Here is a 72089-nt window from a genome sequence, read left to right on the forward strand (position 1 = left end):
GATGGTTTTCTCTGGTGCTTGTGCCGGGGTGGGATGGGGGGGGGGGGGGCATCCCCATTGCTTGTGAGGGTCCCCCATGTCTCAGTTCCTCTGATATCCTGGCTCTGGGCCTCAGAGCTCAGAGCCAAAGCAGTGGTGTGCTGGTTGGAATTCATTCTGATAAATGCAACTACGATATGCCCAGTTTGCTCCTCCATGACAGTCTATGGCGGACGTTTAACAGCCTGAAGAGTGGATGATTGCTGTGTACATAGCTGCAGAGAGTTGAGTTAAGTGTGGAAGATTAAGAGAGGGTGGCACGGTGGCACGGTCACCACTGCTGCCTCACAGCTCCAGGGATCCAGGTTCAATTCCGGCCTTGGGTGGACTGTCAGTGTGGAGTTTGCAATTTCACCCCAGGTAATTGATTGGCAAGTGAGTATTTCCCTCTTCTATCTTTTCCGACTTGTTTTGGATTGAAGGCTAGGTCGGAAAAAATTAGAGTGAAAACGAAAAATCAATAGTAAAAGCAAAAAAAAATTGAAAATCTAATTAAATAAATTAGGGATGGAGGATCAGGCGATGTTTTGTAGCTGCAGCATGTGGAAATTGGTAGACCACATTCTGGTTCATGGTGACCAAATCTGCAGCAAATGTTGGTTGCTCGAGGTGCTTCAGCTCAAAGTTAATCAGCTACATAGCCCAAGCTTCAGACATAGCGACACATCAGAGAGGAGAAGAGTTACCTGGATGCCGTGTTTCCCTAGTTTGAGAGGCGGTAGATTTAGAACTAACTACTCACAGAGGGTGGTGAACTTGAGGAACTCCCTGCCCAATAGTGCGATGGAATCGGATAGATTAAATGGTTTCAGGAAGGAGATAGGTGTATTTCGGATTTAAAAAACAGGTTAAAAGGATATGGGGAACAGGTCGGGAGGTGGATTTGAGATGCGGAACAGATCACCCATGATCTGATTGAATGGCAGAGCAGGCTCAAAGGGCTGAATTGCCCACTTCTGCTCGTACTTTTTATGCTCCTATGTTTCAGGAGGCAGTCACATCTCATAGATTAACCACCTTGAATTTGGTCATTGTCAGAGACAGGAGGGGGCGACAAGAAAATGAAGCTGGGAGAGGGATCCAAGAGGAGCCTCAGCTCCTGGCCTTGTCCAACAGGTTTGAAATTCTTGCTCCCTGTTTGGATGGATGAGTAAACTGATAATAGCATGGTGGTATAGGGAATCATTCAACTGGGGGAAGAAAAAAGAAATGTAGTGGTAGTCGGGGATAATATAGTTAGTGGAATGGACACTGTTCTCTTTAGCCAGGATCGCGAGTCCCGAAAGCTTTGTTGCCTATCTGGTGCCAAGTTTAAGGATATGTCACCTCAGCAGCAGAGGAACTTGGAGCGGGAGGGGAACGATCCAGTTGTTGTCATCCATGTAGGTACCAATGATATAGGTATGAATGTAACAACCTCTTTGGCTAGTGGTGGTCAATTCCAACCCTACGGGACCCGGAGTCAGAAGACAATTGAAATTAATAAATAACTCTTAGAAAAACACCCAAAGTCTTAGACCCTTAGCTGCCCAATAACTACAGTCACCCCAGGTTTACAAATTTAAACATAATTAAGTTTATTAATAACAATATGCAGCAAATACAACAGGTTAACTAGTATATAATCCTAACCCCACCCCCCCGCACTTAACTCGCCCCACACATACAAGACAGACAAACACAGAGTGGAGAAGGGGGGTGTAAAAATAATGAAAGGGATAAAAGTATTTCATTCAGATCTTCTCTGGTGAGTTATAGGACACCTTTCTTAAATTTAGGCTTTCAGTTTGAGATTTCTGTTTTTGGTCTGTAATGGCTTTCACCGTAGATTCATTCAGGTCTCTGCAGTTTCAGAAATAAAGCAGCTTTTCTGGAGGAAACATGAAAGAGAGCGAGAGAAGGTCCCTTCCTCTTGAAGTCTAGGAATCAAAACTGTATTTTCCCCCTGCACCTCTGAAAATCATCCAACTCAGGCAGGACCCACTCACCACCTGTTACTGGGCAGAATGTGGCCTTTTGGCCAATTCATTGGCCACCAACCAACCAATCGACTCAAGTCCCACTGATCTCATAGGCACCAAAAAGTCTATGTTCTGCTGTCCAAAGCTAGCAGAGTGCTCTGCTTTGTACCTTTTAAATTCCTCACTTCCCCTGCTTGACATAAAGATATGTGACATAAAGATTAAGCATTGATGACTCAAATGATAACAACATAAAGAAAGGTGAAACAGGAAGGGCCCTTACACAAGGAACGAGATTCTATGGAGGGACTACGAGCAGCTAGTGGTCAATTATGAAGCAGAAGCAAAAATTTAATAATATCCAAATTACATCTGACCCGCAAGCTAATTGGCATAGGATCAATAAGATTAAAGAGATAAATGTGTGGCTCAACGACTGGTGTGGGCAAAATGGGTTCGAGTTCATGTGACATTGGCATCAGTCCTGGGGAAAGAGGGAGCTGTTCCGAGTCTTCACCGGAATCATGCTGGGACCACAGTCCTGCTAAATCACATAATTGGAGCTGTAGATGGGGCTTTAAACTAAATAGTGGGGAGGAGGTTTCAGTTTAAAAAATCTAACTGTAAGAAGAAGGCTAATGATGAGGTAAATTGTTACCAGACAATGAAAGGAAGGGACAGAGTCGGTGAACGTCATATTACATCAGGGAATTTACATGAGTGGGGAAAATTAATAATAGGACAAAGATAAACACTTTGGGCAGGATTTTCCATCTTGGGAAGCCTGGATCGCATTCCCCGATGGGACAGGAATCGGGTGTCAGTATAATCAGGATCAACACTGGGCGCTGAACCAATCTCGGTGCTCCGATCCCCCGCTGGCGGTGGGAACAAGGTCCATGCCGCACACCAGTGGGAGCATGTAAATAAATGCAAATAGGTCTTAATGACCTATGCCCTAAGCTCCGGCCTCCAATGATTCTCCAGTCCCCGCAGTCGGGAATCATGTTGGCACGAGTCAATTGCGTTCTCTACCCATGTGGCCCAGGCATGGTGGACCTTGCAAGGGTTGCCCCCTTGGCCCACTGTGAGGTCCACCACTCCATGCTGGTAGAGACCAGCCGAGCACATCCAAAGGCCAACCCCCCAACAATGCACTGCCTGCGCACCCCACTCCAACAGATCCCTCCCATGCACCTCCCCCTCCCCACACACACACATACACACACAGTGGCGCCTGTGATAGGGAGACCCCCACAGGGACTCCTGGAATAGAGAGACCCAGAATCAGTCTCTGGATGATCCTGGACACTCTTCTGACTGACCAAGGCCTGTTTCACTACAATCTCTGGAGGCTGCATATGTGAGTGTGAAGTTCCCTCATCAGTCTATCCAACTTTCCTCGAAACCATTTGTAATATTCTCTCATAAAGCAGTGAATCATCCAGAAATACCTCATGGAAAAACTCCTAATCATATACATGCTGGAAGAACTTCATGGTAATCACATCACAGACCTGCATAACCTCATGTTGCAAGTATTTGCCCAACATTTTCTCAGAATTGCAGAAACAGAAATAATGCTTTCAAGCCATCTCCGGGTCAGCCATTAGCTAGTTTGCTGGAAAGGCAGTTTCAATGGATCAAAATAAATCTGTCAAACTGCATTATATAACAGAAAACAAAGGCTTCCTTCTGCTGGGTGAGTGTTGAGGTCTGCCTAAATACTGCAGGAGCTAACCGACCATTCGTCATCAAAAGAAAGACTTTTAATACAGAAGATTAGATAATGCAAATATCCTGTCTTACGGATTTAGCAGCAGGCAACCTTTTAGGATTTGAAATGTTTATAATCTACCACTGGGAACTGTGTCATGAGTAAAGTAGCCTGCATGACATTTCTTTATGATGCTGGTAATTACTTGATGTTGAACCGGGACTTAAATCATACCCTCCAAGACAGCATTGATGAAAAAATCTGCATTTCTGAACAACATTTGCAAGTCAATACATTTATGATGCACGAGGCCAGACATAGCATGTGAACGGTTGTCTATGTTTGGCCGCACAACATGTGGACACTAAAATTCATCATTCAAGAATCAGCAATTGTAAAAGCCGATCAATTGTATATCGGAGGATGGGAGGTGGGTTGGGGATGAGGCACCAAATCCTCATTCAGCGAGTTTCAGTCTCATTGAGTTTTACTGATTGTTGGCTAATGGATGGACATAGTTCCTCACAATGCTTTCTTTCCAAGGGTGCAGAATGAGGCAAGTTCTCAACAGAATCTCTGAAAGCTGTGGAGAGTTACCTTGTAAATGTGAATCCTGGAGAAGTGTTCAGGTTGAATATTTGGTGGGGTGGAGGGAGGGATGAGATGTAAAAGCTGTCTTGTCCATGGCTCATCTTATATGCAAGTATTGACATTAGCCATGTATCCTAATTTAAAGGGTTTGAAACAATAACCTTACCTTGGAGTGGAACATAGCACAGTGGTTAGCACAGTTGCTTCACAGCAGAAGAGACCCGAGTTCGATTCCCGCCTTGGGTGGCTATCCGTGGAGTAGGCGTGTTCTCCTTGTGTCTGCATGGGTTTCCTCCTGGTGCTCCCGGTTCCTCCTACACTCCAAAGATGTGCAGGTTAAGTGGATTGGCCATGCACAATTGTCCCTTAGTATCCAAAGATGTGCAGGCTGACTGGGGTTACAGGAATAGGGTGGGGCAACGGGCCAAGGCAGCGTGCTCTTTCAGAGGGTCAGTGCAGACCCGATGGGCCGAATGACCTCTTACTGCACTGTAGTAATTCTATGGGATAGCACGAGTAGGAATGGCATGGGTCTATGGGCCCAGGTCAGACATTTACCCCGTTGAAGAAAATAACTGTGCGCATATAGTGTGGAAGCACTAGAGATAGAACATAGAACAGTACAGCACAGAACAGGCCCTTCGGCCCTCGATGTTGTGCCGAGCAATGATCACCCTACTTAAACCCACGTAACCCGCATACCCGTAATCCAACAATCCCCCATTAACCTTCCACTACGGGCAATTTAGCATGGCCAATCCACCTAACCCGCACATCTTTGGACTGTGGGAGGAAACTGGAGCACCCGGAGGAAACCCACGCACACACAGGGAGGACGTGCAGACTCCACGCAGACAGTGACCCAGCCGGGAATCGAACCTGGGACCCTGGAGATGTGAAGCATTGATGCTAACCACCATGCTACCGTGAGGCCCCACGTTGATCTAACGTTGATGATGATTTTTAAAAATAATATAAAATTACAATGTATTATCTCCCCCCTGCTTTCTCACTAAAATGCTCCGTGTACTTCTAATTCCTTGTTTTCCTTTGCTCAGCTTATCTTTTCCTACATGCACCGGAGCCTTGAAACAACATGCAAATGATAATTTTGTACAGGGGGCCTACACATCTGTGTGGCATTCCTGTTTTCTATTTTACTGGAAGCATTAACTTGTCTAATTTAAATGGGCTATAGCACCAGTGTTAAAACTGCTAATGAAGAATGAATGAATGAAGTACTTGTGTGCTAATAATTCCAAGGCATCATTTCAAATCCTGAAATTCCCCCCCCCCCCCCCCTCCAAATTGTTCAAAACTCTAACATTGCCATTGTTAGGCTGAGAATTTAGTTTCATTGACACCCATTAGTCCTGAGCCCACTGCAATTAAGTAGTGGCTCAGGGATTAAGTAGAAGCCACGCGCCTTTCCTGTGCCTTCGAGGATGTGGGGTCTCTCATTGGTAGGAATCCTGCTCAGGATTCTCCGACCCGGCACTGGGTCAGAGAATCCCCGGGGGCCGGCTGAATTCTCTGGCGCCGTTTTTCGGGGGCCGGCGAGGGCCGTTGACAGCGCCCCCCCCCGGCCGTCCAGTTTTGGCCAGACCCGCCGGCGTGAATTACTCACCTCATGCACGGCAGGACCTGGCAGGTATGTATGCGGGGGTGGTCCGGGGGGGGGGGAGGGGGGGGGGGCGCGGGGGCGCGGGAGGATCCGACCCCGGGGGGGGGGGCCCACGGTGCCCTGGCCCGCGATTGGGGCTGACTGATCCTGCGGGCAGGCTGTTTCCGCGGGGGCCTTCTTTCCTCCGTGCTGGGCCCCTATAGGGCTCCGCCATATTGCCTGGGGGCTGGCACGGAGGAGTGAACCCCCGCGCATGTTTGGAAATATGCCGGCCGGTCGGCGCATGCGCGAGGTCACGATGGCCGTTCCGCTCATGCGCGAACTCACGCTGGCCCCTCCAGCACCGGCTGGAGCAGCAGAGGTGACTCCAGCGGTAACCTAGCCCCCAAGAAAGGTGAGAATTCCTCACCTTGGGGGGCCGTTGATGGCGGAGTCGCTGGTGCCGGTTTACACCGGCGTGGGGACATAGCCCTATTTTCAGAGAATCCCGCTCCCTGTGCCTGATTAAGGAACACAATATTGGGACGTAGTGCTGTGTGTTGGTTGGAAGCTGCATGTCCCCGCTCGTCCTCTGACCTCCCTGCCCCCCTCTTCTGTGATACCCACCGCCGCCCCCCCCCGGCCCAGCCAATGATCCCCATATCACGTTCACTCCCCTTTCACCTGCGGTCCCTTACCGATCCCTGGCCTCTGGTAAGTGCATTGCAGGCAGTTGCCACCACTCACGGTGGTGTCCATGGCATTGATGAACTGGTCTCTGATTAACTGGCAGCTCACGGTGGGCAGGACTTCAGTTGACAGTGCCACTTAAGTGCCTGATGGGGGTTTATTGCCATCGTGCCTCCGACATAGATCTGATGCGAGTTAGCTGCCAGTGCATCAAGCGGTGGGCAAGACCTCTGTCAGGCTGCTTAAATCCCGTCGGGTGAGTTCCTCTGCTGAAATTCCTATCTGGGTGATTTGAGAGAATTTGTAGCTTTAGTAGTGATTTTGCAGAGAAACATTTGAAAATTATATGAAGCAAGGGTAAAACCAAAAGGCTGGACTGGAGGAAGACTATTGCATGACTACAGTAAGGATGATCGTGGTAAGGACTGAGGGACTGTCGGTATATTGGGGATGTGAGAAAGGGCTCACATGAAGTGCTCTTGGATGAACGGCTTTAAGAGTGTCAACAGCTTATGCTCTTCTTCCTCTCCATGTGGCTTTTCCTTCCCAGCCCCCCTCCACACTTTTCATTCCTCAAATGGTGATAAAACAGGACCATCAATATGGGCAGCACGGTAGCACAGTGGTTCGCACTGTGGCTTTACTGCACCAGGGTCCTAGGTTCGATTCCCGACTTGAGTCACTGTGCGGCGTCTGCACGTTCTCCCCGTGTCTGCGTGGGTTTCCTCTGGGTGCTCCGGTTTCCTCCCACAAGTCTCGAAACACGTGCTGTTAGGTGAATTGGACATTCTGAATTCTCCCTCAGTGTCCTCAAACAGGTACCAAATTGTGGCAACTAGGGGATTTTCACAGTAACTTAATTGTAGGGTTAATGTAAACCTATTTGTGACAATAATAATGATGATTATTATTATGGTAAAGTCATACAGCAAGTAACACATTTCCCACAAATATGGGGATGTGGGCAGGCAAGTACTGTGAAGGACTTCTGGGATGTGGAAGCCTAACTGCACAAAGCTGCTCACCCTCTGCGATACCCTGTTTATATGCATAGTGTTTATATGACTGATCCGGTTAAGCTTTTGCTCAGGAGTGACATTTTCCATCTAAGGGTGTTGATAATGGGGACTGAGCAATGCTGGTGTGTACTGAAACTGAGAGGAGGTGGCTGGAACCTTTAGGTAATTATTACTTGGCATCCATGACATGATTGTTACCCATCACTGGTCAGCCCAGCTCTGGATGACGTCCAGGCTCTCCTGTCGGTTAACGTGGGCTGCTTCATGATTGGAGGAATCGTGAATGGAGTTTAAGTTTTGAAATCAACACACACAGCTTTATTTTCCCTACAAAGCAAAATCATGGCAATGCTGAGCAGGTCTGGCAGCATCTGCAGAGAGGGAAAAACAGGTGAAAGGTCATTACTCACACATTGCCACATTTATTGAATGACCTTCACATGGTGGGATTGAACCCATGCCTTCTGAGTTGCCATTCCAGCAAGAGAAGAATTCCTGGAAAGAGCTGAGTCTTATTTTTCCTTACTTTCTGCTTTAGTTTGTTGAATTAGTAGTTTGCTAGATGTTATTGCAATTGGAGTAAGTAATGAACAAATCAGTTTCAGGGGGAATGATTTGCTAGCCTTCATTTATTCAGTTATTGGTACATTAATCTTATGTTGCCTGAGAAGCCAATGAAAATCTCATTTTTATTGCTGATATATTTGGTATCAATAATTTGCGTAGAGGAATATGTTATGAATCTAATTTGTAGCATTCAGGAACTTGGGAACAATTGGAACGGATTTATATGTAAAGGTAGAAGTCAGTGCTTCAATAAGCAAGCGATGCAATAGTCTAAATGTTTGGTGTACATTGTGAATCATAAGGCTTGTTAAACTAACTTGAAATATTGAAGATGATATGTCTTGTTTATATCGAAAATAATGTTTCCATGGGAGTTATTTATGACTGATATTGGCCAAATAGTTCATTGTACATAAGCAATGTATTGAAGCAAATTACTTTCCTTTGCTAACAACAGGATTACTATGATTTATCATACGTCATGATTATTGTGCCTAGAAACACTTTTATATTTGTTGCTGATTATGCAAATGTGATACATCAGCATATTCTGACATTACTACAGCTTATAGCAGACTTGTTCAACCCAGGGCCTGAAGGCCACAATCCTGCCCCTTAAGGGGGTGGCCTGATAGGTGGCCGGAGATTAAAAGATTAAATATGCGCAGTTTCAGACTTGGGCGCGTGGCCGATCGGAGGGGAGGCTCTTCACTCTGTGTGGCTCCACAGTCCGAGACCGCCATGGAGCTCGGTGCGGCCGCTGGAGGCCACCGCCGTGCGCATGCGTGGACTCCAAACCGGAAGTGCAGGTCCTGTACCCGCAGCAAAAGCTGCGAGATTCACTCTGGGTCCCTGCTAGCCCCCTGCAGGGCATTGAATTTGTTCAACCCTTTTGTAAGGAATTTCTGGAGGAAAACTCAACCGTTTTTACGCCGGCATGGGGACATGGTCTCATTTTGGGAGAATCTTGTCTTTAACTAGGAATAGCTGAAGGTTAATGGTAAGAATTGAAAGGAGGGTAGAAAATTGAAAATAATGGGCGGGATTCTCCATTGGCTGACACCAGAATCAGGACACATGTTTGGGTAGAGAATAGGTTCCAAGCCAAAATGGCAGTGGATGCCAATTTTATGCCAAATTGCAATTCTCCATCACCTTGACAGCGGGTTCAATGCGTGCCGGAAAGTACGTACAGTAAACACTGTTTGTGTATCATTAGCAGGCACACCATGTATTCTCCGTGGCCTCCGCAATTCTCCTCTTCCGATGGGCCGAGTTCCCGACGGCGCGGTTCATGTGTGTTTTTAAAATCATGAAACCGGCGTCATGGCTGATGAGCAAGAGAGAGGAGGTAGGACACAGAGAGGAGCAACTGTGGGCTGCCGGGCCAGACACTTGCCGGGCTGGCTGGGATGGGGGAGGGGAGCCTGCCAGGGTCGGGCAAGGGAGGGTGACGGGAGGACAAGCCATGTGGCCGGGGTGACACCCCCCCATGGGACTGGGCGGTGTCCAGTCACGGACGGCCATTCTCACGACCTGCAAGTCAGCCATCTTACTGCTCACCTACTGACCACCCACCTTGGACACAGGTTCGGCAGTGTGTCACTGGCCGTATTAATGTGGTTAACGTGGCCCGCAGTCCGTACAGGTCAACCATTCGGTTCATTTCTCTTTGAAATACCGAGACCCCGTTAGTGACGCCGAAGGGAACCCTAAGGAATTGATAGAGGCGACCGTCCGCCTCGAAGGCAGGGTAGGGACGGTCCGATTTACAGATGGGGAGTTGGTGGTAGGCGGATTTCAGGTCAATTGTTGAGAAGACCCGGTACTGTGCAATCTGATTGACCATATCAGATATGCGAGGGAGGGGATACGCATCGAGCTGCGTGTACTGGTTGATGGTCTGGCTGTAGTCCACGACCATCCCGTGTTTCTCCCCAGTTTTAACCACCACCACTTGGGCTCTCCAGGGACTGTTGCTGGCCTTGATAAGATCCTCTCGAAGCAGCCGCTGGACTTTGGTCCTGATGAAGGTCTTGTCCTGGGTGCTGTACCATCTGCTCCTGGTGGCGACGGGCTTGCAATCTGCAGTCAGATTGGCAAAGAGGGAGGGAGGGTCAACCTTGAGGGTCGTGAGGCCGCAAATGGTGAGTGGGGGTAGGGGTCCGCCGAATTTGAGGGTGAGGCTCTGGAGGTTACATTGGAAGTCCAGGCCCAGTAAAAGTGTCGCACAGAGGTTGGGGAGAACGTACAGGCGGAAACGGCTGAATGCCACGCCTTGTACGGTGAGTTTGACCAGACAGAAGCCCCGGATCGGGACAGAGTGGGATCCGGAGGCCAGGGAGATCCGCTGGTTGGCGGGATGGATCACGAGGGAGCGGCGCCTTACCGTGTCCAGATGAATGAAGCTATCGGTGCTCCTGGAGTCAAGTAGACAGTAGGTCGCGCGGCCGTTGATGAGCACCGTCGTTGAAGCGGTAGCCAGGTTGCGAGGATGGGATTGGTCGAGCGTCATCGAGGCGAGTAAGGGGCGATCGTCCAAAGAGTCCGAAGAATCCGATGAGTAGCGGCAGCGACCCGGGTCCCGTGGTCCAATCCCGAGGGGAGAACAAAATGGCGCCGTCCGAAGTACCTGCGGGGAAGAAGGTGGCGGCGCCCATGCAGCGCACTTTGCAGTGACGGGGCAAGATGGCGGCGACCATGGAGCGCACGTGTTGGGGACGGGGCAAGATGGCGGCACCCACTGATCGCACGTGGAGTTGGGGAAGGAAGATGGCGGCGCCCGCTGGTCGCACGTGGCCCTAGGAGCAGCGGACGGCAGGGCCCATTGCGCGATCGGCTGGGGACAGGGGGAGAGGTCGGACGCGATGGCGGCAACTGCGCGGGCCTGACACACCACTGCAGAGTGGCCTTTCTTGCCACAGGATTTGCAGGTCGCGGCGCGGGCCGGGCAGCGTTGGCGGGGGTGCTTCTGCTGGCCGCAGAAGTAGCAGCGGGGATCCCCAGAGTGCACGGTGTGGCGAGCAGCGCAGGCATACTGCGTGGGAGTGGCCCCAGTCGGGGGGGTCGGTTGCGGGGTCCACGAGGGGTAGGATGGGTGGGCCGCGCGGCCGGCGGGGTAGGATTGCACGTTACGGGTAGCGACCATCATAGAGAGCGCTAAAGTCTTTGTCGCCGCTAGATCGAGTGCGGCCCCTTCCAGCAGTCATTGCTGGATGGGGTCCGATGCAATACCCGTCACATAGGCATCTCGCATGAGGAGGTTGGAACGTTCCGTGGCCGTGATGACCTGGCACTCGCCGTCCCATACTAGAGGGATAAGGGCCTGCCAGAAGTCCTCAATCGACTCACCTGGTTGCTGGATGCGAGTGGAGACTACATGCCTCGCAAACAGAGTGTTTGTCAACTTTGAGCAGTTCCATAGCACGTGCGTAGTTCGGTGCGTCCTGTATCAGCGGGAACATGCTGGAGCTCAACCTTGAGTAGAGTAGCTGAACTTTGAGCTTCCGATGGCGTAGGGTCCGCTGAGGTGATGTAGGCCTCGAAGACAGCCAGCCAGTGGTTAAAGTCTTTCCTGGCGTTCGGCGATTGCGGATCCAGCTGCAGGCGGTTGGATTTAATTCTGATGTCCATGATGTGGGCAATCTCACGGTAATAAATTGATGCGCTAACAATTACACACAAAGACACAAATCTGTACAAGAGAGGCTTTATTACCGTTAGATGTTATTCCCTCGACTGCAGCTGTAGAATGGCAGCTCAGGCGAGCTCATGAATATTTATACTGCTCCATGTGGGTGGAGCTAGCCGGCAGGGGCTTACCGGCAAACCTGTAATAGCAGGTACTGTTGTACATCCCCTAATACAGGCACATACATATATATACAGTGGTGGACCACCACACCATAGAGCATGGCGCTGGCAAGGACTTTGCCAGACGACGGTACCCCTGGCAGCAGTGGCATGTGACAGGGCGAGCAGACCCCATGGTGTCAGCCACTGACTGTGCCAGGTGTGCAGGGATGGGATGGGGGAACATGCGGGAGCAGAGCCCCCAGTGCTAACCGGGGCCACCATGTAGTCCGTTGGACCTGGCTGATCATGGGGGTGCACAGCATGCTAACATGTTAGCCTTTCACCCCCTACAGACAAGGTATATTCAAATTCAACAAGCAATGGTGGCCTTCCTGCTAGTTGACGCAGCCCTAGGGCATGCCCTGTGGTGGTACGAGCTGGCGCTGCTTGAGGAGGAGGAAGCTACATCAGCAGAGCATGCAACAGAGGGACAGTTGGCAGCCGTCCAGGATGGAGAGCGAGCTGCCGAGCAAGCCGAGGAGGAGGAAGTGCCAAGGAAGCACCGCATGAGGCCTAATGTGTACCGGCACCGCCTGTCATTTGAGGACCTGCCGGACCGGGCGGTCCGTTGAACACGTTGTCTGAGCAGAGAGACAGTACAGCATATCTGCCAGATGATGGCATACCTGGCACCGCGGGAGCATGAGGGAAGGACATCTGCTTACGGTTTGGTTTAGGGGCTGGTTTAGCTCACAAGACTAAATCGCTGGCTTTTAAAGCAGACCAAGCAGGCCAGCAGCACGGTTCGATTCCCGTACCAGCCTCCCCGGACAGGCGCCGGAATGTGGCGACTAGGGGCTTTTCACAGTAACTTCATTGAAGCCTACTCGTGACAATAAGCGATTTTCATTTTCACATGGCGGTCGCCCTGAACTTTTACTCGATGGGTTCCTTCCATCCGCCGAGTGGAGTCCTGTCCGGGATCTCACAGACCTCAGTGCACAGGTGCATCGGCGCCGTCACAGAGGCCCTATATGCCCAGGCAGCTCAATACATCCACTTCAATGTAGACCGAGCCAACCAGATGTCCTGGGCAGCCGGGTTCGCCCCCATCGCCAACGTTCCCCCGGTCTAGTACGTGATCGACCGAATGCATGTCCCCCTACGAGCACCTGCAGATGACCGGCTGCTCTACACAAACCGAAAGGGGTACCACTCTATGAACGTGCAGCTCATATGTGAGCATCAGCTTCGCATCATACACGTCTGCACCCGATACCCGGGCAGTGTGCACGACGCCTTCCTGACATGTTAAAGACACCCACTCCCCTCCCCCCTGGCTCCTTGATGACAGGGGTTACCCACTGCGATCACGGCTGATGACACCTATCCAGAGGCAATAGGCTGACGAGGAATCTCACTGCAACAACACCCATACAACGACCAGGTCAGTGATCGAGCAGTGCTTCGGCCTCTTGAACATGCGATTCAGGTACCTGGATCACTCTGGAGAGGCCGGCCAGTATGATGCTGAGAGGGTCGCCGTATCATGGCAGCCTGCTGCATCCTCCACAACATTGCGCAGTAGAGGGGCGACATGCTGATGGATATTTTCTGCTGGTTAATCTCAGTATTTTCACAAGAGCACAAGATAATTACTGATAAAGATGGCCGTTCAGCCCATTTTAGTTTAAATGTCCATAAAGGCACTGATGAGGTCCATACTCCTCTCCCAGCATCCCATTGCAGCATCTTATCAATTTCAGCTGTGGTTCAGTCGATAGCACACCTAACTCTAATCAGAATATTGTGGGTTCAGGACCCACTACATAGATTGAGCACATAATCAAGACTGACACTTCAGTGCAGTACTGACAGAGTGTTGTACTGTTAGATGTGCCATCTTTCAGATGAGACAGGAAACCATAGTCTGCTGGCTTAGTAGGTGTAAAAGATTCCATGGTACTATTTGAAGAAGAGCAGGGATGTTATTCCTGGTGCCTTGGCAAATATTTATCCTTCACTCAAAAGCAAAAAACAAATTATCTGGTAATTTTAACATCGCTGTTTGTAGGACATGGCTTTGTGTAAATCGGCTGCCTTGTTTCCTATATTAGTGACTGCACTTCAAAAGTAATTGCTTGGCTGTGAAGTGGTTTGGAATGTCCTTGGCTTCTGAAAGGTGGCATATAAATAAAAACTCTTCCTTTCTTCTTTCTTAAATGGATCAAGGGTATTTACCTCTGCCGCTATTTTAGAAGTTGTTTCCTATATTGTTGACTTAGCGACCGCCATCTGCCCATGTAGGTGAAGATCATTTTCTTCCTTGTTTACATTTAATTGTCAGAGTGAGCTTTGCCAATTACAAAATCACGTACAATTTACCAAAGGTAAGAAATGAAATAGAAACTAGTTATACTTGCTAAGTGTGTTGGGCGGGTTCCACTTAAACTTCTAAACTAATAACGTGAACCTTCTGATCTATCATTGGATAAGTTGGAAAACCTGACTTGAGGTTTTGCAGCTATGCATGGCCGACTCTTGCGTGACTTTACAAGGGATCTTTGTCCTTTAACATAGAGTTGCCCACCTCAGTTCTCCAACATGGCAAAATAGATCCCAACATTCTTCAAATTTCTTCTAAAGGTCACCCCTCACTCTATTAAAAATCTCTCATGCCAACTCCCATTCCTTAATCCCACCCCATGACACTTCACATTTCCCAGTACCGTCCATGCCCTCTCACATTCCCCCATGACACCTTCACATACCCCCCCATTTTTTTCTCAATAATATTCACCCAGGATGCACTATGTACAGTTCTCAGGAACCATGCGATAACAATGGAAATTATTTAAAAATTGTTGGAAAAACATTAAACCTCTAACAATGGAAGAGTGGGATACCCCCCGCAACGCTCCCCTCCCCCCCACGCCACCCAATGAAATGGATTTTCCCCTGGTGGGCCATTGGCCATCAGCAGGATTTTCCAAATATTTTGCGAACCTGTACATTGCTAAATCATGTCTGGCATCTATTGGCTAATTCTGGTGTTCCTCTTTCTTTATCTGGGTAGGTGAGGTGCTGATACAGGCTCTGATCTGTTATATTTAATTCTGTAAATTTATCCTTATTTGATCTGGAGGGGGAGAATTGTATCTTTCCCTGATGTACCCCATTGATGGGTGTCTTGACGAGTCTTCTTCTCCTTGTTGATGGGGTTTCCTTGGTAGAAGATGGTTTGATGACAGGGCCTGAATGGTGCCTTTGATTTGGCTAGAGAGGAGTGAAGCCTGTGGTGTTGCGAGTCTTGGCAGGATGTTAGAATCCTTGGCCTCCTGACTTGTGCACTGCCAAGCCGTGTCTTGTACCGATGGCGATATCCTGTTGTTCCCCTTTCTCATTGCTCTGAAGTTGTGGGATGCTGTGGTATGTCCCAATTGGTTGTATTTTAAGTCATTTGAGATCCCGTATATTGTGTAGCTCTGGTTTTGTGGTCCTGCGAAGGAAGGCTTGCACTATGGTACCATGTGATCATGACTTTATCCTGTGACTAATTATCCTGAGATTTGCCCCCACTCTTTCTGGTATGTTTCCATTATCTATACGAAAGGAGACACTGACTACAATGACAATTTGAACCATTTGTATGGGTATTTTCTGGTCTTTTCTGTATGTATGTGTGGAATAACGATTACTCTATACTGTACTAGATTTTGGAGATTTGTTTACATCTTGTGGTAAAACGTAAAATTGAAAACCTCTAATAAAAATTAAAAAAAAAAGACCTATGGCACAACTCAGGTTGTAACAACTTCATCTGTGCTAGAGAACAAAACATTCAAACTTTCAAAAAGTAAAGCAAAGAATATTGTTGCAAATTTCCGATTCAATAATTCATGTGTTTTAGAGGTAAAACTTTTAGCTTGGAGATCAAGGTGTTAAACGTAAGTGAAATAGTTGAGAAACTGATAACTGGACCTGCGGTAATTACAGTTCAAATGTGTTTATGCCAGAAATGGAAGGAAAAAGATTTTAAAAGATGGATCAGCCAGCTCTAAGCTTGTGCTAACCCCAGAACATCTATGCTTATGTTAATAAATATGTAGATTATTTATGTTGTTCACAGATGAAAAGAAGGTAAAAGCAGCTTAGCAAACAATCTGTCATTTGGTTGGGCCAACTCACCCTACAAAAGGCTGTTAGTTCCATTAGAGATATTAATTATTCATGTAGGCCATTGAATTGGAATGTGAGGATAATTAATTTAGATTTCTGTTTGGAACATCCCAAGTATACTAAGTTGCCATGAAGATGGGCTGTGGTGGTTAGGAAGATTCCTTTGGTTTAATTCATCTGTGTGCATGCTGACTTGCAGAAGCCAGATGTCAGCAGCTCAGATAGAGACAGTTACAGTTCATAGAGTTGAGGTAGCAAAAGGCCTCCAACTTAAGCCGAGAAAATACTAACTTTATTATCTACCATGTAGAATTCTGGTAGGAACTTTAGAGCAGTTCGGGGACAAAGTTTATGAGGAAAAAGAGGCTGGAAGATTTGCCTAGCTTGGAACTGGGGGAAGAAATCTAGTAACTCTCGTAATTAAAACCAAAGATGGTTGAGAATGTTAGTTCAGTTACTGGCTGAATTGCTGGTGGGTGACATTAAGAGAAAAGCAATGGAATTGCACTGTGCTTCCCATCGAAAGCACAAATGTCTTCCATAAAATGAGTTGCCATCTCTGGTGGAGACAATGGTGGATAATGGGTGATGCGTATCATCTCAATAGGAATGACACATTGTAAGTAATGTCCCAGAAGGATTTGTAAGTTTTGCCTTCTGGGAATATACAAAGATTGAGATAAAATGCAGCTGCAGAGTTTGGTCAGGTGTGGACTTGTGCTGGGCTTTCAGGGCACGTGTGACACAGAAGCAGTAGGCCAGCCAGCAGCATACACCCTGAATTTTATTGCAGGTATCTCTTATGCTGCCTCTAATTGTTCAACCAAGCCAAATCAGACAAGCCACAACTGAAGAGGGAACAGGGCAATACTTAGCCAAACGGTAGAATGCTGGGATCTCAAAGCCGACTATTCACCTGCTGAAGTCAGTGCTACTTGGATCAGCAATCGCAACAACCACAATATTTCATGGTCTGCTCCACAAGAACAAGTCAATGACTGAATTGTATACTATTTTTAAATTTGCTTACTTTGGACTCAATTCTCATTTCTAATCTGACAAAAGTATATGCCTGTGCTTTACCGTTTTCTTGCATTGAGTAGTTAATAAACTCACTCTTTCTTGAACTCAAGAAAGACTGGTTAAATTAGCTCCATTTAAACATAAATATTGTAAATGGGAAAAGGTATCCACAATGGAAGGGATCCCTTTTTTCACTTTAAACTTGTTGCAACTAATCAAAGGGGTTGGATAAAGAATGGGAGCCAGGTCACACACCTCACCCAAGGCATAACCAATTGAGTCATCTCATCCAGGGTAACAAATTTGGGAAACCTCGCCTGGGGACCAGTCACAATATTACAGCAGGAATTACACTTTCAAAGTACTATACCTCAAATCCAGCAGTCCGAAAATTGGTCATTGTCTGTAAACTGGGCACTTTTTGAAGTGGGCAATTCAAGAACACCCATTGGAGACAAGTACATCATTAAAAGTTTAATAATTTAAGCATTTAGCTCCAAAAAGATTTATATTATTCTGCTAGTTTTAGTTAATTGATGAACCATAAATAGAAAGTAGAAGGCAACATTCCAAATGTACCCTCTGGTCGGGAATAGAATGAAGAACAAAATGAATGAGCGCCTGCCGTTACCCAAATTCCGAGTCGTCGAAGCGACCCTTAACCCCACCCAATCCAGTTCAGCGCAATCCAACCCAACCCAAACCTTATTCACGACACGATGCCAGTCTCATGGTTGGTGCCCCGCTGCAGATTTCACTGGTGAATGAATGTGGTGCACGGTGGTTTCCTGTGTTACTGATGGATAAGTGTAATCACCCATGGAAACAAAATTTCACCCAATCTTTGGAATGAAAAGAAGCAAAATAGCAGACAGAAACAGCCAGGTGTTTGGGCCAAGCAAGATCATGAGGGAGGGACAAGCACAAAGGACAAGACATGAGGTTGAAGCCAACTATCACCTTGCCTCCGAATTTGGCAAGATCCAGCATGGACTCCGTGCCGAGGTTGCCAGTCTTGATTTACTCTAGCTGTATTTCCATTGGCAGTAAAGTGTTTGTGACTTCCTGGGGTCATAGCAGCCTTTCTTTTATATCTTACAGTTAAGCCTTTTCCTTGCTCTGAGCTGCTCCTTTAAGAACTCAAAACACGCAGAGTAAGGACTGGACTACAATTTTTTTTAAGATAAAAGAAATTCCAATTAAGTAGCAATTTAGCTTGACCAACCCACCTACTCTGCACAACTTTGGGTTTTGGGGGCGAGACCCACGCAGACATGGGGAGAATGTGCAAACTCCACACGGGCAGCGACCCGGGGCTGGGATCAAATCCGGGTCCCCGACTCCATGAGGCAGCAGAGCTAAACACTGCACCACCTTGCCGCCCTGTATTACAATTATAAGTGAGATGATTAGCGAAATTAGATACAAGTACAAAGGATCCGAAATCACATGAAAAATATACTTGTCACAATTTAAATAATTAACTAACAGGGTAAAAGGGTAATACGTAGCAGAATTGTTTAAAGAGCAGTAGTAACAAGGTTGGACTGCATATCGCTGTGACAAACCAGTCTAGACTGAAGGTAAACTGCATTGTTAGCTATTGGCAAAATCCCAACTCAATTTTGATGCAGAAAGAGTGAATGTCGGGATTAATAAAAATAATGAACAAGCGTAAAGGCAAAATAACCACTCAAAAATAACTGAAGTTATGGACAATGTTTAGGCAAGTAAAACTCTGCAGCTAAATACTTGGCAGCACTTAGCTTTCAAAGATTTAAAACTATCTGAGTCAGAGAACATGTAGCTGGAGAGCAAATAAATAGAAGAAAAGATTGGAATAGACATCTGAGCTAATTTCTAAAGTCAAATTCAATTAAGTAGCTTAGAATCTGTGCAAAATTCTCTCCCAAAATGCTGTGGATGCTGGATCTATTAATCTTTTCAACATTGTTGTCAGGTAAGGGATTGTTGTCATATCAAGGGATATGGATCAAATTAAGCACATGGTAATATTGCCACCTTCAAGTTCCCTTCTTGACTTGCATCACCCCAGGTCCTTTGTCATCACTGGATAAAAATCTTGGAATTCCTTCCTTTAATAATAATAATCTCTATTATTGCCACAAGTAGGATTACATTAACACTGCAATGAAGTTACTATGAAAAGTCCCTGTTGGTTCCACATTCCGGCACCTGTTACACAAAGAGTTCAGAACTTCCATTTCACCTAACAAACACGCCTTTCGCGACGTGTGGGGGGAAACCGGAGCACCCAGTGGAAACCCACGCAGACATGGGGAGAACATTCAGACTCCGCACAGACAGTGACCCAAGCGGTAATTGAACCTGGGACCCTGGCGCTTTGAAGCAATAGTGCAAACCACTGTGCTACCGTGTTTATGGCACGATGGGAGTGTCATTTAATAAATGACTGCTCTTTTTTTACTGAAAAATTATTGTTTTAATGTTTCAACAAATTCTGGAATTTAAAATGAGACAGCACAAACTGCTTTAAAATGTGAGGCCACCTTCCAGCGTTGAGGAGAAAAAAAGCAAATAATGATGTATTTCCTTATTTCCCCACCAAGGAAGTGTGAAGTGGGAGAGAGGTTTCTGGTAATAGGCAAACATTGCAATCTAATACTGTGAAAGATTAAAAATTCAAAGTGCTGGATTTAAATCAATAGCAATCCTATTAACTCAATGGGAAATTGCTAGCCAACCAAGGCATACAGCCAACACTCAAAACTCCTGTGGAGGATGAAAGAATTAACCCCATCTCAGGGGCAATCAGGGATGGGCAATAAATGCTGACCTTGCCAGTGATACTCACGTCCATGAATGAATCAAACAAAAAAAGAATGGAGCTAAGGTACAGATCAGCTTTGATCAAATTAAATACCTGTACAGGCTCGTGGGACTGAATTATTTTTTTACTTGTCTAATGCTACGTAAGCAGAAAACATAGGTGACAACAGTCCATCACTAGTGTTGACATAGTTCAGAATTAAGCTGAATGAAACCGAGGACTCATAATTGTTACAAATCTAAACATATCCAGTCAATGTAGAGCAGTAATTAGTGAAGCCAACAGCTTGTTGAACTGCACAGCCAAACCAGTGGAATATATGTCAGAAGAGATAATGATCAAATATTATGTTGCTCTAATCAGACTGCATCTTGAATGCGACTACCAGTCCTGATTTCTTTTAAGGCAGACGTTCAAATACTGGAATCAATAAAAAACACACTGCTTAGCCCAGCATGAGGGCGCCAAATTATCACGAAAGGTTAGAGCAACTTTAGCCCAGAAAGCACACTTCTGACAAATCATTTTATAAATTTACTTAAGATTATTAAGAGCGTAAAAAGGTTATCTTGAACACTTTTTATTTAGAGTGTTTCACATGAAATAAACGTCCAGGTAAATAGAATGCTGTGAATATGTCACATTCAAAAATCAAAGTATATTTATAATTACAGTAATAAATATGTCCTATATTTTATTAGATGATAATTAGGTTTAAATAAAGATGTATGTTAACCTGAATGGAAACATTTTAACATCGTGCAATAGGTAGTTAGTGAATGGAATTCCAGTGGTGCTTGAACAGAATATTATCAGTGTATAACAGAAAGAAGTAAAGTTACATTTTCAATGGCTTTTCAAAAATGCCTGGATCATATTAGGAATATTATAAGACAAGAGTGGAAATGTTCACACTGTGGATGAGAGTTAAACTAGATTGGACCGAGAGCCCTTTAGCATTCCACTACTTTCACTTTTCCCTACAATGTGACCTGTATGACAGTGTGCAGGTTAGGTGGTGTTACGGACATAGGTCGGGGGAGTGGACCGAGTTTGGGTGCTCTTTCAGAAGGTTGGTGCAGACTCAATGGGCTGAATGGCCTCCTTCTGCACTGTACGAATTTAAATGATTTTAAAGTAATGGAGGCATCTAAGGACCAAATGTCACAATGAGAGGAAGAATGTTAGGATTACTCTGACTGGGTCTTTCAGCCCATATTGTTCTTGTGACATCTTGAAGCTGTCACAATTACAGCGCACATATACTTTAACCAACAAATTCCCTTAAATACACACTTTATTTGATGTGTAAATTTTCAATTCACTACCTTAATTAGCATAAAGTAACTCAAATAAAATAAATTTCTGCTTCTTACCTCTCTCCAATTTCCTTCCTTTCTCTCATTGTGTGCCAGCAAACTATTTGACTGCAGGGGCACTGCAACAAGCCTTGAAAGTCAATGTATGAATTTTACAGCAAGAGCCCTTGTCCGATTGACTTTTTCACACTTATAGCTCAGTGGTGCTGAGGTCTACATTGCTGTATGAGTACAGAAACGTTGCTGGAACCAGAGGCCTTCCTTGTCTTTGTGATTGATTTTCACATGAAATTACAAATTCACTGAGCACAAGTAAAATAAATGTAATTACATATTACATGGAAACAGGCCATTTGGCAGCACAAGTGGCTAGCATTGTAGCTTCACAGCGCCAGGGTCCCAGGTTTGATTCCCCGCTGGGCCACTGTGTGGAGTCTGCACGTTTTCCACGTGTCTGCATGGATTTCCTCCGGGTGCTCTGGTTTCCTCCCACAGTCCAAAGATGTGCAGGGTAGTTGGATTGGCCATGCTAAATTGCCCATAATGTCCAAAAAGGTTAAGATGGGTTATTGGGTTATGGGCAGAGGGTGGAAGTGAGGGCTTAAATGGGTCGGTGCAAACTCAATGGGCTGAATGGCCTCCTTCTGCACTGTATGTTCTATACCAATATTTATGTTGCACACATGGCCATCTCTCACTTTGAAGAAGAGTCATACAGACTCGAAACATTAGCTCTTTCTCCACATATGCTGCCAGCCCTGTTGAGATTTTCCCGCATTTTCTGTCTTTGTTCCATCTCTCCTTTAATTTATTTATTTTACTCCACCCGATCAATCTTTCTTATTTAATATCCAGCTTACCCCTAAATGCTTCCATACTTTTCCATAGAGAATCAGCCAGGGAAATTCATCAAATCCCGACAGTGCCATTCGGCCCATCAGGTCTGCACCAGCCTCCGAAAAGAACACCCTACCTAGGCCCACACACCCACCCTTTCTTCATTACCCCATTTAACCTGCACACCTTTGAACACTAAGGGGCAATTTAGCATGGCCAATCCACCTACCCTGAACACCTTTGGACTGTGGGAGGAAACCAGAGTACCCGGTGGAAACCCAGGCAGACACGTGGGGAATGTGCAAACTTCACACAGTCATCCAAGGTCGGAATTGAATCCTGGTCCCTGACGTGTGAGGTAGCAGGGCTAATCACTGTGCCACGTGTTGCCCCTCAGCTCAGCTACCCTGCAGGTAACAATTTCCACAATTACTCTAATTACTCTGGGCACAAAAGTTTCTCTTGAATTCCCCATTGGATTTATTGGTGACTACGTTATGTTCACTGCATCTGAAAATATTTTCTTCAACCAATTAAATCCATTAATTAAACAATTAAAAAATAAACACATTTTGAGTACCCAATTCATTTTTTCCAATTAAGGAGCAATTTGGCATGGCCAATCCACCTAACCGGCACATCTTTGGGTTGTGGGGGTGAAACCCACGCAAACAGGGGGAGAATGTGCAAACTCCACACGGACAGTGACCCAGAGCTGGGATCAAACTTGGGACCTCAGCGCCGTGAGGCAGCAGTTCTAACCGACTGTGCCACCGTGCTTCCCATTAATTAATCAATTTACAACTCTGCAAATCATTTTTAGATTATGTTGAAAGAAAAAGCATGTTAAAACTATTGACATGAAGATGATGAGAGCAAGTTTTCAGTTTCAGGAAAGTACTTTGTTACTTAAAAATAAGTCAAGGTTCACTAAAACAACTGGTAAAACACACCCCAATAAAGCAGATCAATATGCCAGTGATATTAACACGACATTACTGAAAAACAAACTTGTTTAATTAGTTTACTCTGGCTGATACCCAGAATGGAAATGGATGGAACTGTTAAATGGGATGCTTTAAACCAACAGAAGGCCAGCATAAAATTGATGATTAAAGCAATAAATGTGTTGATTAGTCTGCAGAAAGGTGATATCAAGAGCTCAGTCAACCGTCCAAGGGTCACCATGGCAATAAAACCTAAAGTTTTACTATTGAAAGCTAATGTTTCTCCTAATTAAATTAATCAGGAGTATCTTTTCCTGGAAAAGGTAAAAGCAAATATCAGCCAGGATTTATAGGATGGTGGGGTTTCCCTTCCCACCGTTCGAAGAGATGGTGGGGAACACCCGCTCCCACCGATACTGCCTGCCCCACGGCGATTTCATGCTCCAACGAGTGTTAATTGGCTGGAGCCAGGACTTCCATCCCTCACTCAGGAGGAACTCCAGCCTTAGTGACCTGCCGGCCAATCTGATTGACACACAGCTCTCTAGTCTGTGCAGTGTCAGATGCTCCAGTGCACAGGACTGAGACTGCATGCAAGCTCCAAAACCAAAGTCCTGGGATTCCACGAACTGGTAAGTATTGAGAGTCTCTGGGCAGGGCGGATAAGGAAGTCCCTCGGGGATGGGAAGTGGAGGACTGGGGTGCCAGCGAAGAGACTGACAGCAGGGGGGTGGGGGTGGTGGAGGGAGGCTGCGGAGCAGGTAAAGGGAGATCCTGCGGGTAGGGGGCTTTAAAGGGGGACATTGGAAGCTAAAAGGGTGCTGCTGATATGCCCCCTGTTCCTGCTCAAGGCCTAAACGTAATTATTTGAGGGCTTCTCCTCACCCCGAAACTCCATCCTCCAGATAAATATTGAGGCTGGGCAGGAAATAGCCTTTAAGTGGTCACAAATTGGCCACTGAAGGGCCTCAAGCATAAAATTCTGCCCATTATTTCCAGTAACTAATAACTGAATCCTGAGAAAACCACAAAACACATCTTCCCCTCCCCTATCGGTCAGCATTCTACCAGGGCCACTCCCTCTGTGATAACCTGGTCCGCTCCTCCATCATGCCCAACTCCTCATCCCCTTCCCATCACATCTTCCTGCAGAAGGTGCAACACCTCCCTCCTCGCCATTTAAGGCCCCAAAAACTCCTTTCTTGTGAAGAAACATTAATTTGCATCTGCTTCAATTTGGACTACTGTATTTACTGCCCTCAATGTGGTCTTCTACATTGGGGTGACTAAACGCAGACTGGGTGACTGCTTTCGCGGAACTGTGTACTCACCCGCAAGCAGGACCCCAACCTTCCTTTTGCTGCCATTTTAGCTCAGCACCTTGCTCTCGTGCCCACATGTCCATCCTTGACCTGCTGCAATGCTCCAGTGAAGCCCAATGCAAATTGGCAAACTTAGGGGCAATTTTGCATGGCTAATCCACTTACCCTGCACATCTTTGGGTTGTGGGGGTGAAACCCACGTAAACACGGGGAGAACGTGCAAACTCCACACGGACAGTGACCCAGAGCAGGGATCGAACCTGGGACCTCAGCGCCGTGAGGCAGCAGTGCTAACCATTGCACCATTTTGCTGCCCCTGCCCAACGCAAACTTGAGGGGCACCAGCTCATCTTCCGATTAAGCATGTTACTGCCCTCAAGACTCAACATTGAGTTCAGCAACTATAGACTGTGACCTTTCTTCTCCTCCTTAACCTTTTTGAATATCCAAACATTTCTGGTCCCTATGTAAAAGCTCTCCCCCCCCCCCCCCCCCTCCATCAAACTATCTGTGACTTGTTCTTGACACATCTTTGTTGCCATCTCCTCCAGCTCCTGCTCACCACTGTTCCAACTGTTCCACCCCCTCGTATACAGTATATAATCCAACCCATTTCCCCCTCTCTTTAGCTCTGGAGAAAAGAACAGGAAGGATTATAATTTTCTCTTGAGCTGTGTAATAGACAGCTGGGAATTCACTCTCAGGCACACAATATAGAATAAGATCTTTACTTCCTTTGACATGTTTGAACTTAAAGAGGCTGTACATACAATCACCAAAAAAGGAAAATATCTCTTTGAAGAACATTCAGAAGAATTTATAGTTTGGCTGGATGTTTTCAAAAATTACAGCATTTACAAAAATTAATTTTACGGGATGTGGGTGCCAAGGTTAGGCCATTATTTATTGCCCATCCTGAGTTGTCCTTCAGAAGGATATGGTGAGTTGCCTTCTTGTTCCGCGCAGTCCCTGAGGTGTGGACACGGCCACAATGCTTTCAGAGAGGGAGTTTCAGGATTTTGACCCAGTGGCAGTGAAGGAACAGTGATATATTTCCAAGTTGGGGTGGTGAGTGTCTGGAAGGGGAACCTCCAGGTAGTGGTGTTCCCATGTATCTGCTGTTCTTGTCCTTCTAGATGGTAGTAGTCATGGATTTTGAAGGTGCTGCCTAACGAACCTTAGCAAGTTCCTGCAGTGCATCTTGTATATGGTACACACGGCTGTCACTGTTCATCGGTGGGTTGAGAGATTGAATGTGTGTAGAAGGGGTAGCAAGCAAGCTTTATCCTGGATGGTGTTGAGATTCTGAAGTGCTGTTGGAGCAAGCAAGTGGAGATTATTCCATTACACTCCTGACTTGTGCCTTGTAGATTTGGGCAGGCTTTGGGGTGTCAGGAGGTGAGTTACTCGCAGTAGGATTCCTAACCTTTGACCTGCTCTGGTAGCCACATTATTAATATGGCTAGTCCAGTTAAGTTTTTGATCAATGGTAACCCCCAGCATGTTGACTGTGGAGGATTCATCGATTGTAATACCATCAAATGTCAAGGGATGATGGTTAGATCCTCTTTTGTGGAGATGGCCATTGCCTGGCACTTGTGTGGCACAAATACAACTTGCCACTTGTCAGCCTAAGCCTGGATATTGTCCAGCTCTTGCTGCATTGGACGTAGACTGCTTCATTATCTGAGGAGCAGCAAATGGTGTTGAACATTGTGCCGCCATCTGCAAACATTTCTAGTTCTGACCTTATGATGGAAAGGAGGTCATTAATGAAGCAGCTGAAGATGGTTGGGCCGAGGGCACTACTCTGAGGATCTCCTGCGGTGATGTCCTGGAGCTGAGGTGATTGACCCCCAACCACCACAGCCATCTTCCCTTTTGCCAGTTATGACTCCAACCAGCAGAGATTTTTTCCACTGATTCCCATTGATTCCAGTTTTTCTTGGGCTCCTTGATGCCATTGAAGTGGAAAATAACTTATTCACACCAAAGAGTTGAGTCAAGTCAATTTATCGGCAAAAGCTTTTGGGAGAAAGCCAGGCACTCCACAGTGCTCATGGTCACCTTCTCAATTGTACAATGGCTTTTAGCCTCTTTTACACATGCACATGGGTTAGTTCCTAATTAGCTTGGGGGGTTACACACACGGCCAATTAGGTCCCCCTAGCAACAATTAGTTCCAATCACATTCCTCTGAAACCATTTGTTATCTAATGCTCGCAACTCGATGTTCACAATTACAAGGATAACAGGTGTCTCAATAGTTAACGGTCAGTTTGTCAGCTACAGAATGACTCAGCAATTAATCGGAACATTGCAGATGTGTTGGTAGGTCAGTTAGAGAATGACTCGCCACTAACCCTACTTATCAGGTCATTGCAGAATTAGATTGCCGTGGCTGTCAGTCCACACTATTGCAGGCATAAGCTAGTGTCGAATGACTCAGCAGTCCACATTATTGTAGGCATAAGCTAATAATTAAACATAATAAAAGAAAGAGATTAATTGAATAGCCTCTAATGTAAATTTCCCTTAACATCATACTTGGTCAAATGCTGCCTTGATGTCAAGGGCAGTCACTCTCTGCCATTCAGCTCTTTTATCCATGTTTGAACCAAGGCTGTAATGAGTTCAGGAACTGAGTGACCCTGCCAGAACCCAAGCTGAGCATTCGTGAGCAGGTTATTGTTGAGTAAGTGCCGCTTGATAGCACTGTTGCAGCACTGTCGATGACTTCTTCCATCACTTTGTTGATAATGGAGAGTAGACTGATATTCTACCAGTCACTTCTACAGATACTGTCATGGACAGATGCATCTTCAGCAGGCAGATTGGTGAGGACGAGGTCAAGTATGTTTTTCCCTCTTGTTGGTTCCCTCACCACCTGTTGAAGTCCAGTCCAGCAGTTAAGTCTTTTAGGACCCGACCAGTTCAGCCTGTGGTGGTACTACCGAGCCACTCTTGGTGAAACTCATTAAAGTCCCCACTTAGAGTATATTCTGCACCCTTGCCACCCTCAGTGCTTCCTCCGAGTGGTGTTCAACATGGAGGAGGACTGATTCATTAGCTGATGCTGGATGGTACGTGATAATCAGCAGGGGGCTTCATAGAACCTTTCCTTCCATGATTAACCTGAAGCTATGTTAATTACCATGCAATAATTCAGTAAGAAGTCTTACAACACCAGGTTAAAGTCCAACAGGTTTGTTTCAAACACGAGCTTTCGGAGCACGGCTCCTTCTTCACCTGAAGAAGGAGCCGTGCTCCGAAAGCTCGTGTTTGAAACAAACCTGTTGGACTTTAACCTGGTGTTGTAAGACTTCTTACTGTGCTCACCCCAGTCCAACGCCGGCATCTCCACATCATAATTCAGTAAGGCACTAATTTTAGGATTTTATATTATTTAGGGCTAACATTGTGGGATCTTAAATTAACCACACTTTAAGGAGCCTAGATTATGTTATTGCCTGTGGAGAGAGGCAATTAATTAGTTAAAACATACTTCATGGGGTCCAGAGTTGATGTTGATGAGTCCCAGAGCAACTCCCTCCCGACTATATGCCACTGTGCCGCCACCTCTGCTGGGTCTGTCTTGCCGGTGATACCCAGGAAGGGTGATACTGGTGTCTGGATCATTGTCTATATGTATGATTCTCTGAGTATGACTATGTCAGGCTGTTGCTTGACTAGTCTGCGAGACAGCTCTCTCAACCTGGCCCCCAGATGTTAGTACTGACAGGGGTTTGCCGTGGTCATTTCCGGTGCCTGTGTCGATTCCAGGGGTTCCGTCCAGTTTCATTCCTTTTTCGTGTAGCGATTGAAAACAATAGGGAATTTAAGAGTCTACTGGGTCTGGGGTCACATGTAGGTAAGGATGGCAGATTTCCTTCCCTAAAGGACATTAGGGAACCTGACTGATTTTTACGACAATGGTTAATTCCAGATATTTAATTGAGTTTAAATTTCACCACCTGCCTTGGAGGGATTCAACTCCAGGTCCCCATCAATACCCTGGGTCTTTGGATTATTTGTCCAGTGACAATACCACTACACGACACCTCCCCTGAATGATATTGGTCATTTTCAAAGCCTAGGTTGTAATCGGAGAGAGAAAATTGTACGTCCTTCATAAACCTCAATGTTCATTTGTAATGAACATTAGAAATGAAAATTAGAGGATTATATAAAGAGTGGATAATCTACTCTGCTAAATTGTCATGGCAATTACCATGTAATATTTCAATAAATTGCTGATTTTAGGATTTTATATTACTTGGGACTACCATTGTGGGTACTCAAATTAACCACATTTTAAAGAGTCTAGATTATATACTTGCCTGCGGAGAGAGGTGATTAAACAGTTAAAACACCATGATTTGCAGCTGCAAGGCAGTATAAACAAGCTCAAAGCTATCTGTGCTGTGAGGAAGTGTTATCCTGATAAGAGCTAGGTGCTTGCTTGTCCAAGGATGCTCGCAACACCCTTTGTTTTAAAAGTCACAGTAAGGACCAATTCAAGGCCTCATAAACAATAATAATTGTGCCCTCAGCATGAAACCCTCCCTACAGTGACAAGGGCTCATTCCACACATATTTCTTTTAATTATAATATTCTTCGACCACATTGATCACTGAAGTACATCAATAGGGTAAGCCATTTAAGACTTATTTTAGCTTATCCTTCCTGTTTCGCAACCAAAGACTTCACTTAACACCTGGTACGAATGGCCTTGAGCACATGAATCATAGTTCCTTTGTATATGTGAAAAGAACCTGAGAAGGCCAACCAACCTCATTTTGTGATCAGGATGTAGTATGGTTTATGGGAATGTCATCTGTACTTTATTCATTTACCATCCAAAGATAGCATTGAGTACAAATAATGAGTATTGATGTCTTGGCTATGTGACCCTAGCATGAAGGTAGTGATAATGCATGGCCTTACTTTTAACCATTGAAAGAGTTAATACAAGCTATGTCCAAATATGACACAAGAACCCTGAGAATTAAGGATAAATATTGAAGGTTTCAAGATATTGATACCAAAGTCACGCCATCACTTCTATGATGACAGCTTTCTTGAAACACAGCTCAATGTCAATTAGGACAAAGACAAAGGCGGAATTCGCCAATCTCAGACTAAGTCCCATGATGGGGATGAAGAGAGGAAGTGTTTCCCACTACAGAGGCTGTAGTGCCACATCTTCTATCCCCGACTCCATTAATCGGGCACCCATGGGGTTTATCGTCATATTCTGTGGCAGGCAGGCTTGATTGTGTCCAACCAGCCACCATATCTGGGTGCCATGTTAAAAAGGCGCCCAACATCACTGACCCATTGTTGAAGATGATGGATCTCCAGGAACACTCTTGAGGCTAGAAGATGGACCACCTTGATGGCACTGAAGATCCACCGGATGCATGCTAATCCCATCCACTCCTGTAGTGTTCCAGAGTCTAGGGTTACTGGCAGCCTCCATCCCAAAGTCCAGAGGGAGACCCAGGCATTCTTGAGGTAAATTCCACTTTCTGTACAGCACGTTGCTTCCGACATGTATGGACCGGTGTGTTTTACTGCTGGCGCCATGGAGAATCAGACATGGTGGAAGATTCCGGTCAGATTTTCATCCATATCCCATTAGTGGGATGCAAGTCTGTTTCACGCTGACCACCAAGGGGTTTCCTGATCCGCCATGGCAGGCACCTGAGGATGATCCCATGGGAAATTCACGCCAGTGTAAAACAGATTTTTGGGCCTCTCGCTGATTCTTCTCATTGCTTGCCGTTCAACCTGCTGGCAGGGGCATGGGAGAATTTCTCCAGAAGAATTTTGGGCGGGATTCTCCAAGCCTCCGCACCAAAATCGCGATTGGCGCGGGGCGAAGAATGCCCGTGATCGGGTCCGAGGCCGAGATGCCATTTTCCGGTGACCGGAGAATCTGTGCCGGTCACGCGCGTGCGGTCAACATGGCGCCAGTCGGGGGCTGTTGAAAGAGGGCCCCGCGGTCGACCAGCCGAGTTCCCGCTGAGTCCTGCTGGCATGATTCCCGTATGGTTCCACCTTGCGGGAGCTTGGTGTTGCGGCTGCGGGGGCCGTTCTCGTGGGGCGGCAGGGGAATCAGACTCCAGGGGCGGGGGGGGGGGGGGGGGGGGGGGGGCCCTCCACGACTGCCAGGCCCGTGATCGGGGGCAACTGATTGGTGGGCGCAGGCATTCTGGGGCCGCTGTTGGGCTCCATCATGTTGCGCGGGGGCTTACGCAAAAATGGTCACTGTGCGCATGCGCTGACCCGCGGCTGGCTGTCGTGCGCATATGCGGACCCACGGCCGGAAGTGCTGGGACCCGTATCCGCAGCCGGAGCTGCATGAAGCACTCCAGCGCCCTGCTGGCCCCCTGTGGGTTGCAGAATCGCTGGGCCCAGAGGCCCGTTGATGCCAGCATCAACACATTGCCGCGATGTTGGAGAATCCCGGCCTTTATTTTACTGTTACTTATTCAGAGGGTCTGTGGCCTTTGAGGGTTTCATCTACCAAGGGACGAACATTCACTTTAGTGACTCTCTTCCCTTTTATGTACTTATGGAAGCTTTTCCTATTCTTTTTGATATTCTGTGCTAGCTTTCTTTTGTAATTTGGCTTGGCTCTTTGTATTATTTTTTTTAGTAACCCTTTTCTTATTTTTGTAAGTTTTCCAATCTTCCAGCCTGCCACTGGTCTTTGCAACATGGCATACCTCAGTTTTTGTCTTTATACTGCCTCACCTTCTTGCTTAACTACCGATAGAACTGAGGGCGTGATTCTCCGCTGCCCACGACGGGTCGGAGAATAGCGGGAGGGCCTTCCCGACATTTTTCCCGACCTCCCGCTATTCTCCCACCCCCCACGGCCGCCCCACGACATGAACCGCTGCTCGCCGTTTTTTACGGCGAACAGCGATTCTCCCCTGGCCGATGGGCCAAGTTCCCAGGCCTTTACGGCCGTTTTCACAAACGCAAACACACCTGCTCTCACCGTTCGTGAAAACGGCCGCAAAGTTCCGGACAACCATGGCACCGATTGGCACGGCCGCACCACGGCCGTGCCAAGGGTGGCATGGGCCCGTGATCAGTGGGCACCGATCGCGGGCAGCGGGTCCGATACCCGCGCACTCTTTGTTTCTCCGCCGCCTCGCAGGATTAGTCCGCGGGGCGGCTGAGGGCCATGACGTCCCGCGCATGCGCGGGTTTGACGCATATGCGTGATGATGTCATCCGCGCATGCGCGGGTTGGAGCCGTCCAATCCGCGCATGCGCGGCTGACGTCATCGTGCGCGTCAGCCGCCGTGACGCTTGGCGCGCGGGCTTAGCAACGGTCGCTAAGCTCGCGATGCCGTGCTTCGCGGGGCCACGCTGCCAGCCCCGCCCGGGGGGGGGGAGAATCGGGTCCCGGGAGGGGGCACGGAGGCTGCCGTGAAACACGGTCAGTTTCATGGCAGCCTTTACGACTCTCCGCATTTGCGGAGAATCGCGCCCGTTTTGATATTCGAGGAATTTGTTGAAAGCGTACAACCAAGAATAATGTTTTTGTGTAGTGTGTGTATTGAGTCTGATTTGATCTTACAAAGGTACATACCCGATACTAGAATGTCATTCGTAGTCATAGAAATAGCCAGAGAGGGAAGCCCTGCTGGACAGAGATTAGTCAAGATTCAATCTCCTCAGCCAAAACCATTAAAGAGATCAATTTCCAATACCTTAAAAGATGCACACACTGAGGTACAAACTTGAATAAAATAAGATCATACTGCCCTAAATTTCATCCAATTTATTCTGATAGCCTTATCAGCTACCTGACAGACATCTAGCTGGGAAAACCAAAGACAGGAGTCCTCCGAGCAAAGAGCCAATTAGATACAAAGCAAGGGTTAACCCAAAGATAAGCATCTCCCTAAAAGAGAGGTGCCCAGCAAGTTAGCTTTTGTTCTGACCACTTCTAACAATCTCTCTCTCTCTCTTTAAGCCTGTCCTTGATGTATGCTCCTCTACTCTGTCATGTGCTTAAATCACTTTAAATCACCTCTAAAGTATCTTCAAAGTTTATTACGTTTTGTACTGGCCAGTTGTTTTATCGAAGTATAAGAAATCGTGTATCACCAGCCGCACTGCCTAACATTAACGTCAAAGTGAACTTTTTCCATCGCATGGAATCGGTCCCCTTATTGAGAGAAAACACAAGGGGCGCGATTCTCCGATGTCACGCCGGTTGGGAGAATAGCGTGCCGCGCTGTTTTTTCCCGCGATGCCGGTCTGACGCGCTCCCGCTATTCTCCCAACCGGCCAAATTTTTATTATCGTGTTTTGCGCGCAAAAACACGGAGAATCGCCCGATGCAGCCAAAATGGGGATTCTCCGGCACCCCCACTATTCTCCGGCCCGGCAGTCCACACCTGCTTTTTAAAGTCGCCAGCCAGTCGTGCTGGCTGACGAGGAGTGAGGAGGTGAGCGGACCGTCCCAGAGTCTCCGCAAACTGGGGAAGGCATCCCCGAGAACGCAGCGGCCAGTGGGAGAGGGGGGAGAGGGAGAAGTGGGGGGGGGGGGGGTGAGTGAGTGGAGGTGGGAGGGAGGGGGGGAGGGGGAGTGAGTGGAGTGGGTCGTCCACCCCCGGATGTAACATGTCAGCCGCCCTGCCATGGCAGGACGGTCACAAGGACACGGCCGCTGGTTGCCCTGTGGCTGATGTCCACAGCTCACTGACGCACCGGTGAGGAGGACGTGTTGTTAACTGCCCGTTGGACGCAGAAAGTGACCAGGGGTTAGGCTGGCCGCTTGTCAGCAGCGCGACCAGGCCACCGGGACACACAGGTATCCCGTGGCAGGCGGCTGCCGAGGTGTTGACTAACCTCCGTCTAACATGTCGTTTCTCTGCCCCCCACCACCCTTCTGTAGGTGACCAGAATGTATTGTAACCGAACGGCGATGTTCAGCGCAGTGGTTGGGGCCGCTGCACTGCAGTTGGCCATCCAGCAGCGTCCACAGCGACATCCCACAGTGGATGCAGGGGCAGCTGCAGCAGCAGAGGGAATGGCCGCGGAGTGGCCCGTTGTCGAGCAGCATGTGGGGGAGGAGGAGAAGGAGGAGGCATTGATGGTGAAGCCACGGTGACAAGCGAGGCCTAGGGTGTACCGTGGCCAGATCTCTTTCGAGACAATGCCGGACATCACCTGCAGGAGGAGACTCCAGTTGAGCAGAGAGACGGTCGCACATATCTGCCAACACGTGTCGCACCTCGCCCCACGTGGAACGGGAGGAGGAAACGCGATACCGGTTGCCGTCAAGGTGACGGTGGCACTTAACTTTTATGCGACCGGTTCCTTCCAGTCTCCGAGCGGGGACCTATCCGGGATCTCGCAGTCATCGGTGCACAGGTGCATCCGGGATGTGACCGACACCCTCTATGCCATCGCCGACCGTGACATCACCTTTCCCGAGGACCGAGCAAGTCAAGACGCACGAGCCCGTGCATTTGCCAACGTGGCCGGGATACCGATGGTCCAGGGGGTCATTGATTGTGTTCACGTCCCCATGCGCCCGCCTGCAGGCAACAGGGAAGTGTTCACAAACAGGAGGGGGACATACTCCATGAACATCCAGGTGGTATGCGACCCCCACATGAAGATCATGCACGTGTGCGCAAGATTCCCTGGAAGTGTGCATGATGCGTACATTCTTGCGCAGTCATTCATCCCTGATATGTTTGAGGGACGGCCCCCCCCGGCTGAGGGGCTGGTTGCTGGGTGACAGGGGTTATCCACTGAGGTCTTGGCTGATGACGCCCATACGGAGGCCTCAGACCAACGCGGAGACCTTTTACAATGAGGCCCATGCAGCAACCAGGGGTGTGGTGGAGCGCTGCTTCGGTCTGCTGAAAATGCGATTCAGGTGCCTGGACCACTCCGGAGGGGCCCTGCAGTACCAACCCGACAGGGTCGCTTGCATTGTCGTGGTCTGTTGTGCGCTGCACAACATCACGATGCAGAGGGGAGATGCCCTGGTGGAGGAGTCGGAGGCAGAAGCCAGTGGCAGTGGTGCCAACACAGAGATGGAGGAGGAGGACGAGGGGTGGAAGAGGTGGAAGAGGTTGGCGGTGCGTCGGGCGCAGCACGCAGACAGGACCCGGGTGCTGGTAATGTCCAGGAGGCTGCACGACGGCACCGGCGAGGACAGCGGGCACGCAACGCGTTGGTGGCAGCAAGATTCTCGCGCCGCGTGCGACGGCCCCGCTGAACACTACCACTACCACATGCATCGCCAGTCATGCAGACGGTCAGCACACAACTCCCACCAACCCCACCCCCTCTCAGTGTACACTGCTCCACTTCGACATCACCCTTACCACTGCGGCACAACGGTATGGCACGACACTGATGGCTGTGTCAGTGGGTGTGATCAGTGCCATGTTGAATGATGACAGCCCGCTCTGCGATGAGCTGTGAGCTCAGAATCGTTAGATAAAGTCTGACCCATGGCAATAGCTGAACCATCCATCTCGGTGGTTGCTGTGTTCGTCAGGGACACTCCATCACGTGCCCGCGTGGGGTAGCTGTGGGAGGGGGTGGGGGGGAAGGGACTGCACACCCGGCACCGAAGTTTCACCGCTCGTCAACCCCAGCGACACCCGGTCACCATCACGATCCCCGTGTCAACGGAAAAATCACACAGTCTTACAAGTTAGGTGCAACAGTGAGTTTAATGGTGAATATTATGTACAGATACCCTAGCCCCTATAACTAAACTGTGCCCTTCACCCATGCCAACTTACTCTGTGTCCCTCTTCATTGCCTTACGGACCCTACCACTACGTCTAAGTGAATCCCCAGATGATACAGCAGGAGTGGAGGCGGACTGCTGAGAATCACCCTGTGCAACATGTCTCCCCATCGGCACTCGTTTTCTGGGGCGCCCCGGCCTTGATGGGCCAGGCTGCTCCGCGGGCATTTCGGATGACATGGTGCCACCCTGCTCTGCCCACTGCCCACCCGATGCACCAGGGATGGGACGGGGGGAGGCCGAGTGTTCAGGGACGTCCCGGGCCTCACTGTGGGACGGAGGTGCGAGCGGGGAGGTGCCCTGTCGCCCCACTGACACCTGGCGCTGCCAGTCCTGGAGGCCTGCAACGGTATCGACCAGGGTCCGAACATTCGCAGAGACGGAGTCCAGGGAGTGAGACATTCCCGCCAGGGACTGTGCGACCTCAACCTGTGAGTGCGCGACGCCATCCAGCACGTGTGTCAGGCGGTCGATGCTCTCCGCGACTGACTGGTGGGACAGTGCCATGGCGTGCTGGGACTGTGCCATGGCCTGCTGGGACTGTGCCATGGCGTGCTGGGATTGGGCCATGGCCTGGTGAGACTCGGCCAGGGCCCATAGCGCACCGGCAATGTCGTTTTGGCTCTGGCGCATTGCTGCCTGTGAGAGGGCAGCCCTCTCCAGGGCCGTGGATGACTTTGGCACATGAAGCCCAACGCCTTGCAGAACCTGACCCATGGCCGAAACCGTTTCACCCATTGCCTCGACCGCGGACGCCACCCGTGTGGTGTTGGCCTGGGTGGCTGCCATGAGCGGCACCACTCCCTGCTCCTGGACGCGGTTTGACTCCTCTAACTGCGTCTGCAGCTGCTGGAAGACGTCCCTCATCCCGTCATTGTGTCCCTGGGTTTCGAAATGCATCGGCTGTGCGGGTGGATCAAGTAAATCCAGGAGCCCGGGAAACGTCTGGGAGCCAGCTGAATGCTGGGCCTGGGCTGCCCTCCGACCGCCCAGCCCCTCGGCTGCTCCGACCTCCACCTGCTGTACCGGCTCAGCTGTGTGGTGCACACCAGACCGTGAGCCAGGAGACTCATCACTTAATTGCCCAACCGAGGTGAGTGTCTCTGGGATGGTGGATGGTTTGGGAGATAGCAGTGCCGCAAGCTCTAGGTCCTCGTCCATCATAAAACCAGCAATGTCCTCGTCCCAGTCATATTCGAGCGCAGGCTGCACGCGGCCCAAGTCTGGTTCTCCCTCAGGTGACTCTGTTCAGTGCGTCGCCGTCCTGTGTGCGACGTGCTCGAGGGTCCAGGGTTGGGAGGATGGCACTCCTGGCTGACCTCCTGCCACCCTCTGGCGTGCGGCCCTGGGTGCGGTGGACGTTGCAGATGGGCGCCTGTGTGTGGCAGCAGACGGCCCTGGACGTTCGTCACCACGCCCTAGGGAACAGAATAATACGGGGTTAGTTAGACACGCTCGGCCGGGCGTAGGATGGTCCAGTGGGTAGAGTGCGAGGGGACCGAGGATTGGAGGTCCAGTGGGTAGAGTGTGAGGGGACCGAGGATGGGCTGGGGGGGGTTTGTCATGCAGGGTTGTCTCACTTGGTTCTGCACCTCCAACCTCGCATTGCGCCACCTCCCGGGTGCCAGATCCCCCAGCAAGGTCCAGTGCCCTCTCTTCAAAGACTGTCACGGGGTGCATAATGGGTGAACCCCCTCCGGTCCTGTTCCGCTCCCGACTGTTGTGAGCAGTCTTGTCCTGTGGGGGGGGGGGGGGGGCATGGATAGATCATCATAATTCGGCAGGTATCATCTGGGCGTTCAGATATTGGCACAGGTTGAGGGGAAAGTTGCAGCTACACCATGGCATCTCTCCAGGGGGTCGCAGCGCTTATGTGGGTCTGTGACAACTTTGTTAACCACCCTCCACTCACTCTGGCCCCTCCCCCTCATGCCCGGGGGGTGGGTGGGTGATGAGGGACATTGGGGGGGGGATTTTTGTGACCCGGGGGCACCTCTTGGCACTTACCCTGGCAGCGCTGGTGAGGTCATGGAGCTTCTTCCGGCATTGCTCCCCAGACCGAGGGGTCTGCCCCACAGCACTCACTGCCGTGCCTACCTCACGCCAGGCCCGTCGCACAATGCTGGCAGGGTGGCGATGCCCTCTTCTAGGGCAGATGATGCCCCTCCGTTGCTCCACCTCATCGAGGAGGGTCTCAAGGTCAGTCTCCCCGAACCGGGGCTCCGTCATTTTCAGCCCCTCACTTATTTTGGTCGCTCGCGCCCTTTCACAACGCGGAGCGGCGTCACTCGGGTGTCATCCTGGCGTCATTCGGGGGTCGCGGGCTTTTGCCGTCATTCCCCACGTGTTTCCTGCGGTCCCGCTCCTAGCCCATTTCCGGGGCCAGAATCTATCGGGAACGGGGCCGTGTAGTGCCGTCGTGAAACTCGGCCGAGTTCACGACGGCCTTCCCGATGCCGCGCGGGAGCGGAGAATCGCGCCCAAGGTTTCATCAATATCAGGATTCCATCAGCTATGGGTGTTTTTTTATCCCACTCTGGAATATATTTTAATTATGAGGAACTGAATATCTCCTTAAACCACTGCCACCGCGATCAGCTGTCCTAGATTTTATCCTTTCTACACACTCTACTCAGGCCAGATCTGTCCTCATGCCTATGCAATTACCTTTGTTTAATTCCAGAACACTAGCGTGGGATTCCACTTTCTTGCCCCCCAAACTGAATTTGGAGTTCTACCATACTATGGTCACTATGCCCTAGAGGATGCTTAACTATGAGGTCATCATTTAATCTCTCCTCATTACGGGATACCAAGTCTAGAGTACCCTGCACCCTGGTTGGTTCCACAACATATTGTTCCAAGAAACAATCTCTGATACATTCAATTAACTCGGCATCGAGGCTACCCTTGCCAATTTGATTAATCCAGTCCATATGGATATTAAAATCACCCATGGTTATTTTGTTACATTTCTTACAAGCCCCCAGTATTTCCTGGTTTATAATGTGCCCCACTGCAAACTACTGTTTGGACCTATAGATTACTTCTACCAGGGACTTCTTGCAATAATAATAACTTTATTGTCACAAGTAGGCTTACATTAACACTTCAACAAAGTTACTGTGGAAAGCCCCGAGTCACCACATTCTGATGCCTGTTCAAGTACACAGAGAGAGAATTCAGAATGTCCAAATTACCTAACAGCACTGGCGCGATTCTCCGCAAATGCGGAGAGTCGTAAAGGCTGCCGTGAAACTGGCCGTGTTTCACAGCAGCCTCCGCGCCCCCTCCCGGGACCTGATTCTCCCCCCCCGGTCGGGGCTAGCAGCGCGGTCCTGTGAAGAACGGCATCGCGGGCTTAGCGACCGTCGCTAAGCCCGCGCGCCAAGCGTCACGGCGGCTGACGCGCACAAAGACGTCAGCCGCGCATGCGCGGGTTGGGCGGCTCCAACCCGTGCATGCGCAGATGACGCCATCACGCATATGCGTCAAAAACGCGCATGCGCGGGCCGTCATGCCCCTCAGCCGCCCCGCGGACTGATACTGCAGGGCGGCGGAGGAACAAAGAGTGCGCGGGTATCGGACCCGCTGCCCGCGATCAGTGCCCACCGATCGCGGGCCCATGCCACCCTTGGCATGGCCGTGGTTCTGCCGTGCCAATCGGTGCCATGGTTGTCCGGGACGGCACTTTGCGGCCGATTTCACGAACGGTGAGAGCAGGTGTGTTTGCGTCCATGAAAACGGCCGTAAAGGCCTGGGAACTCGGCCCATCGGCCAGGGGAGAATCGCTGTTCGCCGTAAAAAACGGCGAGCAGCGATTCGTGTCGTGGGGCGGCCGTGGGGGAGGGGGGGGGGGAGAATAGCAGGAGGTCGGGAAAAATGTCGGGAAGGCCCTCCCGCTATTCTCCGACCCGATGTGGGCAGCGGAGAATTGCGCCCCACATCTTTCGGGACTTGTGGGAGGAAACCAGAGCACCCAGAGGAAACCCATTCAGACACAAGGAGAACGTGCAGACTCCACATAGACAGTGACTGAAGCCAGGCATTGAACCTGGTACCCTGGAGCTGTGAAACAACAGTGCTAACCACTGTGCTACCGTGCCGCCCATTTCCATTTCCTTTGCTATTCCCTTTGCTATTTCTTATTTCTACCCAGATGGATTCCACATCTTTATCTCTAGTGCTTACATCATTACTCATTATAGCACTGATCCCTTTCTTCACCAGCAAAGCTACTCCATCTATTTTCCTTTCAGTCCATCTTTTCGAAATACTGAGCACCCTTTGATATTCAATTCCTAGTCCTGGTCTCTTTGTAACCATGTCTCAGTAATAGCCACCAAATCATACCCTTTTGTCTCTACTTGTGCCTTAATTCATTAATTTTGATCTGAATGCTTTGTGCAATTAGATACAAAGTGTTTAAATTTGTTCTGTTGTCAAATTTCCCTACTCTTTTATAATTCCTTGTTGCAAAAAGACATCCAACTGTTCTGACCCTCACCTTTATTTTCTGGTAATCATCCGCCACATCGCTAACCTGCAATCCTATCTCCTCCTTTAATTTTGGTTTTGTAATTTTTCCTGCAACTGAACTGCCCCCCACCCGCCCAATTCCGTTTAAAGCAGTCCCTCTCACTTCATCTCGTGAATTCAGCTCCTTTGTCCATGTTTGAATCTAGACTACAATGAGGTCACATTTCCTATACTTGACGGGACAGTAACTGGTTGGATTTATTTGTCCTACTTTTTGGGAACTAGAAATCCTGGGCAATTTTCCACTTTGTCAGGTAGATGTCAGTGTTGCACTGGAACAGCTTGACTAGCGGTGTGGCTAGTTCTACAGCATAAGTATTCCGTACTATTGCTGGAATATTGTCAGGACCTATAGCCTTTGTGGTATTCAGTGCGTTCAACCATTTCCTGATATTACATGGAGTGCATCAATTGGCTGAAAGCTGACATCTGTGATGGTTGAGGACCCCTAAAGGAGATTGAAGTGGAACATCCACTTAGCGGGCAGTACTTAGTTGAGGTGATGAGGTGATGAGGTCTTGCCCAAAAGCTGGAGAGCTGGCAAGAGGTTACAACCTTTTGTACATTGCTCGCTTGCACTTCTAAGTAAGCCAGGAATCAAACCCTGACTTGATGATAATGGTAGAGTTGGGAAGATGTGCCAAGTCATGGGTTACAGGGTGTGGCTTAGTGAAATTCTGCTACTGCTGGTGGCCCACAGTGCCTCAAGAATGCCCTGTTTTGTGCTAAATCCTTTCTGAATCCGTGCCCTTTAGCATGATGGCAGTGCCAAACAACACAATGGACATTATCCTCAGTGTGAAGACGGCACTCTGTCTCCACAAAGAGTTTGGGTTGACCACTCCTACTGTTATATGTCCGAGTTTTCCACAAAGAGTAAAGGTATGGAGGTGTCACACTCTTGGATTCTTACAAACATGATGAGAGGTTTTATCAGGGGATGTTGCTCATACAATCGAAGTTGGAGAACTGAAGCCCGTGCAAACAATCTGCTGATGTCATGACAGATCACGTGAAGCTTCAACAGCAGGGATGTATCCTCTGATACATAACACCCCACCTCCTTTACTTCTTCAGTACAATGACAATGACTGAACCTTTATACAACAGATCCAATTAGTCATCATCTCTATAAATATATATACAACTTAATCAGACTAGTCTCTCAGCTGAACGTCTATTCCTTTCAGATTGCATTCGACATTCTGGAACCTGGTTATATTTGACCTTGAGAGTGTCCTCTGTTCCTTCAGTTGGTGTTATTTCCTGGAAAGTTACTCCAGTGTCCATGTCTATAGGTATTTGGAAGTCCTCAGAAGCAGGATCTGAGCTTATCGCTGTGTTCAGACTCTGCCCCAAAGTATCACTGACTAAATGTTCCATGGGGATTGTTTCTTGAGAAGATTCAGCGATTTGTGAAGCTAGTAGCTGGTCAGTATGACTTTGCCAAACTCTTCCATCATCCATCCGTATTGAACCTGTCTTTGCTAGGATCACTGCAGGTGCCCATTTCTCATTGATGGTGTAGTTTCAAGCGAGCACTCGCTCTACTTAATTGAATACTCGCTTTTTAGAGATTTGTTCCCTCCGAGAAATCTATGCTGGTTATTGTCATTTGACAATCTTTGAAGTATCAGGTGGTATCAAAAGATCAAACTGTGTTCTCAGTTTCCTTTTGAACAGCAGCATTACTGGTGAACTCTGTGTCATTACTTGTGTGGTGTTTGTTCACTCTAGAATTTGTTCACACGTCTCACACAGACGATATGGAATATGTATGGGTCAACTTAAGAAACATCATGGGACAAAAAAAATTTGCGGGGGTCTTATACAGACCACCAAACTGGAGTGATAATTTTGGAAGGAACATTAAATAGGAAATCAGAGATCTGATGAAGGAACATCTGTGATTATGGGTGACTTTAAGCTGCATATAGACTGGATGAGTCAAATTAGTCACAGTACAATAGAGGAGGAATTTCTGGAGTATATACGGGATGGTTTTCTGGACCAATATGTTAAAGAACAACCATTGGAACAGGCCATCTTGGACTGGGTATTGTGTAATGAGAAAGGATTAGTTGGCAACCTAGTTGTGAGAGAGCCCTTGGGGATGAGTGACCATATGGGAGGCAGTGGCTTGGTAGTATTGTCACTGAACTAGTAATCCAGTGACCCAGGGTAATGTTCTGGGGACCTGGGTTCGAATCTCACCATGCAGATGATGAAATTCAAATTCAATTTTGGTGGGCAGCACGGTAGCATAGTGGTTAGCACTGTGGTTTCGCAGTGCCAGGGTGCCAGGTTCGATTCCCACTTGGGTTACTGTCTGTGCGGAGTCTGCACATTCTCCCTGTGTCTGCTTGGGTTTCCTCTGGGTGCTCCGGTTTCCTCTCACAGTCCAAAGATGTGCAGGTTAGGTGGATTCGCTATGTTAAATTGCCCTTAGGTTAGGTGGCATTGCTGGGATAGGGTGGCGACGTGGGCTTACGTAGGGTGCTCTTTCCAAAAGCCAGTGCAGACGTGATGGGCCGAATGGCCTCCTTCTGCACTATAAATTCTATGATAGCTATGATAATATGATAGAATTTTTTATCAAGGTGAATAGTGAGGTAGTTGATTCTGAGACCAGGGGTGAAATTCTCCCCTGCCCGGCGGGGCGGGAGGTCCCGGCGTTGCGGAGTGGCGCCAACCACTCAGGCGTTGGGCCTCCCCAAAGGTGCGGAATACTCCGCACCTTTAGGAGCTAGGCCCGTGCTGGAGTGGCTCCCGCTCAGCCGGCCGGCGCGAAAGGCCTTTGGCGCCACGCCGCCCGGTGTTGGGGCTGGCCGAAAGGCCTTCGCCGATCGGTGTGTGTCCGCGCATGCGCCGAAGCGTCAGCGGCCGCTGACGTCACCACTGGCGCATGCGAAGTGGAGGGGGTCTCTTCCGCATCCGCCATGGTGGAGGCCGTGGCGGTGGCGGAAGAAAAAGAGTGCCCCCACGGCACAAGCCCGCCCGCCGATCGGTGGGCCCCGATCGCGGGCCAGGTCACCATGGGGGCACCCCCCGGGGTCCGATCACCCCGCGCCCGCCCAGAACCCCGGGGCCCACTCCCGCCGCCTGCTCCCGCCGGCACAGAGGTGGTTTACAACACGCCGGCGGGAGAGGCCTGACAGCGGCGGGACTTCGGCCCATCACAGGCTGGAGAATCGCCGCGGGGGGCCCGCCGACTGCCGGGTCATGATTCCCACCCCCGCCAATTCCCGGGTGGCGGAAAATTCCAGCCACGGCGGGGGCGGGATTTACGCCAGCCCCGGGCGTTTCCCCGACCCTGCAGGGGGTCGGAGAATTCCGCCTCAGGTTCCTGAATCTCAATAAAGGTAACTATGATGTTATGAGGCATGCGTTGGCTGTGATGGACTGGGAAACATTGCTGAAAGGAAGGACAGTGGGCAGGCAATGGCAGGCAGTCAAGGAATGAATAAGTGAATTCCAAATGTTGTTTATTCCTAATGGCATAAGAGTGGAATGGGAAGTGTGGCCAAATAATGGAATTCAAGGGAAAGTAGAGATAGTATTAGATTTAGAGAAGCATACAAATTGGCAAGAAATAGACCTGTGGATTAGGAGCAGTTTAAAATTCAGCCAAGGCAGACCAAGGGACTGATTAAGAAGGGGAAAATAGAATATGAAAGTAAGCTCGTGGGGACCATAAAAATTGATTGTAAAAGTTCCTATAGGTATGCAAAGAGAAAAAGGCTGACACAACGAATGTAGGACCTTGCAGTCAGAAACAGGAGAATTCATAACAGGGAGAAAGGAATGGCTCAGGAACTAAATTAGTACTTTGCTTCTGTTTTCACAAAGGAAAACATGAATAATGTACCGGAAGTTCTGAGAAAAACAACTTTTAGTGTGGAGCTGAAGGAAAACGGTATTGGTCGAGAAATGGAATTGGAGAAGTTGTTGGGATTAAAGGCAGATAAATCTCCGGGTTATAATACTCTTCATCCCAGAGTATTTAAGGACGTGGCCCTAGAAATAATAGATCCACTGGTAGCCATTTTCCAAAATTCCTTGGACTCTTGAATGGTTCCTACAGACTGAAGGGTAGCTAATTTAAGCCCGCTGTTCATAAAGGGAGGTTGAGAGAAAACAGGGAAATATAGACTTTTGAGCCTAACGTCGGTACTGGGGAAATTGCAAGAGTCCATTATCATGGATTTCAATGCACAGTATTTGGAAAGCAAAGGTATAACGAGACAAAGTCAGCATGAATTTATAAAAGGCAGATCATGCTTGACAAATCTGCCGAAATTCTTTGAAGATGTAACTAGTAGAGTTGACCAGGCATTTATGGCATGATCTAACAAAAAGGTTTCTAAGTGTCATTTGTGGTGAATTTTGCTGGGAGTTTCCCGGCGACACTTTCCTTCTTACCAACTTTTACAGATGCACCATAGAAAGCATCCTATCTGGCTGCATCACAGCCTGGTATGGCAACTGCTCGGCCCAAGACCACAAGAAACTTCAGAGAGTCGTGAACACAGCCCAGTCCATCACACAAACCCGCCTCCCATCCATTGACTCCATCTACACCTCCCGCTGCCTGGGGAAAGCGGGCAGCATAATCAAAGACCCCTCCCACCCGGCTTACTCATTCGTCCAACTTCTTCCATCGGGCAGGAGATACAAAAGTCTGAGAACACACACGAATAGACTCAAAAACAGATTCTTCCCCGCTGTTACCAGACTCCTAAACGACCCTCTTATGGACTGGCCTGATTAACACTACACCCCTGTATGCTTCACCCAATGTCAGTGTTTATGTAGTTACATTGTGTACCCTGTGTTGCCCAATTATGTATTTTCTTTTATTTTATTTCATGTACTTAATGATCTGTTGAGCTGCTCGCAGAAAAATACTTTTCACCGTACCTCGGTACATGTAACAATAAACAAAATCCAAATCCAATCTTGTTGAATAGCGGAACAGGTTTGAGGGCCTGAATGGTCTGCTCCTCTCTCCAGCTTCCAACTCTTTGATCCTTTTAGAACCTTCCATCAGGTGACCCCTCAGCCTTCTGTTTTTGAGGGACCAGCCCCCAGTTTGTTCATCTTTCCAGATGGACACATTATTCTCCGTCGGCGTGATCCTTCGTTTCACCGGCAGCGCACTCACGCATGCGGATTTCCCGATGACGTGGGGTGCCCACAATGGGAAACCCCCATTGGCTGGCTGGTGGGACGGAGGATCCTGCTGCCAATGGAGGCGCGAAACACCAGAAAACGGGTGCAGCGGGATACAGGCTCCTCCCCAATTTCGTTTTTCTGATCACATCCTGGTACATCTTCTTTGCGCTCTCTTCATTTTCTCAATATGTGTTCTTTAATATGGGGACCAGAGCTGTGCACAACCTTACGAGCAGTCTGACCAGGGTTCTACATTGGTTTTTCATAATTCCTTTGCCTTGTTGTTGATACTGCTATTGTAACAATTTAATGCTTATTTCATTTAATCTTTTACATCAGCACATCTGATAAAACATGGGGTTTGCATGAAACATCTGAAAATTCTGCTTTTAATAAAAGGCACAGTTAAATGGAATGACACTATCTGTCTTTAAGGACACATCACTTCCCTCTTCTGGCGTAATAACTACTATTGATTTCCAGAAACATTACGGTTTTTGTTCCGTACTCCTAGCTTGCTGATCAACTGCTAACTTGTTGATAAGGGAACAAATTTCTTTGAATGTACGTTTATCAATTTAGTTACACTCCATTTGGGGACAAGCGTATCTGTCATTTCTGATCCAAGTTGGCAACATTTACTTTTAGTATTTGAAAAAAACAGCTTGACTGAGTGGTTGCCGTGAAAAACCTGTTTGTTCTGTCTCCCGTCATGAAGGATCTTTCCCTGGGGTGCTGCGCTAGTGAAATATTTGCAGAGTTTTACCTAGGTTATCCATTTGGAGCAAGGTCTCAAATGGAAACTTGTCTGACTCCCTTTATATTGGTTATTTAAAAAAAATTATAACAACAATTATTGGATAATCTGGTACTTTTTGGTGCAGCATCATATGTCAAAAAATCCATGCTGTTTCCCATTTGCCGACATTAGTATCGTAGCTGAACTCAGAAGTGCACACAATCCTGAAGAATTAGAATAAACAGTACATTTTTTTTCTGTTTCGCAATAAACCACAGTTTAGCTTCTGAAGCTCATTGTCTAAAGAAAACAGTTTCAGCCACAGATTTCTTTTACTCACAAAGTTACTCCCTATGATACAGGGTTTTTATTAACAATAGGCAATGTGTAATTTGGGGGCCAAATTCTGCACACAGTCTGGAGTGAATCTGAGTGAGGTCCACATGCACCAGCTGTTGAGATTCAGGCTATATTGTATTGTAACCATGGCCTGAATTTTCAGGATGGCAAATGCTCAGCGCCCACCATGAGAGTCAATGGGGAACGTATCCCTGCCAACTCTGACAGGCCCGCCGCCTTTTTATGCTCAATTAAGCATTGATTGGGAGCAGGTGGGACTTCTGCCTGCCCTTGGATGGAGCTTAAGCGCGCCATCTAACGGCCCCGTTGCGCCCAGCGCAGGCCCGTGCGAACCAATTAGATCATAGGCGAGGGCAAAATCGGGAACTGCACCGGGCACCGATTGGTTTCCGATCTTACCAGCCCGCTAACGTTGGCAGGTTCTGAATCCCGCCGAAACGTGGCAAAAAAGTAGCAATTACCAATTCAGGCGAGTCTCCATATCATTAATGGAACGGACCCACTATCAAACAGCTTCCTATGATGTAACAGGCTCCCCAACGAGTAGTCACATGGGCGCCCTTTAACACACCTATTTTAAAATGTGAAGCCAGCGCAATGGCTGCTGTGGGGATTGAAGGAGGTGAGTAGCCATCTTCAAAATCGGTCAATCAGCTCCAGGGCTCTGGAGCGGCTACACCCTGGGGGAGTGGGGAGAGAGGAAACAGAGCCATTGGTGGGAGGAGGGGGGGGGGTTCACTCCTGGACTGGGGGGTGAGTGGCTCAGCGCCCACAGGTCCAACAGGCCACCCACCAGATCAGGCATACGCATACCAGGGGCAACTCCAACTGCTGCCCGTCAGTCCCGCCGAACACTCCAGGACAGAGCCCTGTCCATGGTAATATACAGAAGGTCACTTTGACCCACTCTGGCTGTGGTGGCCTCTGGTTGCACAGCTGAAGGCTATTGCTACTAAGGAATTGGCAATATTAGGTACACGAGTACTTCACAGCTGTAGATTTTGTTTGCTGCTTGCTCCTGCTGGTGGCTACAAATGCCTGGAGGCCGCTGTTATTGTTTCCTTCCTTTTCTGTAGCTGGAAAGGACAATTCTTTTCTAAAATACCTGGGGGTTCTGGAACACCGGGCTCAGGGGGATGTATGAGTCCAGAAGGCAATCTGGTTTGAAGAAAGAAGATGCTGTGAGTCCTGATGTGCAACATTGATCCAAATGGACCACCTGATTACACCATTGAAGAAATGCTTGCAGATTGCTGATGCATTTCTTGCTGGTGTGGTGAATGCTGCATATAACTGGCATGTCACCACGGGTTAAACATGCTGGAATCAAAACTGTTCAATTGCACCTTGGAGTGCCAGTGAAATAGGTGGATGGCAGGATTTAGTTGCGGTGAGATTGGGCCGTGTGGGAGGGCCTGCACAGCTGTGGTTCCTGGAAAGAGAATGGCACTGATATAGAATCATAGAATTTACAGTGCAGAAGGAGGCCATTTGGCCCATCGAGTCTGCACCGGCCCTCGGAAAGAGCACCCTACCTCTGCCCATACCTCCACCCTATGCTTATACTTCCATCCTATCCCTACACCTCTACCCTATCCCCGTAACCCCACCTAACCTTTTTTGGACACTAGGGGCAATTTAGCATGACCAATCCACCTAACCTGCACGTCTTTGGACTGTGGGAGGAAACCGCAGCACCCGGAGGAAGCCCACGCAGACACAGGGAGAATGTGCAGACTCCGCACTGACAATGACGCAGCCGGGAATCGAACCTGGGACCCCGGAGCTGTGAAGCAACTGTGCTAACCACTGTGCAACCGTGTGGAACAAGTAACACATCGATGGACAGATCATTTCCACGCCAGTGTTCTGGACGTGATAACACATTCTGAGGCTTAGCCTCCATATCTGTTGAGGAAGCTGTGAGGGATGAAAAAATGTGTTTTTTTTGTTGTTGTGAAAATTAGCTGATATGGCTTTGTATTGACACCAATATGGAACGGTGATGTTTCCTTGTTGTTTCATGGTTTGTGTGATATGTGGAATGTTATGTAGTTGATTTCCAAATCTTTGTTACTGTTGACCGTTTAATAAACAGAATATTCTCAAGTGAATTCCCATGGGTAGAAATGCCATGTTGCAGGCGAGTGTCACTGCTGAGCATCCCAATAAGACTCTGAGACCTGGACACTTCACCTGAACCCTGGAGGTGTCACCACCACAGAGGAAGCAGTCAACAATCAAACACCCTGGAGCAGGGCCTCAGCACTGGGGATATCCCTGCGACCAGATAGCGCATGTGTGTAGATCAGGGAACCTGAGTCCAGTCCTAGTAATGTTACCGGCAGGGGTGTGGGTACAGGGTCTGGGGCCCCTACTGTGGCGTGTGCCCCAGCACAACCAACTCATTGGATGGCACCCTGAGAGAAGGCAGGGAATGCAACATTGGGGGAGGCCTGGTGGACTCGAGGGCCCCGGGGTAGAAGCAGTGAACGATTGTCTATCTCTCACCCTCTCCAATTTCTTAAATATTACATTACGGATGGTATTGTGAACCCCGCAGCACCTGCCCTCGCGGTACTGGTGGCCAGATGCTGGAGAAGGCAGTGGCAGTCGCGGCTGATGTGTTGGGTAAGCTGGGTCTGCAAGGACTGCGTTTACTGTAGCAGTGAGAGAGACAGACATCCAACACTTGCAACTCGATTTTATTGAACTCTTAACTATCATACATACTTTAACTGTGGGTTGACACTATGCTGACTTGACTTGAGAGCTGAGGCTAACCTGACCAGACTATCTTACTACCACATGGTGGATGTTCTAGTTGCTGCTCACGAGCTCTGACTGTCCCAAGAGAGCGGGAAAACTAGTGCCCTCTGGCTTTATAGTGGTTGTGTCCTGTCTGGTGATTGGCTGCTGTGTTCTGTGTGTTCACTTGTCATCCTGTGTGTCAATCACTGCCTGTCTGTGCACCATCATATATCTGTGTGTATATTATGACAGCGGCGACGGAGACTCGAGGTGGCAGCCTATGTGCAGGGGGCCACCCCACACCATGAGGACCTGTCCACCCACCAGGCTGGTGAGGGATCCAGAGGGGGAGGCCAGTGACGGCCCAAGGTGTACACGCATTGCTGGTTGTTCAAGGAGATGTTGGACAGCATGTGCCGCAGGAGGCTCCACCTCAACAATGGGACGGTGAGCCACCTGTGCCTTGTCCTCGCGGACTTGGACCATGTGGAGGAGGAGGGTATCTGCTATTGGTGGTCATGAAGGTCACCGGGAATGTGCACGACGTACAGCTGCAACACTGTAATTTACCTGACAATGTAGAAAATTGCCCAGATATGCCCTGTACACGATAAACAGGACAAATCCAACCCAGCCAATTATCTCTCCATCAGTCCACTCATGATCACTTGTAAAGCAATGAAATGGGTCTCAATAGTGCTATCAAGCAGAATTTGCTTTCCAGTAACTTTGTCACTGATGTTCATTTCGGGTTCCACCAGTTCATTGCAGCCTTGGTTCAAGCAATGGCAAAATAGCTGAACTCCAGAGGTGAGGTGAGAGTGACTGCCCTTGGAAAAAAGGCAGCATTTGACTGAGTCTGGCATTAAGGAGCCCTATCAAAATTGGAGTCAATGGTATTTGGAGTCAGTGGAAAACGCTTTGGTTGTTGGAGCCTTACCAAGCACAAATGAAGATGTTGTGGTGGGTGATGGTTAATCATCTCAGTTCCAGAACATCACTGCAGGAGTTCTTCAGGGTAGTGTCCTAGGCCCTACCACCTTGAGCTGCTTCATGAATGACCATCCTTCCAGCATAAGGTTGAAGTGAGGTTGTTCGCTGATTACTGCACAATGCCCAGCACCATTCACGATTGCTCAGACACTGCAGCAATCCATGTCCAAATGCAGCAAGACATTGAAAATATCTAGACCTCGGCTGACAAGTGGAAAGTAACATTTATGCCATACAAGTACAAGTGACAGACAATGACCATCTCCAACAATAGAGAGTCTGATCATCGCCCCTTGACATTCAATACATTACCATCACTGAATCCTCCATTATCTTTTAAAAAATAAATTTAGAGTACCCAATTCATTTTTTTCCAATGAAGGGGCAGTTTAGCATGGCCAATTTACCTACCCTGCACATCTTTTGGAATGTCGGTGTGCAACCCATGCAAACACGGGGAGAATGTACAAACTCCACACGGACAGTGACCCAGAGCCTGGATTGAACTGGAACCTTGGCGCGTGAGGCAGCAATGCTAACCACTGCACTGCCGTGCTGCCCTGAATCCTCCATTGTCAACGATCCTAATTATAACTGACCACAAACTGAACTGGACTAGCCATATATATGCTGTGGCTACAAGAGTAGGTCAAAGGCTAGAAATTGTAGTGAGCAATTCACCCTCTGACTCCCTAAAGCTTGTCCTCAATCTACAAGGCAAAAATCAGGAGTGTGATGAAATATTCTCCACTTGCCTGGATGAGTGTAGCTCCGACAACACTCTCGACACCATCCAGGACAAAGGAGCCCATTTGGTTGGCACCCCTTCCATAAGCACTCCCTCCCCCACTAACAAACAGTGGCAGCAGTGTGTACCATCTACAAGATGCACTGTATGAACCCACCAAGATTCCTTAGGCAGCACCTTCTAAACCCACGCCCACTACTATCTAGAATTACATTGGTAGCCGATACATGAGAACACTACCAGCTGGACTTCCAAATCACTCACCATTCTGACTTGGAAATATACCTCCATTCCTTCACTGTCTCTGGGTCAGAATCCTGGAACTCCCTTCTTATATATGGCCCTATCTACACCACATTGACTGCAGGGGTTCAAGGAGGTAACTCACCACCACCACCACATCAAGAGCCATTATAGATAAGCCTTGCCAGTGACAACCACATCCCATGAAAGAATTTTAAAATACCTTTCATTCATTGCGTGCTCACAAGTACATAATAATTACAGTAATTAAATTGAGATGTTATTGACACTTGTCTTTCAGCAATGATAAGCAATGATGAGAGAGGGAGAGGGAAACAAAAGCTTCTGCCTAAAGGGAAATGCTCCAATGGGTTGAGCGGGGAAACGTACAGAATACTAAGAGGCCTAGGTAGAGTGGACGTGGAGCGGATGTTTCCATTAGTCGGAGAGACTAGAACCAGAGAGCACAGCCTCAGACTGAAGTGATGATCCTTTAAAACTAAGATGAGGAGGAATTTATTCAGCCAGAAGGTGGTGGATCTGTGGAACTCATTGTCGCAGAAGGCTGTGGCGGCCAAGTCACCGTGTGTCTTTAAGACAGGGATAGATAGTCACTTAATTAATAAAGGGATCAGGGGTCATGGGGAAAATACAGGAGAATGGGGATGAGATACATATCAGCCACGATCGAATGGCAGAGCAGATTTGATGGACTGATTGGCCTAATTCTGCTCCTATATATTATGAACCTAATTCAGGCAGGCCCCTTATTTATAACTGATGTATAATGTATATGGTTCAGTCCTCTTCAAGATAAAATAAAATTTCCTGTTTCAATAATGGCTACATTTAAAAAGTATTAATTTACTATAAGCCCTGAGTTTGTGAAAGGTGAAACATAAATGCAAATCTATCTTTTCTTTTAAAATAAATTATATGTATTTACTTTTGCAGTTTTATTCCTGAATAGGCCTCTGACAAAATGTTCATTTACTGGCTGATCTGCTGTTTTTGATTCAGATTTCCAATATTTCCCATTTTTATTTTCAACAGAACAGCAAATGTCTGTCCCGTTTACCTCCAATTCTCGCTCTCTCTCTCTCTCACACACACACACATCACCCACTCAGACACAAAAATCAGCATATTACAGAGTCCCTTTCACTTGTGAGGGGAATACAGATAGGAAGCTTTAGATCTTCGTGCTGACCTCGGCAGCTGATTCTCTAGCCCAGTTCAGCAGAGTCTTGCAGTCTCAATATTAAATATTTCATTGTTGTAATTCCCAATGCGAATAAATCCCGTTCACAGCCCGGAGATGGAGGGAGGTGTCAATGGGGGTGAGGTGTTTCTCTCATAGCAATAAAGGCGAGAACAACATAAGCTGAGTCAACCAGGGCTGTTCTCAAACATCTCATAATGGGTATTAAGAAACCAGCACAGGGGACGGACAGATTATCTACCGCCTTCTTAGTCAGGAAGTTGTGTGCAGTGGAAATGAAATGGAATCTAATAAAAGTGAGAGATGATATTGTGCACATTCCAAAGTCTTATTATTAATTCGAATTCAGAAAGAAGATGCCATTGTCATGAAATATTCCATCAAAATACACCACCGAATACACGTGAATGATGATCTTTAGACATGGTCCCTTTAATAATTTTCCCTTTGTCAAAATATTTTCACAAAAGTTAATGCTCCTTTATAAATGAGACAACAAAATAAATATACTTGAACTCGGAAACAATAGTGGACAGCATTTCATACATATTTAATCGTGTTACAAGTAGGCTTACATTAACACTGCAATGAAATTACTGTGAAAATCCCCCAGTTGCCACACTCCTGTACCTGTTTGGGTACACAGAGGGAGAATTCAGAATGTCCAATTCACCTAACAAGCATGTCCTTCGGGACTTGTGGAGGGAACAGGAGCACCTGGAGGAAACACATGCAGACAAAGGGGGAATATGCAGACTCCGCACAGACAGTAAGCCAAGTCGGGAATTGAACCCGGGTCCCTGGAGCTGTGAAGCAACAGTGTGAACCACTATGTCCAGTGACATGCACAAAGCGAATATTTGGCTTTAACGATCGCAGGATTATGAGCATAAATATGGTCCAATCGATTGCCCGTGGTCTTTTATGATCATCTATTGATCCCATAATATGTCGCACTCCTAAGTTTCAAATGCAAGTTTGCTAATGTTCACTCTTCAAATCATGGATAGCTTTGCAGATGCAAATCAGCAGATCCAGTTCAGCTTGAAACCATTCTCATCTTGTGGCAGATAGACATCACACACCCAGTTTGAGAAATGAGGAGTCTTGGGCCTTTGCTCACAGATTCCTTGACCTAGGAATGTTGTCTGCTGCATCTCAGGAGGGAGATTCATAGTTGCCTTAAGCAGCCTGCTATGTACAGGTGGCACCATATCTGCTGTCTCGGATGGTGGCAGCAATAAACACTTGGGATACACCAATCACACTTTCCTGGGAGTCCTGATTGGCAGCACCAAGCAGTAGCCTGATCGGTGACCTGATGGCATCAGTCAGATTCCATGCGTCCACTGAGAGTGACTGGAAAACATGATTCATCTGTTAATCACCAAGGCTTCAGGAACAGCCATCCGAACCTCCATCAAGGTGAAGGTTTAGACTGTTGCCACACTGTGTCCTGCCTTGGAATCTGCTGTATTGATTCTTACAGTCTGTGTAATGTTGATACAGATCATTACAGCAGACTTTGAGCCCCATACCCACGAGAAGCTTCACATTACTGCTGATGGATCCCAGCATCCTCAAGTCTATCTGGTGCTTCCCCAGCAGACATTACTGCTGTCTTCTAGCTGGTCTGTCTGCTGTATTGTCAATCTGCTCCCTCAGTCATCCTCCTTTGCCTTAAAGTGGGTTGTGATACTTATGAGCCCAGCTGACATGGAAGCGCTTCGTCGTCCTTGTGTTTGTGCTGGTACATGGCTGAGAACAGCCAGATAGTTCTGACCCTGTTTGAATGCAGCCTGCCGCTGACAGGGGGAATCTACTCCCAGCTCCACCCATATGTGAGGCTCCGATTTACCATCGACTCCTCACCTGCAGGAGGATGTAACAAGTCTCTTGACAATACCAGAGTCCGTTTTCTTTGGTTCCTCTGCAAGCTGCAGAGTCCCCTTTTGACTCCTCATCCTCTTTTTCCGTTCATTCCTCCACAAAGAATGTGCAGTAGCATTTTGGGTGATCTGTGAGGGGGCGGGGGCGGGGGGGGGGGGGGGGGGGAATAAGAAGGTTGCTCGGAAGACCCGTGGCAAGATCAGTGGGGGGAAATGACCAGGTCTCTATCCTAGAGCATTGAGGGAGGGCGATCACCTGGTCTGGGCTCTTTCTCCCTCCCCCTCACCATCATTGCCTGTTACAATCTAAGACATGGGGACAGGTGGAACAGGAAAGTCAATTGCACTATGGTACCAGGGATGAAATCTTTCAGTTATATGTAGAGACAACAGAAATTTGGGTTGTTTGTCTCAGAGCAGAGAAAGTTAAGAGAAGATTTAATGGAGGCTTTTCAAATCATGAAGGCCTTTGACAGAGTAAATAGGGAGAATTTATTTTCTGTCCTTGAGAGGAGAGTAGCCAGAAGTAACACATTTAAGGAAATTGGACATTAAAGCAGAGGGGTCAGATGAAAGAAAACACACTGCAAATTGTTATGATCTGAAGTACACTGTCTGAAAACTTGGTGGGTGCAGATTCAATAATAACGTTTAAAAGCCATTTGAATGAATACTTAAAGTGGTATTTGTAGGGCTATGGGGAAGAGCAGCGAAGGGGGACAAATTGGATAAACCAGTCGATCTTTCTGTGATCTATTGATTCTACCGTAAATAAACTGCCGGTAAGAAAAGAGGAACTGAATGGTCTTGGAATGTGCAGTTTTTAATATATGCTTTTGACATGTGCCAGAAGCACCATGTGGAAAATGTTCCTTTTATTACTATCAGTGCGCAAACTGAATCTGTAACTACGAACCCTGGAGGATTGCTTTCATTTTATCAATTTAGTACATTTGCAAATTTAGCCAATTTTCATCATATTGATCCTGATTAAAGCACCCCCTGGAGAACTATAGCATTGATGCGACAAATGACACAGTCTTGAATCAATAGAACTGTGAAGGGTTGTAATTATCCCTACATACACTGCATCATATAAAAAAAAGTCCGACATCTAGGTCTTAAAATTGCTTGTGAAATAAAAGACATGTGTCGGGATGCTATAAATAGACAGGGTAAGTTGATTGCTGTGTTCTATGCGGATGAAGATTTCAGTTTTATGTTGCAAATCTTATGAGAGAATTCGCAGAAGCACAAAGGAGTTCTCTGGTGTCCTGGCCTAATTTCCTACCCCCTCCCTTTCCACCTGAACAAACACCCTGGCAAATAGATTGACACAACCATTTCTCTTGTTTGCTGTCTGCGGGATCTTGCTGCGCACTAATTGGCTGTTGCATTTGCCTGCAAAACAACAGCGACTGCAGTTCAAGTGTTTGATTTGAGCTCCGTTGTGCCTTTTCACTGTGACAACGTTATCACCACAATTCACACATGAAGTGCTGACAGCAATGTCTGCATGCCAAGATTGTTTTGAAGGCGATATTATGACAGGTAATCAGAAGGTAAGAACACTACAGAACATCAAGAAAACCACAGTGGAATCTGCAGAAGGATTCACGAAATTATAAATAGACATCAAAAATAAAGCAAAGGAAACCCTTCTTTCAATCAGTAGGCAGCCACAAATGCTACGTTCAAGCTTGGCATGGCTGTACTACCCTGTGGCGTAGCAGTATCAATATCAAGTTGTCAGAAACATCTAAAGTCCAGTCTTTACTTTGGCATAAAAAAGGGTCCTCAACGTTCCCATTTTGTCATGATCCTGCTAGATTATGTCAGTATTTGTAGTTTAAATTCAGATGGGTGCCTTAAGTCCTCTAAAGACTAAAGAACTGAATACAGTCCAGTAACGAGCGATGAAGTTGGTAAGAATCAAAAGTAGAAGAATAAAGGTTATTTTTTAAGCTTCAATCCAGATTTACTGATATAAATCAATGAATAAAGAAATGGGCACATAGTATTCACATATAAATATTAGTTTTATGCTTTATTTGCTGAGTGTCACAACCTGCATCCGCATGGGACTTTTGGGGTGAGGGAGGACAATTGTGTTCCCATTGCCCTTTGTGGATTACGATCTTCCCTGCTAAGGGGGCGGGAGAAGGTTAATTGCCAATGAATCTAAGGTCAGCCTGTTCGGGACCAGCCGGCTCTGACCCGGTTGGGTCAGTGTGTTGGGAGCAGTGTACCTTCAGCCTTATAAATAAACCTTTTGTTTCTTTTGTTCAATTCAGTATGGCCTCCTCATTTCTTCGGAAAACTTAGTACCCCAGAGCTTGAGTACTGCTGAAAAAAGAGATGCACTGTTGAAACTTTTCATTTTACACTCAACAGGACAGATGTAAACATGTCAAATTTCAAAGGCAGCAACAATTTATATTGTATGTGAAAAGGGTGCTGATTGGTTGGCCAGTTATCTCTGATTGGTTGAGGTGTTGCCATGCAAAATGCACCAGGGGAGCTTGTGTTTCCCATGCTTTGTTTTATTTAAAAAGGCACAATGCCTGTATATACTCTTTCTGCTGCAGAGGTCAGGGCTCTGTGTATGAATATATGGAAGCTCGAGCAAGCATAAGTGAGTCACATTGCAAGCTTGACTGATAATCTTAAATTAGTTGTCAGTGTAATTATAGTTAATAGAACAGGTACTATGCTGGAACAGTGGGAACCCTGATGTCAAATGACTTTATGGTCTTGAGGAGCCATGCTGATAAGGGTGGAGGTTTGATGTAGCACGCTGAGGGGGACTGTCACAGATTTAGGAGGCACGCAGTATTGAGAGATACCTCCCTGTCCTTGGATTTCTGCAATATCTCAGTGAAGCTGGAGGAACAGCACCTCATCATTCACTTCAGCACTTTGTAAGCTTAGAGACTCAATATTGTCTTGAACAATTTCAGACTAAAACTCGCTCCCCATTATAATTTATTTTACTTTGTAGGCTTTGGGTTGAACATTTGCTTTTCTCCTTTTCTCTTGGATTGCAGCTCTTCATTCCATCATTCACCACCTCTAGACATGACATTTATTTCTTTATTTTTCCCAATTCAACGCCCTTCAGCTTTGTATCATCAGCTGTTTTGTCATGTAATCAGTTGTGTCTTCCAGCCGATCACAGCCCTTCCCTTCTGTTACTTTCTCCCCCCCCACTCTGTCCCCCCCCAATTCCTAGGATATTTTTCCCAGACCTGATGAAAGGTTACTGACATGAATTAAAAGGAAGATTTTCTTTCAGGCTTCAGGAATCTGAATTCAGGCCCAAATTGGACGTACTTCCGAGGGGCAGCCTCCAATTTGGAGACCTTTGAACTTACCATTTACTAAAAGTGGCGGCAGATGGGCTTCAAAGGCTGCTGGCCAAATTATGCAGGTTTTTTTCTATATATTCATTCACAAGATGCGGGCGCCGCTTGCTGGCTAGGCCAGCATTTATTTTCCATCCCGAATTGCCCTTGAGAAGTTGCTGGTGAGTTGCCTTCCTGATCCACTGCAGCCTATGTGGTGCAGGTACACCCAGAGTGCTGTTTGGGAGAGTGTACCAGGGTTTTGAACAAGCGACAATGAAGGAACAATGATATATTTCCAAGTCAGGATGGTGTGTAGCTTGGGAGGGGAACTTGCAGGTGGCAGTGTTCCAGTACATCTACTGCCCTTGTCATTCTAGGTAGTAGAAGTCATTGGTTTGGAAGGTGCTGTTGAAGGAACCTTGATGAGTTGCTGTAGTGCAATTTGGAGATGGTACACAATGCCGCCGCCATGTGTTGGTGGCAGAGGTAGTAAATGGTTGAGGCGCTGGACAGAATGCCAATCAAGCAGGCTGCTTTATCTTGGGTGGTGTCAAGCTCCTTGAGTGTTAATGGAGCTGCATTCATTCAGGCAAGTGGGGAGTATTAGATCACACTCCTGACTTTTACCTTGTAAGTAGTGTCCACACTGACTCATGTGCACACTGATTCTTACCAACTTTTACAGATGCACCATAGAAAGCATCCTATCGTGCTGCATCTCAGCCTGGTATGGCAACTGCTCGGCCCAAGACCGCAAGAAACTTCAGAGAGTCGTGAGCACAGCCCAGTCCATCACACAAACCTGCCTGCTATCCATTGACTCTATCGACACCCCCTGCTGACTGGAGAAAGCGGGCAGCATAATCAAAGACCCCTCCCACCAGGCTTACTCACTCTTCCAACTTCTTCCATCAGACAGGAGATACAAAAGTCTGAGAACACATGTGAACAGATTCAAAACCAGCTTCTTCCCTGCTGTTACCAGACTCCTAAATGACCCTCTAATGGACTGACCTGATTAATGCTACACTCCTGTATGCTTCACCCGATGCCGGTGTCCATGTATTTACATTGTGTACCTTATGTTGCCCTATTATGTATTTTCTTTTCATTTTCTTTTCATGTACTAAGTGGATCTGCTTGAGCTACTCGCAGAAAAATACTTTTCCCTGTACCTCGGTACATGTGACAATAAACAAACAACAACAAGAAGACTTTGAGGAGTCAGAAGGCGAGTTTTTTACTGCAGAATTCCAGCCCCTGGCTTACTCCTTTAGATATAAGGTGTGATCTTCCGGCCTCGTTACATCATGCTCAAGCGTAACAATGTCGGTGAATAGTGGGAGAGGCCAAAAATGGGAACTGCGCCAGGAGGCAAACAGTTTGCGATGAAACTGGCATGTTCCCATAGGCAAAATTAGAATCTCGCCGTAGGGTGGCAAGAAACCAATTATCACCACTTAAGCCCTATTTCCATACAATTAACGAGAGCCACCCTTTATCCAATGGCCTCCTTTCATTCAGCAGCCTTCCCAGCAAGTGGTCACGCTGGCGCCGATTTGTACTTCTTTTGAAAAACGTGAACCTGATGGATGGGTTTCTGTGGGGAGCCGAGGAGGTGAGGAGCCATCTTTGCTCACAGGCAAAGGGCCCGGGGGCAGGAAGCTTGCCGCCCCAGTGCTCAGCAGGGGAGGGGGACCCACGGTCGGGGGTGGGGGACCCTCTGCAGGGGTGGGCCGCCATGGGAGGGTAGGGGGGAAGGTGCTGGGGGGGGGGGCAATCACTTGCGGCACCACCATGCCAACCCCTGGATCTCAACCCCATGCCAGAAGAAACCCTTGTCCCTGCCCATCTGCCCCACTGATCACTCATAACCCCCACCAACTGCTAAGGACTCTGGCTGCACGGCTGAAACTATTGCTATTAGGGAATTGGTAATTGTGGGTAAGTGAGCACTTGACACATTCCAAGTAGGTGGGTGGGCAGGCCATGTGGAATGTGGGAGTTATTGCCTAGCAACCCAATCACACCTTCTTGCCTGGACACTGTGTCTGAACACAGCGGGTGGCATCACCACAAACAGCATCCAACATCCCAACACCCAGAGGATGGGACACAGTACCGGGGACACGTCAACGGCCAGGGGCTGGGTGAGCACCACAGGGGGTGGTGGTTTCCTGTAGAGATGGGCAAAGGGTTCAAGGGTCAGCCTACATTGCGGAAGTAAGTGACAGGGACATCATAATGATTGTGCAAAAAGTTGTTTGATGTGCTGTATAATACCCTATTCCCGATTGTGCCGCTCCAACCACCACAGCACCCAAACCCACCCCCTCCCCACCCCCTTCATAACACCGCCCGAACCCCCTACCCTCAATAATGCTCAACATGCCTGGTCCTCCTAGCTCTACCATTATGACTATGTGTGTCCCCAGGATGCACATCTGAGGTGGAGGCAGCCAGCTGGTTAACTCATTGCATGGCCCTCGATGCCCCTGAAGGCATCCTCTGTGGGCTCTGGGGCAAGAGAGCCCTCGGCTCACTTGTCAACATCATCACATGCACAAGTGTGCCGTCCTATCCCGTGTGCTGACCCGAGACACGGCCTCATCAGAGACGTGGAACTTGGGAGAGCTGATGGCCATCATTGCCACTCCATGTGATGGGTCCGAGTTGGTAATCAATGCCCCCTCCTCTGCTCGATGCCCATAGGGCACTGGTGTTCACCTTGGGACAGAGGGGCAACTGGATCGAGTCCTGGCTGCCCTTGCATCATCTGGCTCTGCCAGCCCTGGCAGTTCCCCATGGTCCGCACCATTGTGTCGACACCTCAGCGATGCTCCTCAGTGACTGGGACATGCTCTGCAGCGCCTCGGCCATGCCCATCTTAGAGCGGGTCATTTCCCGCAGAACATCATCAAGCTCGGCCTATCTGGGTGAAATCCCTATCGAGGCACACATACTGCTGAGACCCTCAGCCGTGGCTGTCATCGACTGCGCGACGCCTTGGACACCTTCACTCATGGTGCCAACGTTGTGTACCAAGGTCTCCACTGTGGCCGTCACCCTAGCAGTGTTGGCCTCGGTGCCACTCATTGCTGGCGCGATCTCCTGTGCCTGTTGCCTCTAGGACTCTTCTAAGCTGCTATAGACCTGCTGGAGTAATGCTGACATCTCCCTCTGAATTCCCCACCCACTCCCTATCATCTCCATCTGCTCCAGGTAACCCAGTCCAGAGTCTCAGCATAAAGCTGGAACCCAGCTGGGTCCAGGGATCCAGCAGACCTCCAACTGCTGCCTCCACCAGATGTGCATCATCAGCAATGTGGTGCTGACCAGATTGTGCCCCAGATGTCTGACCACTGACATGTTCCAGCGAGGTGTGTATCTGCGCTGGTGGACGATGGGGATGACAGCAGTGCCACGACCATAACAGCTCTCCTCCGAGGTGTTCTCCTCGGAGTCAGGAGAGGGTGCCCACCTGGGATGGGCCGGTGCCGTCGGCTGCTGTACCTGCAGGGGAATGGACATGTGGTCAGTGGGAGGGATGGGTCAGTCAGTAAGGCAACTACTACTCACGTTTGATAGGTCCTCTGGGTGGAGTCTGATGGTTCCTCGTGTCTGTGACGTCCACCAGCCTCCGCGCGGGTGTCCGCCTTGTCCTCGGCCAAATCAGCCATCTCCAGGGCCCGCTCCTCGAAGTACATGAGGATTCTCAGGTCCGACACCCACTGCCAGTCTGGGCCTTCTCTTGCCGATTATGGTAGAGCTTTTTCTGAGGAGACACAGACAGGGCATCATTAGCCACATGCATGGTTCACAGTTGTGGAGGGAGGGTTGGGATGGAGGGAGTTGAAGGGGTGGGTAGAGGGAGTGCTGACGGGGGAGGGAGAAGGAGGGAGAGTTGGGGTCTCCTGGGAGGGGTGTTCCCTTGGGGGTTGTGGGGGTGAGACATTGGTATCTACTCACTCGTGCTGCCTGATGTAGGTAATTGACCTTCTTCCGACACTGGAGGCCAGTCCTCCTGGTCACACTGTCCAAGCTGACTGCTGCCAACCACATCCTCCCAGGCAGCACTGGCTACTTTGTGGCTCACCCTCCGGGACAGCACGGGGGCATTACGGTAGCATTGTGGATAGCACAGTTGCTTCACAGCTCCAGGGTCCTAGGTTCGATTCCGGCTTGGGTCACTGTCTGTGTGGAGTCTGCACATCCTCCCCGTGTGTGCATGGGTTTCCTCCGGGTGCTCCAGTTTCCTCCCACAGTCCAAAGATGTGCAGGTTAGGTGGATTGGCCATGATAAATTGCCCTTAGTGTCCAAAATTGCCCTTAGTATTGGTTGGGGTTACTGGGTTATGGGGATAGGGTGGAGGTGTTGACCTTGGGTAGGGAGCTCTTTCCAGGAGCCGGTGCAGACTCCATTCTATGACCCTCGGGGGAACAGGACATCCCTCCTGGCGTCCACCATGTCCAGGAGCTTCCCCAGGTCAGCATCCCTGAATCTTGGGGCTGGTCCCCACGTGGCCATTGTTGTGAGCTGGCTGGGGTTGGCTGAGCAAGTGCCGCTTAAGTGCTGCTCGACCTTGTTAGTGGGGCGCTGGTGAGTGCGGTCCCGCCGAATCAGCTGGAGAGTCGGCATTTGGGACGGGAAGTCCATGAGGCCTCGTTATGTGGACCAATTAATGTTGAATTGTGTTGCTGGTTGCACTGGGTCAAGCGCCTGGAAACTTGTGGCAATTTCTGGTCGCTACAACGCTTGCAACATTTTCCAGATTATTGCGCCCACAATGTTTATATGGCTGGCCCAGTTCAGTTTCTGGTAAATGGTAGCCCCCAGAATGCTGATTGTGCGGGATTCAGTGAGGATAATGCCATTAAATGTCAAGGGACAATGGCTAGTTTCTCCCTTGTTGGAGATGGGCATTCAGAGTCTGCATCACTTAGGTCCAGGGCGGGAAGGCTCAAGGGCTAATTTACTGCCCCACTGCAGATGTTACTTGCATTATCCACCCAAGCCTGGATATTTTGCAGGTCTTCCTGCATTTGGACATGGACTGCTTCAGTACCTGAGGAGTCGCCGGAAAACGGGACTGCCGGACGGGAGAATCCTCCCTCATGAATTTGGAAGAGTGGAATAGTCTGTGTCGGCTGCGGGTGCGGGTGGTGGGGGTGGGAGGTGAAATTATAGGGTTGGATTCTCCATTTTTGGGACCATGTGCCCACGCCGTCGTAAAAGCTGTGGCCTTTCACGTCAGATAAACTGCCGTCAAAAGGCCCCATTTAGATAGCCCTGCAGGGGGCTAGCAGGGACCCATTGTGAATCTAGCAGCTTTTGCAGTTCCGGGTCAGAGGCCACTCATGCGCATGGTGGCAGCCTAGCCGTGCTCTATGGCGGAGTCAGACCGCAGAACTGGACCTCCTAAATAGTGCCCCCAATCGGCCACGTGGCCGACCTGGACCGCCCTCCCAAAAATAGCTCGGTCCCGTATGAGACCCACCCCTGCCCTCCGATCGGCCCGCCCCCGATCATGAGTCCGTAGCCACCACGTGAGTATGCCGAACGGCAGGACCATGTTAGACCCACGCCGTTGGGACTTCGGCCGGTCGGGGGTGGAGAATAGTGGGGTGGGCCTCTGGCAATGGCCGCAGTACAAGTACACTGCTGTTTGGGTGCCAGAGAATCGGGGAACCAGTGTCGGTCCGGATTCTATGCGCGGAAATGGTTCGCCGCCCTCGCGCCGGACACGAATTCGGCATCAGGGTATGGAAAATCCAGCCCAGAATCAAATTGGCTGTCGAAATAAATGGGTCATTGGTAGCATCTTTTGCCCAGAAATTGAGTGAGAGAAGCTGAGAAGGGAAGATAAGAGCCAAAGATGAACCATGTGAAGCCGAGGAACATTTAGAATTTGGAAGGAATTCTAACTTTCCAACAGTAAGCCTTCAGAATGAAAGCCTGGTTTTATAAACTTGTAGACTTATAGAAGAACATACGACTGAAATAAAAGCAGACATTGCTGTGATTTACAAAGTAGGTCCATCACCATCTGAAGGGAAGGAAAGGCTAATATTTCGGGAGGATCCTCATTAGAATGATTCTGAACATATCTTTTCTAATTTCAGTTGCAAACAGATTTGTTGCGTATTTGCAACATTTACCAAATTTATTCGCAAGAAAATGATCTGAGGGAAATAATATGGTGCCTGAGGAGGTAGGATTAACATTTTTCAACATAAGCCTCCAAATAAATCTGGAAAATGGGATGTTTTGATTTTCCCAGCAGTCCGTGATATTTTATTGCGGAGACATTCCAATTATCAGGAACATTCAGCTGTTGTTAAGTGAGTAAAATATTATCCACTTTTGCGGTTTAACTGGTGCCTTTCAAAACTGGTACTTACTCAATGACATTACAAACTTTTTAATGCTCCCTCAAGTGGAGAATGTCAAGCCCATGCTGGTGCAATAAACCAATGTTCTACTTCGTTGATTCCATCTGTCCTGTGCAGCTAGGATTGCAATTAATGTTTGATAGGTGGTGATTATTATCAGTATAAAATTCCATGTCAGAGGTTGAATCTTCAGCCCATTGACTGAGACAGAAATTCATTTCATTCCATTCCCCTGCTCATTACACTTGCACTTTTACCTTCTTTTTTAAACAAATAAGTTATAGCCGTGGTTTGATGGAGAAATGTTGAAGTGGAGTAGCGAGCAAGCTTCCTGACGCTCGACACGGCGACCCCCGGCACAGGTATCAAATGTTAATTGGTCCACCTAACAAGGCCCCATGGGCTTCACGATGAAAATGATGGTTTCGCCAGCTTATTTGCCGGGACTACGCCTGCCAGCTCCTGCCAACAAGGGGAAGAAGCACTTAAACCGATCTCATGGGGCAAAGCCCACACAATTCGCAGCCATGCCACCGAGTAGACCAACCCCACGATCAGGGGATTCCAATCTGGCTAGATTGTTGGATGCGGTCGAGTGCAGACGGGATGCCTCGTTCCCCTGAGGTGCTCGGAGGGTCAGCCACTGGGTAGCCAATGCCACCTGGGAGGAAGTAGCAGCGGCTGTCAGCTTGGGGAGTGTCACCGGTGCCCAGTGTTGGAAAAAGATCAACGACCTCCACAAGGCCACATGGGTGGGTTGGCACCGGTCCCCTAGTATTGGCCCCACCTGCCAACCTTGCCCCCCCAACCCCCAATGACAATGCGCCTGGCACTGCCCCTGCCCAGTACCATACCTTGCCTTAGCCCACCCATGTGCAGCAGTGCTGCCCTCGCCTATCACCCCCCCCCAACCTGTCCACGTATATGCGGAGGTGAGAATCCACCGGCCGTCACAAAGATGACCTGTCACACGTGAGTTGTTAATGCCATATGGAATGATCCATCCTTCCCACTGACCACATGTTCATTATCCCACAGAATCTTCATCCAATGGTGCCGGCCCATCCAGGTGGACCACCGCCCCCTCCCCCAACCCTGCACCCCCCAAGACAACATCTCAGACTGGAGCTTTCTTTTAAATTCAATCATGGGATTATGGGCGTTGCTGGTTAGGCCAGCATTTATTGCCAATTCCTAGCTGCCCTTCAGAAATTGGTGGTGAGCTGCCTTGAACTGTTGCAGTCCTTCAGGCGTAGGTAAACCTATTGTGCTGTATGGGAGAGAGTTCCAGGATTTTACCCAGCGACAGTGAAGGAACGGCGATATATTTCCAAGTCAGGGTGGTGAGTGACTTGGAGGGGAACTTGCAGGTGGTGGGTTTCCCAGGTATCTGCTGCTCTTGTCCTCCTAGATGGTAGTGGGTTGAGAAGGTGCTGCCTCAGGAACCTTGGTGAGTTACTGCAGTGCATCTTGTAGATGGTACACAAGGTTGCCACTGTTTGTTAGTAGTGGAGGGTTTGAATGTTTGGGGAAGGAGGAGCAATGAAGCGGGCTGTTTTGTCTGCATGGTGTCAAGCTTTTTAGTGTTGTTGGAGTTGCATTCATCCAGGCAAGTGGAGAGTATTCCATTACCTCCTGACTTGTGCATTGTAGATGGTGGACAGGCTTTGGAGGATCAGGAGGTGAGTTACTGACCGTAGGATTCCTAGCCTTTGACCTGCCCTGGTAGCCACAGTATTAATGTGGCTAGTCCAGTTCAGTTTCAGATCAATGGTAACCCCCAGGATGCTGATTGTGGGGTTTCAGTGATGGTAATGACATTTAATGTCAAGGAGCAATGGTTAGATCCTCTCTTGTAGAAGGTGGTCATTGCCTTGCACTTGTATGGTGCGAATGTAACTTGCCACTTGTCAGGCCAGCCTGAATATTGTCCAGGTCTTGCTGCATTTGGACATGGACTGCTTCATTATCTGAGGAGTCGCAAATGGTACAGAATACTGTGCAGTTATTTACAACGAGCAATGGACCGAATGGTGGCCCAGTACGGGCTGCGTGCCACGTTTACGTACTTGGATAACGTCACCATCTGCGGCCATGACCAGCAGGACCACAACGCCAACCACCACCGATTTCTCCAAACCGCCCAAAAACTCAATCTCACATATAATAAGGAGAAATGCGTTTTCCGCACAACCAGACTAGCCATCCTCGGCTACGTTGTGGAAAACGGAGTCCTAGGGCCCGACCCCGACCGTATGCGCCCCCTCTTATAACTCCCTCTCCCTCACTGTTCCAGGGCCCTCAAGAGGTGCCTCGGATTTTTCTCATACTACGCCCAGTGGGTCCCCCAGTATGCGGACAAAGCCCGCCCACTATTTAAGACTATACTCTTCCCACTGTCAGCCGAGGCTCGCCAGGCCTTCAACTGCATTAAGGAGGACATCGCCAAAGCCGCCATGCGGGCGGTGGATGAATCCATTCTATTTCAGGTGGAGAGCGACGCCTCAGAAGTCGCTCTCGCTGGCCACTCTGAACCAGGCAGGTAGGCCAGTAGCGTTCTTTTCCCGAACCCTCTCCGCTTCGGAACTTCGACACTCCTCAGTCGAAAACGAAGCCCAAGCCATTGTGGAAGCCGTACGGCACCAGAGGCACTACCTCGCTGGTAGGAGGTTTACCCTCATCACCGACCAGAGATCGGTTGCCTTTATGTTCGATAACTCGCAGCGGGGCAAGATAAAAAATGACAAAATGTTGCGGTGGAGGATCGAACTCTCCACCTATAATTATGATATTGTATACCGTCCGGGGAAGCTCAACGAGCCCCCAGATGTCCTGTCCCGCGGCACATGCGCCAGCGCACAAGACAACCCGACTACAGGCTATCCACAATGACCTCTGCCACCCGGGGGTCACCCGGCCCGCCCACTACATCAAGGCCCGCAATCTGCCTTTCTCCACCGAGGAGGTTAAAGCTGTCACCAGGAATTGCCCGATCTGCACGGAGTGTAAACCACACTTCTATAGACCAGACCTGGTAAAGGCATCCCGGCCCTTTGAACAACTGAGTATTGATTTCAAAGGGCCCCTCCCCTCGACCAACTGTAACATCTATTTTCTCAATATCATAGATGAATTCTCTCGCTTCCCGTTTGCCATACCAAGCCCCGATATGACCTCCCATACAGTCATCAGAGCCTTGCAAGGTGTCTTCACCCTGTTCGGTTTCCCCAGCTACGTCCACAGTGACAGGGGTTCATCCTTCATGAGCGACGAGCTGCGTCAATACCTGCTCGGCAAGGGCATCGCCTCGAGCAGGACTACCAGCTATAACCCCAGGGGGAACGGGCATGTGGAGAGGGAGAACGCGACGGTCTGGAAGACTGTCCTACTGACCCTATGGTCCAGGAATCTCCCAACCTACCACTGGCAGGAGGTCCTCCCCAACGCGCTCCATTCAATTAGGTCCCTCCTGTGTACGGCCAAAAATCAGACTCCTCACAAGCGATTATTTGTTTCCCCTAGGGACACTACCATGGGAGCCTCGCTTCCATCCTGGTTGAGGACACCGGGCCCTGTCCTCCTTCAGAAGCACGCCCGGACACATAAAACAGACCTGCTGGTAGAGAGGGTCCTACTCCTGCATTCAAACCCTCACTACGCATTTGTCGAACACCCCGATGGCCGACAGGACACTGTTTCCCTCTGGGACCTGGAACCTGCAGGATCTACCACTACTACCACCACTATCGCTGAAGTACCCCTCACACTACACCCCACTCGACCTCCCACGCCCTGCGCCCCTGCACCTACAGGCTTCCTGCACCCCCTTTCACCCGTCACACCGGTCCGCAGGAACGAAGCTCTGGAAGAACCACCCCCGGAGTACACCCCCAGATTCGCACCGAACATCTGTCCACAGCCATCTGAAGCGGCTGCAACTCCTGCGCTCCGTCGGTCCCAACGCACGATTCGAGCGCCGGATCGACTGAACTTATAGACCCGTCACCCCCGCCGGACTTGATTTTTTTTAACAGGGGGTGAATGTGGTGAATGTATAACCTATAAATCCACACTGTATATTACTGTGCCCCTGTGGGCTCCATCTGTGAGCCGTTGTGCGGCTCTGCCCACAGGGGGAGATGAGGAGCATGTACAGGGCTCCGCCCTTGGCTCCACCCCAGCAGGAAGTATAAAGTGCTGCGGCTTGCGAGCCTGCCTTCAGTTCAGTTAGTCGCAGGCAGGCTCAGTTGTAAGTCGATTAAAGCCACAGTTTACTTCACTCGTGTCTATGAACGAATTGATGGTCGCATCACAGGTCTCTGCATTGGTCAATGTACTGGCGTCATTATCCAATTTGTCAGCGGGTAGCCCTTATCCCCCAAGAGCCAACCGGCTATCCTGGGGTGGTCCTCGAAGAGGCTGGAGATGACCGACTATCCCAGGATGTAGTAGTTGTGCACACTCCCTGGGAAGGATGTACATATGTGCATGATCGTCATGTGGTGGTCACACATGAGCTGGATGTTCAGGGAGTGGAACCCCTTCCTATTGATGTCAGGTACTCCCTGATGGCTTGGTATGTGCAAGGCGACATGCGTGCCATCTATTCTGCCCTGGACCTGGGGCTATGCTGGAGAATCCTACTTCTCAGGCATCTTGTTAGGCCTGGTCCATGTCAAAGTTTATATAGCTTGTTGCCTGGGCAAACAGGGTATCCGTGACCTCACAAATGTACTTGTGCACTGTAGCTTGTGAGATGCCACACAAGTCCCCTTGTAATATCTGGAATTGGAGAGGGTGAGAGACTGATGTTCAGAGGTCCTGCCACCCTGGGATCCTCCATTCCCCCATTGCTCCCCCCTCCTCCTCCACATACTCTGCCATCAAACATGCCCTAACCAAGCACCTCTGCCCGCAACTGGGGCCCCGGGTCACCGGACCCCAGATCTTGTACCCCAGACACCGACATGTAATGTTACATGAACCAGGTGCTGGTCCCCTCCTCAGTGCACAACCCATCCTCTGGTCATAGAAATTCCCCAGTGCTAGGGCCCAGCCCCTGGGTGTTCGAATGTTAGCCGTTGCATCCATGGTGTTGCTTCCTGCAGTGCTCAGTGTCCAGGCATCATGGTCTGCTTGGGATGCCGGGCAATAATCCCCATATGATACATGGCAAGCCTACCCATGGAAATCCACTTTGGAGGTGTGAAGTGCTCACTTAACTATGATTGCCAATTCCCTATCAGCAATTGTCTTCAACCACCCAGCCAGCAGCCTCCACGGTCAATGGAAGTTATGGGTGGTCAGTCGGACAGACAGGCAGGGGCTGGGATTGCCCCTGTTATGGGTATGCACTATCCAGGGGGTGGCATGACCGACCCGCAGGCGTTGAGACACTCCCTCACCAATGGCGGCCCACTCTCCAAACAAGGCCACCCTCACGGGGTTTCCCCACACCACTTAACATTTGAGTGATTTTGAAGTACTTCGCTGGTAATTGAAAGCACTTAAATCTCTGATGTTTCTACACATTGTGGCTTCAGCACTTAGAGTGAAGGAGATAAGTGATGCAAAGCTCACGGTGAGAACCCCGATCCTGCTGCCAAGGGTGGGGTGAAACATAGCGGTCGGTTCAGCTTCCGATGTAAACCTTGATTTCGGCCAGACGTCTGATTCACCGCCTGATCGCGATCTGCTTTGCCGGCGTCATGGGGAAGATGTGCCCTCGATGGTGGATATAGATGATCAGATAGCACCATTTTGAAGAAGGGTATGTATCCCTCAATAAACATCTGTTTTTCGGAGCATGGTGTAAACAAAATTGACTGGCACGTTTCCTGCATTACAACCGTGACTATACTTTAAGAGTATTTTATTGACTTTAGTGTGCTTTGCGGTGGTGAAAGGTACTATATAAATGCATGTCTTTGTTCTTTTGAAAGTTTGTATGGATTTTGCTTCCAGCACTGTTTTTAGTGTGATTGTACTGACAAAAATCCTTTGCATGCAAAAAAAATCTCCTGAACTCTCCCGATGTTCTTTTGCTGGCGATCTTAAATTTATAGCTTCTATAAATCCAATTCTTGCCTTATTTTATTGGCTTGCATTTTGTGGTTAGAGATGGAAATACTTATCAAAGCATTTCATCATTTTTAAACACCTGCATCAGACTCAGATGAGGATCTGTTCCGATGAAAATAAACCCATTTTGTTTCAGTTTCTCACAATAGCTAGTATCTCATTCTTGATAACATCTCAGCAAATCCCTTCTGTACTCCCTCCATGGTCTTGACATACTTCTAAATGTAGGACAGCAAAAATATGCACACTATTCTAATTTTAGTTTAACCAATGATTAGTACACGTTTGTCATTAATTAGAATATTGTTAATATTCTGAGCACCTACTTATAAGCCCGAAGATCCCATATAATATTTTTAACAGCTTTATCAACTTGACCGGCAACTTTTAATGATTCGTAAATTAAATTACTGCTAAATTTTGTTTTTGTTTACCTGCTCCATTCTTCTTCCCATATGCTCAAAATAAAACATTTAGGGAAATAAACCGTTGTGAACCATTCCACAGTATTGAAGCTAATGAAACCAAGCAGCTTGGCCTTGAATTCTCACACTAACTGTTGGGGTAAGATTTACAAATCAGCCTTTTCATAAAGCTGAAATATTTAACCTGTCAGGTAGTCCACCGCACTATTGCAGAACTAATAAATAAAGTACCCAAAATATGCTGCCAGAGCACCGTAGTTTTCTTATATTGTTGCTATCTTTAAAAGGAAAATCACATTTGTATTTTTAGAATCATTCTATTCTTGGTTAGTCAATTTATTCAGTTTGGAGGTCGAAGAGAGCATGATGGCTACACGGGCTTTGGTTGTGCAAAAATATAATTGCCCGTTGAATTTTCAGAAATACTGGCTGAAACATAAGAACGTCTGGATAATAGTGGTCCAACCTAGTTAGGTTTACAGTGGTCATGGAAGGAGACAATTTCAAAGGTGAAAATATTCAACTAATGCAAAACAAATTTCAGTGATTTGAGAACCAATCAAGCAGAGGGGGACCAGAAACAAAGATTGGCCAAGGGAACTGTAAATGAGCAGACAGCTCAGGTACATTGATTTCAGATACAAAACAAATATAATCCCGTAAGGGGGAAAGATGCACATTCTCCCCGTGTTTGCGTTGGTTTCGCTCCCACAACCCAAAGATGTATAGGGTAGGTGGATTGGCCACGCTAAATTGCCCCTTAATTAGAAAAAATGAATTGGGTACTCTAAATTTAGTGCGGGAATAGAAGAAACTCTGACCACATTGTTTGAATCCTCCTTGGTGGAGGTGCCAAAGAATTGGAGGGTTGAAAACATGCATTTCTGGTCAGAAAATGATGGAGGGGAATAAACTTGTTTGATACGGACCGATTGGACTGAAATCTATGGTAGAACAACCCTGTAGAGACCATGGGTAAGGGCGAAATGGATTCCCGTTGGAGAAGCATGTTTCAATGAGGGACAGCCAAAATTAATTTGTCAGTGGTAAATCACATATGACTAACTAATGGCGTTCCTGGATAAAATATCAGAGCGGATTGATGCACCAAAGTGGTGCAACAAATGTTGTAAACCTGGACTTTCAAAGGATAGCTGATTAAAATACCACACGATAAATTTGCAAATGAGAAGCACATGATGTTAAAGGAATGGTGATATTCTGGATAGGAAGTGGATTAGGGATAAGAGGCAGAAAGTAGTGATGATTTTCTGACTGGAAAAAAGTATGGAATATCTTGGCTCTGTAAATAGAGAAATTGAATACAAGAACAAGGAAATCATGCTAAACCCGTACAAAGGCCTCAGATGGAGCATTTTATGCAATTCTAGCCACAAGAGACTTCAAAATCTTTGGGGAAGCAATAAAAGATGATTATTGAAAGATTGGAGATGCTGGGATTATCCTCCTTAAAGCCGAGATGGATAATGGAAGACCTGGCCGACATTTTGTAGTCCAGTATGGAGTCAGCAGCACGATGGTGCAATGGTTAGCATTGCTGCCTCACGGCGCTGAGGTCCCAGGTTTGATCATGGCTCTGGATCACTGTCCGTGTGGAGTTTGCACATTCTCCCCGTGTTTGCGTGGGTTTCGCCCCCACAACCCAAAGATGAACAGGGTAGGTGGATTGGCCATTGGAAAAATAAATTGGGTACTCTAAATTTATTTTAAGAAAGGATTTAGAAAACAACATGCCAAATGAGCAGTGAAGGTGTAAGTCCTCATCTATTGCTGTAAAACTGATAGGTTATCAATTTTATATGTCGTATATATTCCGGTCCCCTTGTATAAATCATGCAAATATATTTTCAAGCAATTTCCACACAAGCAGGGCTATTGTAAAAGCAATATTGTCGTGCTCGCTTCCAGAATGCCTAGTCTGCTGTGGTCAGTGA

The sequence above is a fragment of the Scyliorhinus canicula genome, chromosome 15 (assembly GCF_902713615.1).
Source record: "Scyliorhinus canicula chromosome 15, sScyCan1.1, whole genome shotgun sequence".
Classification (NCBI taxonomy): domain Eukaryota; kingdom Metazoa; phylum Chordata; class Chondrichthyes; order Carcharhiniformes; family Scyliorhinidae; genus Scyliorhinus; species Scyliorhinus canicula.